Below are 71811 nucleotides of genomic sequence, written 5' to 3' on the forward strand. Positions count from 1 at the left end.
AAAGTGGTCTCATGGTGGGGAGGAGAGAATTCAAGCAGAACAATCCTGTTTCCCAGCAGCTTTGGAGCCCCAGGAACAAGATGCCAACAGCTCCAAAGAGATAGCACGGGAGGTAGGGAATCCCTCGACCTGCTGGTAACATTTTACATAGTGCCTTTTAGGCAAAGGGAAGGCACACTATAGAGAAAGTCGGGCTGTAATCCTTCCAGTCCTCAGGAAATCACTGTGTACAGTCTGCCCCCAAGATGTCCCTTCCAGATACAGAAATCATCCCTCCTTCAATAGCACAGAAAGCTGTTCATAGGGGAGGAGCAAAACCCTGCTGTTCACTCGATGCTGAAAAAAGGAGAGGGGAGAGTCTGAAACGAGACTGCAAATTCTCAAGTCTTGAAACCCCTTCAATCTGGGTGATACAAAGGAAGAATAAAATCATCTCCGAATTTGCTGTTGCCTTCTTTTGTGGGTTGTTTACAAACACTGGCTATCTTTCCTTTTGCCAGGAGAGACTTGGATACTGTCCAGTGATCTAACGAGCGCTTAAAGCAATTACATGTAAGGAGTAATGGGCTGGGCACAGTGCCTCCTACTTGTAATCCCAGGACTTTGGGAGGCCGAGGTAGGAGGATCACTTGGGGCCAGGAGCTTGAGACCAGCCTGGGCAACATAATGAGACTCTGTCTCTACAATAAATTAGCTGGGTGTGGTGTCACATGCCTGTAGTCCCAGCTACTGGGGAGGCTGAGGTGGGAGGATGGCCGGAACCCAGGGGTTGGAGGCTGCAGTGAGCTGTGATTGTGTTACAGCACTCCAATTCTTGCATAAAAAAAAAAAAAAAGGAAAAGAGAGGCAGGTAGGGGTGATATACATCCTTTCTCTTCTTGTAAGCCACTGCCCATGATCTCCTTGTGAACATAGAGGAAGCAGTCCCTTTTGTAGATAACTAAATAATGAATGACCAATTCACGCAATTATGGAGGATTTGTCTTCCTTTTAAGTTTTGGAGTTTTGCTACAACTATTTTGTAGCCCCTCCCTTGTCCCACATCCCACTGGGAGCCTGGGATAAGATGCATCTGACTGTCAGTTACTGATAAGCAGGACATCCCACAAACAGATTTTCAGCGAATTGGCTTTCAGCAAATTGATCATTTGGCAAAGTGGTCATTAGGCAAATGGATCATTTGGCGAAGAGATCATTTAGTAAATCGGCTTTCAATGACTTGCCCTATGAGATTTCTCTAGAATGAGCATTTTCTTGGGTTAAATGTACATTTCATTTCCATAATTAATACTCACTAGCGGCTAGATGGGAAACTTCCCAGGGAACCAGGAGCAGCCAGAACAGCCTCCTAATAATCAGACAATTAAAAATCCTGTTTCTTAACAGGAGCGGAGGTACAGAGGGCATCTGCTCTAAAAGGCGCAGTGATCATGCTCAGCATTGTCACAGGAGCTCTTGCGGTTCTGTTTGTTGCTAGTGTGACATACACAACCATTCGTCGGAGAAAGGACTGAGTCTCCTCAGTGGTCTTTGGGTCTCCTGTAGTTGATCATCATATGTCGTGACAACCCATGACAACTCCTTGCCACATGCCACAGGAGGTCCAGCACTCCAAGAACCCAGCAGCCAGGGCCGGCTTCATGGGCTAGCAACCTGGACAGTCCCACAGGGACACAGAAGAGTCCCCTCTGTGGTTTCATAATCTGCCATCACCATCTTGAAATTCCTTATTTTTTAACAAGGTGGGCCAGGGATAGTGGCTCATACCTGTAATCCTAGCGCTTTGGGAGGCCAAGGCAGGAAGATGGCTTGAGCCCAAGGAGTTTGAGACCAGCCTGGGAAACATAGCAAGACCCCATCTCTACAGAAAATGCAAAAATTAGCCAAGCATGTAGTCCCAGCTACTTGGAGGCTGGGATGCGAAAATTACCTGAACCCAGGGAGGTCAAGGCTGCAGGAGCTGAGATTGTACCACTGCACTCCAGCCTGGATGACACGGTGGGATCTTGTCTAAAAAAATAACCACAAAGCTGGGCGTGGTGGCTCATGCCTGTACTCCCAGCACTTTGGGAGCCTGAGACGGGCCGATCACTTGAGGTCAGGATTTTGAGACCAGCCCAGCCAACATGGTGAACCTGGGAGGAGGAGGTTGCAGAGAGACGAGGTCGCGCTGTTGCACTCCAGCCTGGGGCACAAGAGTGAAACTCCGTCTCCAAAAAAAAAACAACCACAACAACAACGAGGGCCCCACATGTGGCTGAAAACAACAGAAATGTATTGTCACACAGGCCTGGATGTTAGAAGCCCAAATCAAGGTGTCAGCCGGCCTTCGCGTCCTCTGAAACATGTGAGAGAGAATCCTTCCTGCCTCTTCTGGCTTCTGGTGGCCGCTGACAATGCTTGGTGTTCCTTGTAGATGCATCGCTCCAATCTCTCCTCCCTCATCACATAGCTGCCTTCTCCCTGTGTCTCTGTCCTCACCTGACATTCTCCTCTTTTATTTATTTGAGATGGAGTTTCCCTCTGTCACCCACGCTGAAGTGCAGTGGCACAATCTTGGCTCACTGCAACCTCTGCTTCCAAGGTTCCGGTGATTCTCCCACCTCAGCCTCCTGAGTAGCTGGGATTACAGGCACCAGCCACCACGCAGTGCTAATTTTGTATTTTTAGATGAGATGGAGTTTCACCATTTTGGCCAGGCTGGTCTCGAACTCCCGACTTCAAGTGATCCGCCCACCTCACCCTCCCAAAGTGTGCTGAGATTACAGGCATGATCCACCATGCCCGGCCCTTATTCTTTTCTTTTATAAGGACACCAGTCATTGCATCTGCCCCCTCACCAGCAGCCCCCAATCCAGTATGACTCATTGTTACTTGGTTACATCTACAAATACCCTATGTCCAAATAAGGTCTCATTCCTAGATACGGAGGATTAAGATTTCCAATTTTTTCCCTGACTCAATTTTTTTTGAGTCAGGGCCTCACCCTGTCACCCAGGCTGGAGTACACTTATGTGATTATAGCTCACTGCAGCCTCAAACTCCTGGGCTCAAGGGATCCCCTGACCTCAGCTTTCCAAGTGGCTGAGATTACAGGCACACATCACCATGCCTAACTAATTATTATTCTTATTTTGTACAGATTAGGTCTCACTCTGTTGACCAGGCTGGTCTCCTGACCTCAAGTGATCGTCTTGCCTTGGCCTCCCAAAGCACTGGGATTACAGGCGTTATCCCGTGCCTGGTCCTCTTTCTACATCTCAATCATTGTATCATTAGCCTGAGCTGCCCATATTCCTTATTCTGCCCATCCCTGACCAATCTCCTCCTTTAACATAACTTCCATCTCGATATCATGGGGCCTGCTGGGAACTGCAAACAGCCTAAGGAAAGTGGAAACTTTACTTAACCTTAAACCCTATTACAAAGTCCATATTGAACGTAATTTATATATGAACTATAAAATTTTCTGTAAGCTGAAACATGACCTATAAAGTCTCTACACCCTGAAACAACGTTTTAGAAAGAAATCAATTGGTCCTTTTCTGCACAAACCATTAACCATAGGAGAGATAAAGGAAAAACCTCAATGTACTGATTGAACTTCCATGCCCATAGCTTAACTTCTAAAAGGCAACGATTCCATACTGTTAAACTGCCTTAGATTGTTATTGCTGTTATTAAAGAGACCCTCAAAGCCAGAAGTTGAATCTTGACGTGAATTCTTGCACGTACACACACACACTCTTGCAACTGAAACCACTCAGATTGTCCTAATGCTGCGCCCCATAGCAACACCACCTGGAATTTTACGTTTGGTTTTAAGCATCAGTCCTAATCTTCACTTGCATCCGAACACACCGCACCTGTGACAGCCACGTGACATTAAAAAAATCCCTTCCATGAGGCCGGGCATGGTGGCTCACGCCTGTAATCCCAGCCCTTTGGGAGGCCAAGGCAGGTGGATCATGATGTCAAGAGATTGAGACAATCCTGGCCAACATGGTGAAACTCTGTCTCTACTGAAAATACAAAAATTAGCTGGGCATGGTGATGCGTGTCTATAGTCCCAGCTACTTGGGAGGCTGAGGCAGGAGAATTGCTTGAGCCCAGGAGGCAGAGGTTGCAGTGAGCAGAGATCGTGCCACTGCACTCCAGCCTGGCAACGGAGGGAGACTGTCTGAAACAAAAAAATCCCTTCAGTGCCTTGATCCTTCCAGATTCAGATCCAAGAAAAATGACATTTGTCCCTCACCAGAGCCCGCGCACCAAGATAAAGATTTCTTCTGGCTGGGCGCAGTGGCTCACGCCTGTAATCCCAGCACTTTGGGAGGCAGAGGCGGCGGATCACCTGAGGTCAGGAATTTGAGACCAGCCTGGCCAACGTGTTCAAACCCTGTCTCTGCTAAGAATACAAAAATGGCCCGGCATGGCGGCTCACGCCTGTAATCCCAGCTACTTGGGAGGCTGAGGCAGGAGAATCGCTTGAACCCGGGAGCTGGAGGTTGCAGTGAGCTGAGATCGCGCCATTGCACTCCAGCCTGGGGAACAAGAGAGCAAAACTCCATCTCCAAAGAAAAACAAAAAAACAAAAAAAAAAAGAAAAAGAAAAAAAGATTTCTTCTGTGTGCATGGCTCAGCTCTGTGGTCCGCTAGGGTCCTTCCTCAATTCGCTTCCAATGTATGGACTCAGGAAAGACTGAGCCAACCTAGATTTATTAATATTTTAGTATAACATAATACAGTGTTACTTACTATAGCATTGACCGTGTATGCCCTTTTGCTGCTTGAAGGAAAGGCAATTAATAGCTATTATGTGAGTTAATAAAATAAGCCCAGGATTTATAACTAACCTGTTCCCATTGGTTTTCCTTGTCTCCTGCAGGCAGAGAGCTGATCAAAACAGCAAAAGCAAAGCCCCTGGCCCAGTTCTGAAGCCAACCTTCCTTAATCACCCAGACCCATCCCTGGTTAGGACTTGCTGTGGATTCTCAGGCGACTCCATCTCAGGATACAGGGACTGAGAGGATGTATGCAACATCTCAGACCCAGAAACCGTTGATTCTGTCTAAAAACACAGCAAGAACCACACCCCACCATCTTGATTTAAATGAAAGTGTTTGGGGGAATAAAAGATGAACCTTTTTTTTTTTCTTTGTCAGATCTTGCACTCATTTGGTTCTGGGGGGGAACAACAGCTATGAGAGAACAAGTGTATTCAATTAGAATTAATTCCTCTCTCTTATTCTCATAGCTGAGCAGGGCTCAAGTGCCTCTCATCTGAAAGAGGTAATAAGATTTAATCTGTCTCCTTATCTACCTTCTGCAAGTATACTTAACAAATTAGCTCTCTGGACTCCTCCAAATGGAGTTTTATGAGGGGTTTGCTGAGGTAAACGTTTTAGACTTTGAACACAGTTCAGTATTTCAGGAGCAGTACTGAAATTTGAACTGTGTTGGTAACTGCCTTGCCTTTTAACTCAAGACACAATAACTTTGAACTAAAATAATTATTTTTTGTTGTTGTTTTCCACTCTGTCCCCACGTCTGTATCACCACCACCCCCATCCCACCCTGCAGGAGCTAACTCCTACTTCCTGTCCCTGCAAGATCAAAACTCCTTCTGGAAGCCCCGCTAGCTCTGTGTGCCCGCCTTCCTGGAAGATATCGTACTTTTATACTTATTTGTGTGATAATTACTTCAATGTCCACTTCTCCCACGAGCCTCTGAGCCCTTGGAGGGCCGGGACCACACCTAGTTTTTCTCATTGTTACAACTCCCTTGCCAGGCACATCGTAGGTGCTTAATAAATATTTAGTGAACAAATGGCTTGCTGGGTAACAGTCCAAAGCCTGGGGAACAGGGGGAAATCTCCCTCCTGTCGGGCCCCAGAGGGGTGGCGCTGATGGAGAGGAGGCTAGGATAAGGCCTCCCGGACCGAAGCGCGCACCTGTAAGGCCCCTGCCAAAAAGACCTTCCTGAAGGCGCAGGAACTGCGAGAGTGCCTATGGTGGCCCAAGGACTGACCCGACGATCCCAGAGACTCTCGCCCTAACCGGCCCCGCCTCCCGGGCCGCATACCCGGACTCCACTCGCGCGAAGCTCCGGATCCTGCGGCCCGACCCTGGCCCCGCCTCGGCCGACCGTGGCCCCGCTCCTGGGCCTGCCTCAAACCCTCCCCAGGTAACGCCACCCGAACTTGAGCCACACTCCGACCCCGTCCTCAAGCTCCTCTTCCAACACCTGGGACTCCTCGCTCCTTCTCGGCCCCGCCCCAAGCCCAGCTCCTTCTGGGCCCCTGAGACCAGCGCCGACCCTCCTCCCAGGCCCTGGGTCCCTCCCCACACCGGCCCCTCCCTCAGCTCCGCCTCCCAGGGCCCGAGCAGCGCCTGGCCACGCCCCAGGGCCCGCCTACTGAGCGCAGCCCGCAGCCCGGACTCGGTCCCGCCTCCCGGACAATAGGCCCCTCCCCACGTCGGCCCATCCCTAACCTCCGCCTCCCAGAATCCGAGCAGCGCCCGGTCATGTGCTACGACACAGTCAAGGCCCCACCCCGGCCCCGCCTCCTGAACCCTTCTCTTGGTCTCGTCTTAGCCCCACCCTAAGACCTGTCTACTGGGCTCTGCCCCGAGTCCCACCTCCTGAACCCAATCATCGTTTAGCCCCGCCCTAATACCCGCCTCCAGGATGCTCATCCTAGCCACGCGCAAGGCCCCGCCTCCAGGTCGCCAACAACCTAGACGCTTCCGAAGCCCCGCTTCCAGGATCGCCTGGAGAGTCCCGTCAACCTGGACTCTCCCCAGGACCTGCCCCAAAGACGCTTATCTTGGCCCTACCCCAGGCCTTGCCCACAAGACGTTCATCCTGGCCCCGCCCCAGGGTCCGCCCCCACGACGCTCCTCCTGGCCTTACCCCGGGCTCCGCCTCTCTGCCCCTCGTACTGCCCCGGGCCCGCCCCCTCTTGTGTTCAGGCCCAGGTTCCGCCCAGTCTCCCGGCAACGATGCGGTCCCGCCCACATCATGGCTCCCGAGGAGAACCCGGGGACCGAGCTCTTGCTGCAGAGTTTCGAGCGCCGCTTCCTGGCGGGGCCGCACTGCGCTCCTTCCCCTGGTAGGTGGGCGGCGGGCCGTGCGGGGGTCCAGGGGCAGACGGGATGGGTCTCCCTGCTGAAGCCCCTGGCGCCACAGCCAGTCAGGGCCGCGCGTCTGGGTCCCCATCCCCGGGGCTTGGCCAGAGTCCCTCACCCCTCCTTCCCCGCGGGCTGGCGGCGGAAACTGGGGACGTCTCCACCGCCTTGGGGGGCAGACGCTCGCTCGGTGTGGGGTACAGTTCATGATAATTTTCAAGACTTTTTAAAGGCAGTAATCTTTCTGGTCACTGGGACACAGCTGCCCTCACCCATTCTAAGATGTCAGCGCCCTCAGGACTGCGGGGTAACCACGTTCTCCTGAACGTGGTGACCAGGTCACAAGCTGTCCCTCGTGCCTCAGTGTTCTCATCTGTATATGGAGCACTGCACAGAATGGGCACCTGCGCTGAGGCTCTCACGCCTGTGATGGAAGAGACAGAGAAGGGGGTGGCCTCTCCTCTCCCTGGGGACCTTCTGCCAGCAGAGGGGCTTAATGCACTGGCCCCCATTTGTAATTCATGTGGGGTGACCTCACTGGGATGAGTCAGTTTGGATATATATTCCTCCCTCGGTCTGCCCCATTTTATGGGGTGTTGCTTAATCATTTGCGTTATTCCATTGACATAAAATATTTAGCACTCAGAGATCATTTCTGGTCAGGAGAAATTTGTGCATTTTTAACCCAAAACCTTCCGAAAAGCATCATAGGTCTCCATTCAATATTGACTATAATTGTTCACATGTCCACGCTGAATGCTAACTTGGGCTCACCCTCAACACCCACGAGGTGGGTACTATTATCACTCACATTTGACCAGAGGGATTGTTTGATTAGGGTGAAGTAGTTGAGAGTTCAGACCCAGGAGACAGCCTGCCTGCTTCGAATCCTGGCCCAACCCCTGGCCCTGTGTGACCTTGGGCAAGTGACTGCCTCTCTCTGTGCTATTGTTTTCTTATTAATAAAATGGAGGATATAATGATAACTACCTCTGAGGGTTGCTGTCAGGGTTGAGTACAAAAGCCTGTGGATCAGTGCCTGGCTCATGGTAAACGCATGTCGGTGTTAGCTACTGTTTCTATTCAGTCTCAAAATGTTTAATAAATGCCTTCCATGAGCCAGGCAAGCAGTACCCAAGACAGATGAGGCTCTGCTTGCATGGGAGAGCCAGAGAATAAACAAATGAATAAACAAGAAAAGACCAGATGAGAGTGGCTTTAAAGCCAAGAAAACAGGGAAATGATGAATGGAGCAACTGGGGAGAAAAGTCATCAAAGTCGGGGAATCAGGGAAGCCTTCCCCAAAGAGGTGGCATTTGAACTGGGGCCTGGGTGGTGAAGCAGCCAGCCATGGGAAGGGCTTGGGGAACAGCATACTCAAAGGCCCTGTGGTGGAAACCAGCCAGCTGTGATTGAGGAACAACAGCAAGGCAGCCAGTGTGGCTGGAGTGGAGTGAGCAAGGTGGGCCAGGGGTGAGGGAGAACAGGCCAGAGAGAGGGATTAGGACCAGGACTTGTAGGCCTTTAACGGCATGGAAGGAGCTCTGAAGCAATGAAGTGCCTTGCCCTGTGTCACATACCAGCCGAGACAGTCTGCCTAACTCAGGAGCCAAAGCTCGTTGCTGGGCTTGAGGCCCCTGTAAGAGGACAATGTAACCCAGGCTGGTACGGGCACATTCTGCATTTCCACTTAAACTCAGATGGCAAGCCCATCAAACCTTGGTGCCATGGCTGCCCTGGTAATTCCTGGCTGACCAGTGCAACCAGGGAGCTGGCCCATGAGCCGGGTGGCCGCTGAGTAGCCAGGACTAATGCGGCCAAGAGTCAGTCTTCTAGCCTTCTTCCTGTCACTCATCCAGGTGCAGCCTGCGACATCTGAAGGTCAGGCTTTCAGCTGCTGTGGCTTCCGCTTCCAACTGGCTCCACGTCCCCAGGGAGGGATCACATAGGGCTTTGCCCGCACATTCTACTGCGCGTTTCATGTTCCTGTAGATGTGCCCTTGAGATTTCTCTCTTTCCCCTCCACACAGAGCTTAGAAGCAAAGTTAAGACACTCATCAGATTCTGAGCTGCTGTGGGATGTTTTGCAGAAATTAAGAATCCCAGAGTCCCTTGGACTCATGACCCTGCCTCCTGAATCTCTCCGGAAGACCTGAGAGAAGAACCACAGGTGTGCTTGTACCCTTTAAAAACACCCCTGTTCAAAGAACAAAACCATTGAGTCAGCACTGCAGATGGGTGTCAGCACCTGCGACAGCTCCAGCGCTTTCATTTTCTATCTAAGACTTAGACAAAGACATCAGAATATACAAAAATCTGCATGAGAGGGGGGAATCTAGGGAATGTTTTTTAAACCATCCACGGCAAAAACAGAGATGACGGGTGCAAAAGAGCTTCTAGCATTTGGTAGATGCTCAGAGACTTTCCTTTTTGCATTTATGAGGCCTGTCCTGCCCATTCCTGTCTCTTCTAGACCTAAATGGGCCCTTGCTTTGCCCAGGGTGGGGTTTGGACTCAAGTGCGTCTGCATGTAGGTGAGAGGCAGGATCACCACCCGGCCCAGCCACAGCCTGACCCTGGCCTTGAGGACCAAGTGCAGATCACCCTGCATCCTGGGTCTTCACCTTTGAAGGGCCACGAGCCCTTCTGAAAAGACAAAGCAATAGACTCCCTCCCAGAAAGAAGTGCACCACAAGAATACCTTTTCCATACCAACTCAGGGGAGGCAGACATCCTCCACCCCCACCCACCCAGCCCATCCGAGGAGCCCCTGTGAAGAATTCCTGTGCTAGAGGTGAACCAAGATTATCCACGTGGAAAAGATGCAGCCACATCATTTCCACAGCAGGGAAGACTTTCGGGGCAATACAGTAGGTCAGGGCTTCGAGCGTGGAGATACCCGAAGTTATCTCACACCCTGCTCTGAGTTTCACCCTGAGCCTCACTCTCGTAGGTGGTGAAGCATGAAATGTAGGGAGAGCTGCTTTAAAACCCAGCACAAGGCTGGGTGCACTGGCTCACACCTGTAATCCCAGGACTTTGGGAAGCTGAGGTGGACGGATCACCTAAGGTCAGGAGTTCGAGACCATCCAAGCCAACATGGCAAAAACCCATATCTACTAAAAATACAAAAATTAGCTGGGTGTGGTGGTGCATGCCTATATGCCCAGCTACTTGGGAGGCTGAGGCAGGAGAATCGCTTGAACCTGGGAGGTGGAAGCTGCTGTGAGCCAAGATTGGACCACTGCACTCCAGCCTGGGCAACAGAGCGAGACTGTGTCAGAAAAAATGAAAAACCAGCACCAGCCTGAAGGGCCTGTGTATTGCGTGGGGTACTTTGCTGTCTTTGGGCAGAATCTGAGTCCCTCCCAGCCAGCAGGCGCTGCGGACCATCTCCTCCCTCTCCCTCCATGCTCCTGTTTTCCCACCGTCCCCACTCCTGCTGCACCAGTCCCTCTGCCCTCCTTTCCAAGTGCCAGGCTGTGGCCACCTCAGAGCTTGCACCGGCTGTTCCCACTGCCTGGAACTTGCTTGTCCTGCACTTGGCTTCTCTCGGCTTTACCTGGAGTGTCACCTTGAGCGTCCCCTTCCCTCCATCCTGTCCCCAGGGACACATGCTCCAGGAAAGCAGTTGCTGAGTGGGCCTTCCCACCTGTTCCATAGAGCCAGACAGTTAGTGACTGTCCTTACTGCAAACCCTGGTTCACACTGGCTCCCCTGGGAGGGAAGTGCTTTGGGCCCACATGCCCTGTGTTCCTGCTCAGAATGGGCGTTAGAGATGCCGCCATAGCCTGCGCCGCTGCAGTGAAGCATTTTTAGGAAACGGCTTATATCTTAACACAAACTTCAGATGCGTGGGGCCAGAATGCTGTGTCCATCTACATGTTTGCTGAGGGATCGGGTAGCCTGGAGTTTGCCCTCTGCTGTGTTGGCTTGAAGCTCATAGGCTCATAGCTCTCCAGCAACCAACGTTCTGTCCTTTTCTGTAGACTGTGAAGCATCCTGTGTGTGTGAAGCACGCGCCGTCAGTCAAGTATGCCCGGTGCTTTCTCTCAGAACTAATCAAAAAGGTCAGTTATGGGCAGTGTCCGCCCAGCAGCCGGACAGCATAGCCACCTGCGTGCTGGAGCCCCCGTCCTTCCCAGGCCCTGGTCCAGCTTTGCAAACCCCAGCATGACAGGGGCCTCCCCAGGCAACTGGCTGCAGCTGTGTGTGACCCATGGGAGACAGTACAGGGCGGGAAGAAGGGGAGGCTAGCGTCTCTCCCTCACTCTGCCTCCTGAGGTTTCCACAGTAGCTGCTTCTCTGGGGCCCCAGCTCCTAACATATGGATTCTCATTCCTAGAAGGCTGGCCCAGCCCACAGCCCTGGAACCCTCACCGACACTCTCTGTCCTGCCCGCCGAACGGTTTGGAGTTTCCTGCTCTTGTCCATCTCTGGGTTGTCCCACGGGCTCCTGTTGGAAGTTTTAGCTCTTGCCATACCTTTGAAACTAGTTCCTCTCGTGAATTCTCTGCATTGATGCTGCTGGAATGAGCTCTTTCATGACTGATACAGGATTTTATTTTTTACTTATTTATTTATTTTTTTGAGACAGAGTCTCACTGTGTTGCTCAGGCTGGATCACTGTAGCACATTCTCGGCTCCCTGAAACCTCTGCCTCCTGGGTTCAAGCAGCTCTCATGCCTAGCCTCCTAAGAAGCTGGGACTACAGGCACTTGCCACCATGCCTGACTAATTTTTGTATTTTTAATAGAGACAGAGTTTCACCATGTTGGCCAGGCTGGTCTCGATCTCCTGACCTCAGGTGATCTGCCTGCCTCGGCCTCCCAAAGTGCTGCGATTACAGGCATGAGCCACCGCACCTGGCCTAGGATGGATTTTAAAGATGGCCCCGAAATGCAGGGTTTCTCATGAGCATGTTGAGAGGCTGTTCCTTAGTAGGCAGTAGCAGACCTGCTGAGTGAAAGGGCCACACTTTTAGCAAATAAACAATCCCTTGTTTCTCCAATACCTGCTTTCTCCCTAGTCCTCCCCAAAAGCATGCATCTGTGGTCACCAGCAGGTCTGCCCTGTGCCACCAGGAGAGGGCAGCAGTCACCCAGTGTACCCTGCTGCTGCCCTGTGAATCTTAGGATGAGGCCAGCTGTGGAGAAGCAGCCTGCTGACAGCCACAGCCTGCAGCATGGGCCACCCTCACAGTTCTGCCTGGGCTCACGTAAAGCACCTTTTGTTTTCCTCCTCTCTGTGTTTGATCCAAACACAGAGCTCTCTATCATGGTCACGTGGCAGCTCTCACGGAATCCTTGTCTCCTGCCCTAGACTACTCCTCACCCTACCCTCTCAACACCTCTTGTTGAAGGCCCTCCCATCCAGGTTTCTCTGCCAAGTAAATTTTTTTTTTTAGAGACAAGATCTCTGTTGTCCAGGCTGTCCTCGAACTCCTGGGCTCAAGCAGTCATCCCATGTCAGCCTCTAGAGTAGCTGGGACTATTCGCACACACTACCATGCCCAACGAAGTGAATATTTTATATGGCAGCTGGCCGGCATTACACCGTTCCATCCCAAATCTCCCCTCCGAACTTGGTGAAAATCATCTGGCCATTTTTACAGATTAGAACGAAAGCAAACAATCTCTCACTCTGTCTGCCCCCAGCACGAGGCTGTCTACACAGAGCCTTTGGACGAACTATACGTGGCGCTGGCAGAGATCCTGACGGCCAAGGAGTCCACCCAGGGCCACCGGAGCTATTTGCTGGTATGAGAAGGGCACCCTCCTCCCCCTCACAGCCCAGACACCCTTCCTGCACAGACAAAGTGAAAATGTGGGTATGGGTTCAAATCCTGACTCATCCATTCTGCAGTCTTAGACATGAGGTCTGTTAACCTTCTTTAGCCTCAGTTTCTCTGTCTGTAAATCAAGCACTTCAACAACAACAGCATGTCTCGTGAGGTTGTTGGGCATTTGTCCAATAGGTGACACACACTACCTGCTTCACAAGGACCTGCTGCCCAGTCCTCAAAGAATACTTGACATGGCCGGGCACAGTGGCTCACGCCTGTAATCCCACTACTTTGGGAGGCTGAGGCGGGTGGATCCGAGGTCAGGAGTTCGAGACCAGCCTGGCCAATGTGGTGAAACCCTGTCTCTACTAAAACTACAAAAATTAGCGGTGTGTGGTAGTGGGCACCTGTAGTCCCAGCTACTCGGGAGGCTGAGGCAGGAGAATCTCTTGAACCCGGGAGGTGGAGGTTGTGGTGAGCCGAGATCGCGCCATTGCACTCCAGCCTGGGCAACGAGAGTGAAACTCTGTCTCAAACAAAAGTACAAAAATCAGCCAGACATGGTGGCACAAGCCTGTAGTCACAGCTACTTGGGCAGCTGAGGCAAGAGAATTGCCTGAACCCAGGAGGCAGAGGTTGCAGTGAGCCAAGATCGTGCCACTGACTCCAGCCTGGGGTATAGAGCTCAAAAAAAAAAAAAAAGACAAAACATAGATACAGAAAACCACAAAGGAAAAACATAACATATTGAATCATCACAAGGCAGCCACCCCTTCATAGCCACACCCGGCCCCTGGCCACCACTGACCTGTGCTCCATCGCCAGAATTCCATCGTCTCAGGAATGTTCGATGAATGGAATCCTGTGTGGCCTGAGATGAGTATCTTTCACGCCGCATGACGCCCTTGAGACCCGTGCAAGCTGTTGGCATGTCAACAGTTAGCTGCTTCTAATTGCTGCGTGGTGATTGGTCCTGTCATGGTTTATTCAGCCATGTGGTGGATGGCTACTTGTCTTCTAAGCCACTTGCCTTCTGATCGCTGGACTGACTCTCTCACCTTCTCTTGGTGCAGCCCTCGGGAAGATCGGAGACACTCTCCAACAGCACGGCCATCATCTCCCACGGCACCAGGGGCCGGGTCACATAGGACGCCGCCCTCTACCTTGCAGAATGAGCCATCGAGAACCTGGCAACCTTCACTGACAGGTGACCTCGGGGCGCAGGACAGTTCACCGAGGCAGGCTTACCCTGGTGCAGTCGCAGACACGGTCCCCTTTCCTACCGCCAGGACTGTCCTAGAGCTTTACAGTGGCGCCGGCCTCACAGGCCTGTCCATCTGCAAGATGTGCCGCCCCCGGGCATACATCTTCAGCGACTGTCACAGCCGGGTCTCGAGCAACTCCGAGGGAATGTCCTTCTCAACAGCCTCTCATTAGAGGCAGACATCACTGCCAACTTAGACAGCCCCAGGGTGACAGTGGCCCAGCTGGACTGGGACGTCGCGAAGGTCCATCAGCACTCTGCCTTCCAGCCAGATGTCATTGCAGCAGGTAATGCCCAGCCCCGGGCACCCTGTGCAGGCGTGTCCTTGCAGCTCTACCCAGCTCTTGGCTCGGGGAAAAGGGAACAATGGACGCTGTCGGGCATGGACGTGATGGGGCTTCCAGAAGAGTTACTCTGGGACTCTAGGGTGACATCAAAGTACAGGGGTGCCTCTTAAGGTGACCTTCAAGCCACAGTCCTCTTGTTGGAGACAGGCATACTCCCGTTACAGTCGTCACCACATGGCTGTGTCCCAGAGCCATGCCCTGTGTCCTTCAGAGACCACAGGAGGAAAACAACCACTTCTGGGATGAGGACAGGGCCCTTGAGAGAAGGTGGCGTTTGGCTGGGTCACCGAAAACCCCTCGCCCCTGCCAGCACACTCTGTCCCCTCTCTGGTAGAACAGAGCTCTGCCTGTGGTCCCGGGTCCCAGCCCTGAAAACCACAGGTCCAGCGGTGGCCAGGGACATGGGCCCACCCTGCAAGCCAGCAGACAAATTGGCAGATGCCTGAAACACGAAGTTCATGGCAGGGGCAGGCTTTCTGTCATTCGAAGCCCTCTAGATAGGCTGAGAACCAGAGCTGGTTTTTTGAGGAACACCAGTGAGTCTGGAGATTTTTTTCTTTTGCTTCGGTCTTTTGCAGCTTCCTCTACTAAGGGTTCTCCTTTTTCACCCAAGTAATTGCCTTTCCGTCTAATGGCCCAAATGGTCAAATGGCATCTAATAGTCTCATATGAGCGCTGCCTCTCTGGCCTCACCCTGCTGCTGAGGTCAGCATGACCTGGAACTGTCCGCTGGTCCCTTTCAGTAACCTGAAGCTTTCACCGTAGACGTGCTGTGTTGCCCAGAAGCCATCTTGTTGCTGGTCGGGGTCCTGCGGAGGCTGGCTGCCTTCTAGGATCACCAGCGGGCTCCAGAGGTCTATGTGACCTTCACTGTGCACTGCCCAGAGACGTGCCAGCTGTTCACCACCGAGCTAAGTGAGCCCCCCGCCCACCTGGGCCTGCATGGTCCCGGAGCTGTCCCTGCAGGACTCCAGTGGAAGTGAAAGAACTGGGCACTGGGGAAAGGCTAGGATGCCCCACACTCCCACACCATGCGGGGAACTCGGGCAGAGGCTGGTGAGCAGGGTGGGCCTGGGGCGTGGGGTGCTTGCAGCAGGAGGAGGGCAGCTCAGCACAGGGAGGGAGAGTCTGAGCCGAGCAGCCCTACTGTGTTCTTCACAGCAGGGTTCCCTAAGCCCTTGGGCCTTGGTTTCCTCATCTATAAAATGGAGGTGGCAGGAGGGGCAGTCGGGTCAGGGCTGGACACAGCTGTGCCCTGCAGGACGCTGGAGCACAGGCTGTACAGATGGATCCACCACGCCACTGTCCTGAGCACCCAGTCGGTAGAAGATTAGCAGGGTGACTGTAGAGAAAGGGAACTGGCCCCGTAGTGGGCCAGCCACTGTCCTCAGACCTGACATTTGTCAGCCCCCAGCACCTGTGAGGGCGTGCTATCACTGTCCCATCTCACCGACAAAGACACTAGGACACACGGAGGCCAAGCGACTGCCTAGCTCCCGCAGACTGCATCCCGGCCACCTGGCTCTCACACCTCCACACTACACCCAAGCCCCCCAATACCACCAGCTTTTCCCCAGCTCCCCCTGAGCACAGCCCCTCCTGGCAGCCATGTGCACAGATGCCCCCGCAGCAGCCTCTGCCTGCACACAAAGACACGGACGACCCAATGCCTGTCCACGTGGGGCAGCCCGTTAACTACAGAGCCAACAAACAAGCCAGCACACGAGGCATACTGGCTTCCACGACAGAGTCTCGCACAACCTCACACAGGAGGCTGGCCGGGCGCGGGGCTCAGGCCTGTCATACCAGCACTTTAGGAGGCTAAGGCAGGAAGACTTCCTGATCCCAGGTGTTCAAGACTAACCTGGGCCACATAGTGGGACCCCATCTTCACAAAACATACAGAAACTAGCCAGGTGTGGTTGCACACCCCTGTAGTCCCAGCTACTCTGGAGGCTGAGGTGGGAGGATGGCTTGAGCCCAGGAGGTGGAGGCTGCAGTGAGCCCTTATCTCACCACACCACTGCACTCCAGCCTGGGCAAGAGGAAGACCATGTCTCAAAAAAGCAAAAAAAAAAAAAAAAAAAAAAAAAAGTCTTTCTTCAGATACTTATGTGCAAAAAAACCTGCAATATCTTTTAAGTGAAAAAACAGTGCCAAACAGCACACATACTATAAGACCTCAGCCACCTTTTGTTGTTGTTGTTTTTGAGACAGAGTCTGGCTTTGTATTGCTCAGGCTGGAGTGCAGTGCTGCCATCTCGGCCCACTGCAACCACCCACCTCCCAGGTTCAAGCTATCCTCCCATCTCAGCCTCCTGTGTAGCTGGGACACAGGCGCATGCTACCACGTCTGGCTAATTTTTGTATTGTTTGTAGAGTTGAGGTTTCGCCTTGTTGGCCAGGCTGGTCTTGAACTCCTGACCTCAAGTGATCTACCGCCTCAGCCTCCCAAAGTGTTAGGATTACAGGCATGAGGCACTGCGCCCAGCCCCATTTTTGTCTAAAAACTAATAATAATCTCCCACACATGGTTATGAGTACCTATATTCCCAACTACTCAGGAGGCTGAGGCGGGAGCATGGCTTAAGCCCAGGAGTTTGTGGCCACCTTGAGCAACATAGCAAGACTTCATCTCAAAAACAATTATCACAATAATCATTTTCACATAAGTAAACCTATAGGGGAAAACCTAGTGCATATATATAGCAGACTTGTCCAACCTGCGGCCCAACGCAAATCTGTAAACTTTCTTAAAACAGTATGAGGTTTTCTTGTGATTTGTTTTCTTTTAACTCATCAGCTATTGCTAGCGTTAGTGTATTTTATGTGTGGCCCAAGGCGATTCTTCTTCTTCCAGTGTGGCCCAGGGAGGCCAAAAGATTGGACATCCCTCATATACACGGTAACAGGTGCCATCCTTCAATGGCAGGATTATAGAGACTTCTACACGTTCATGTCTGCACTACTTCATTTATAGAAATACGCATTTTCCACTCGTAACAAAAAACTGTGATTGAAAATCATCCCGGGTCACAGTGTCTCATGCCTGTAATCCCAACACTGTAAGAGGCTGAGGCTTTGGGAGGCTGAGGTGAGCAGATCACCTGAGGTCAAGAGTTCAAGACCAGCCTGGCCAACACGGTGAAACCCCATCTCTACTAAAAACACAAAAATTAGCCAGGCGTGGTGCTGCACGCCTATAATCCCAGCTACTCGGGAGGCTGAGGCAGGAGAATCACTTGAACCTGGGAGGCATTGCAGTGAGCGGAGATTGCGCCACTGCACTCCAGCCTGGGGAACAGAGTAAAACTCCGTCTAAAAAAACATAATAGAAGAGGCTGAGGCAGGAGCATCACTTGAGGCCATGCGTTCAGGACCCCATCTCTACAAAATAAAAAAATTACTGGCATGGTGGCACGCACCTGTCATCCCAGCTACTCAGCAAGTGGGAGGATTGCTAGAGCCCAGGAGTCGAGGCTGTGGTGAGGAATGACTGTGCCAGTGCACTCCAGCCTGGGTGACAGAACAAGATTGTGTCTCAAAAAAAAAAAGACTCATTCTTGTTAATGGCTCTTCAGACATCTGTGCTTATGAGAACACCAGCCTCTTCTAAGCTTTGTGTGTGTGTATGTGTGTGTGTGTGTGTGTGTGTCTGTGTGTGTGTTTTTTTTTTTTTTTTTTTGAGATGGAGTCTCACTCTGTCATTCAGGCTGGAGTACAGTGACACAATCTCGGCTCACTGCAACCTCCGCCTTCTGGGTTCAAGCAATTCTCGTGCCTCAGCTTCCCAAGTTACTGGGATTACAGGCACCCACCATCATGCCTGGCTAATTTTTGTATTTTTGTAGAGATGGGATTTCACCATGTTTACCAGACTGGTCTCGAACTCCTGACCTCAAGTGATCCACCCGCCTTGGCCTCCCAAACTGTTGGGATTACAGGCGTGAGCCACTGTGCCCGGCTGCTTTCTAAGCTTTGTGAAGAGGGGGTTGAGTGAGCAGCCAGGTAGTTGTGGGTTCAGATCTCTGCTTCTGTCCCGCTGTGCCAAGTGCTGGGGTGCACACGGGCAGAGTGGACAGCGGCACTGTGCCTGCTGCTAGCCATTTCTATGCAAAACCGGATTTCTGGTCCCATCCTGGAGGCCAATTCTAGGCACCTGGGTGGGCCTGGGAACCTGTGAACCAAGTAAACTGACTTAGACACCCCCCCACCCTGCCAGGCCTGTCTTTGTAGGCCCACACAATACGCTTATGTTCTGTCCCCAAACACTGCCATCCTCAAACACATATGCTCTGTTTCCAGGCCGGGCCGGGATCAGATGGGAAGTGGAACCTTGGCATGACCAGAAACTGTTTCCCTACGAAGAGCACTTGGAGATGGCAATGCTGAACCTCACACTGTAGGATTCACACACGACTCCAACGTGATTGTGAGAATCAAGTCACTCTAGTGGGAAGAATTTTTATATGGGAAAGCGGAGAAAACTTTCATTGGACTGGAATGTTTGGAGAGTGTTAAATTCCAAACCAGGAACAACAAACTCCCCTCTAATAAGAAATTGGCTATCTAAGCGTGTGGATGCCCCCTTTCTGCCAGCAGTTCTGGTTCTTAAGAAAATCGCCATAAATCAGACATGAAAATTCTGGCTCCAAAAATAACATTTTCTTTGTGAAAATAAATACGTGGGTATCAAGTATGACGTTCCTCCAACGTGGACACACTCGGTTCCTCACAAAGCCAAGCCCGCTGCAGCTGCCACATCCCTGGGCTTATGGTGCAGCAGGTGCTTTTTTGAAGACAGGAATCAAAGTGTTAGGAACACGGCAGAAAAGTGACACCTGGAGACCAAATACAGGATGAGGAGTACTGCAGTTCACAGGGAAGTCACAGAACAGTAATACACTAGCAGGGGCATGGGGCGTGAAGAACAGAAGAAGACAGGAAGTGTTTCTGAGCCTCCAGAGAAGAAATCAGGGCCAACCACAACTTCCTGGGTCACAGAACCAATTCATTCACCAGGTGGCAGCACTGCCGTCATTTCAGCTTCTGGCTACTGGGAAGCGCTGCTCGAAAAGGGTTTGCCCTGAGACTCCGAAAAGAAGCTGTGGGAAGGACAGCAGAGGTCCTGGGGTTTTAGCCTCTGGCCCAGGAGTTATGTGTCCATAACCAAAGGGAGCACAGTCTGCACCCACCTCTCATTCCATCGGAGCTGCTGCGACTCCCGCAGGTTCTTCCGGAACTGGTTTAGCTTGCCTGCAGGATCAGGAAAGTTTGAGAAAAGCATTTGCAAAAAAATAAAGAAGAGAGCTTACCTCATTTCCTGTCCCCACTCCATCCCAGGTCACCACCTGGCTGGCCCTAGGTCCCTGACCCAACAACAACCCCTCCCAAGTCCCTAACTCCCTCACTTGGACTCGAGACCCTTCACGCACCAGCAGCGCTCTGCCTCCAATTTGACATCACGCTTTCTGGAAACTTCCCCGTATGTCCCACTTTCCCACACTTGGTGCCCTGGAGCACCTCCCAGCCTCTACATGCTGTACGTTCCCCTGTGAGCAACCGACTCTTGGCCTCTGGCCAACACAGTCCCACCCATTTGTGGGTAACAAGGGGGTGTCGGTGTTCTTTTCAGCCTTGCTAAACTGTCTGAATCAAGGATCACAAACTACAGCCTGCAGGCCAAATCCAAACCACAACCTGTGTTTGTAAATAGTTTTATCGGAACAAAGCCACACCCCTTAATCTAAAGATGATCTGTGGCTACTTTCACACCACAACAGAGTACCATGGTTCTGACAGAGACTGGGGGACCCAATCTAAATTACTTCCGACCTGGACCTTTACTGAAAATCCTGCCAATCATTCTGTTGGCAAGAATGATGTATTCCTTTTTGCAATAAGAAACAAGTAACCTTTGCAGAATTCCACCCATCTTTCAAGGCTGGTCCCAGAAGCTCCCTTTGCCCGCCTACCTACCTGATCCTGATCACTTCCTAAACTGCAGCCTGGCCCACCTGGCTACAGCATCATTTGTGGAGTGTCAGCTCCATAAATCTAGAGGGCAGGTGGAGGTGTGTCCTAATTTTCCCGAGACTACTACTCCAAAATGAGACAGCAGAGTGTGCCGGCCACTGTGACCTCTGCTCCCTCCCTAGCTTTTCTGCCAGACCCCACATGGTCCCACCCTGGCTGTGGGAAGCAGGGATCAGGGAGCATGGCTCGGTGCCAGTCTCCAGAACCCTGCCCACCCTGGCATGGTGGCAGACGTGGCTACCTGCAGCTGAGCTGCCAGTTCCTCTGGGTCCTAAAAGACCAGGCCGTTTTCTCCATGTTTCACAAGCTCATGTAAACTACAGAGAGAACCCAGGGAGTCTGAGAGCTGCCTGGAGAAGACACCAGACCCCTGGGGTGCCCACTGGGCTCCCACCCACCCCACGCTCAAGCCAGGCTGGGGGTTGGAACAGCGGGTGTGGTTTCTGGGAGCTGGTTGTTAGATTTGGCATCTGAAGGGTATAAAGGCCTGGGGGGGTGCACATCAAAATGGCCAAACTGATTTGAGGAGGGAGCCTTAAGGAGGGTTTGTATCTTCTGTGCTGGATGCTCTTCAAGGACGGAAAAATTATTTTTGCATGTTTTTCTTAGTTTCATGGCCATGGAACAAGTGAAGGCAAGCCCTTGGGGACGGGCTTAGCACATAAAAGATGACTTTTCTAGGGCACCAGGTTTGATCCCGACATTCCCTGAGCTCAGCTCACACGAGGGGCTCACATCCCTGAATCCCATCCAGGGTCCGGCTCCTGAGCAGGGGCCAAGGGCTCAGCTTGTGCTGGGGCTACTGCTTCTAGAATCTCTACCGCTGCCCTTCCAAACACCCGTCTATGCTGGGTGGAGTGAGCCACAGCATGACACTCATTTAACTGATTCAAACCCACCGTGTGAGCTTGGCCAAAAGGGACATGGTGGGAGAGAAAGAAACAAAGAAAACCATGTAAGCCTGCAGGCAATTCCCGCCAATTCTACTCCAGGAGCAAAAGCCCCGAGTGGAGTTCTAGTATTTAAGATGCGTTTTTTTCATATTAGGTTGACGCAAAAGTAATTGTCATTTTTAATGGCAAAAACCGTGATTACTTTTGTACCAACCTAAATATAACATGAGCTCTAAATGGAAGCAACTACTTCAGCGAGGCTCAGCCCAGCCACAGTAACCGCAGGGCTCCTCCTCCTGGCCTCCAGTGTGTGCTGGACTGACCGAAGGGCAGGGCCTCACTGTGGGCAGCTCGCTCCGCACTGCTTCCCCCTCAGCGGTGGATCTGGGCAGCTATCCCCAGAAAGATTCGGGTTCTGCTCCTACCACTTGAAGTTCACGGCACACACAGGCAAACAGCACCCGAACATGTCCACCAGCTTCATGGGCAGGTCCAGGCCACTGGAGGACGTGTCCAAACAGACACCCAGGTCCGCCGACCCTGCTAGGCAAGATGGGTGGGTCAGAGTGCTGGTCTCTGCCCTGGGAACACAAACCCTCCCAGCAAAGTGAGGCAACATCCCCCGAGGGGAGTGAAAATCGGATAAGGCCCCCGACAGCCCCAAGCACAAGTGGCTCAAGCTGGCCAAGCACACATACGGCCTGGCTGAGACATCTGAAAATGTAGTTGACACTTTTTATACGTAACCACAATTAGGTTTTTTTGTTGTTGTTTTGTTTTGTTTTGTTTTGAGACAGAGTCTCACTCTGTCACCCAGGCTGGAGTGCAGTGGCACAGTCTCGGCTCACTGCAACCTCCACCTCCCAGGTTCACCTCCTGCCTGTAATCTCAGCATTTTGGGATCCAAGGCAGTTGGATCACCTCAGGTCAGGAGTTCAAGACCAGCCTGGCCAACATGGTGAAACCCTATCTCTACTAAAAAAAATACAAAATTAGCGAAGCGTCGTGGCAGATGCCTGTAATCCCAGCTACTCAGGAGGCTGAGGCAGGAGAATCGCTTGAACCCGGGAAGGCGGAGGTTGCAGTGAGCCAAGATCACGCCATTGTACTCCAGCCTGGGCTACAAGAGCGAAACTCTGTCTCAAAATACTACTACTACTACTACTACTACTAATAATAATAATAATAATAAAGCCACAGCACACCCGCCACAAACCAGCTGTCACTGTGAAAATAAAGCCAAATAGCTTAACATTTCTAAAGACTAGGTGGGGCCAGGCGTGATGAGTCACGCCTGGAATCCCAGCACTTAGGGAGGCCAAGGCGGGAGGATCACTTGAGGTCAGGAGATCAAGACCAGCCTGGCCAACATGGTGAAACCGTGTCTCTACTAAAAATACAAAAATAAGCCAAGTGTTGTGGCGGGCTCCTGTAATCCTGTAATCTACTCGGGAGGCTGAGGTGGGAGAATCTCTTGAATCCAGGAGGCGGAGGTTGCATGAACTGAGATCGTGCACTTCAGCCTAGGCAATGGAGTGAGACTGTCTAAAACAAAGTCTAGCTGGAGAGTCCTGCCAGGAAAAGGCCCTCAGCCTCCAACTGCTCTGCTTACTCGAAGCTGGAAGATGCGGCTCTAGAGACGCATCAGGACCAAGCCACGACTCCCCACTTGGAGAAATCAATGGGGAAAGAGACGGAGGCAACAGAGAACCATCTCACTGGGAGAGGCGAATCTTTTTGACACACCGTCCCTGTACCTCCCAAAGCCACTGCCCTCCCACACCTGGGCAACAGTGGCCCCAACCCCAGGCCCAGCCCTCCTGCAGGAAGGAAGAGGACTGAATGGAGGGCGTGGCAGGCTGAAAGGACGTGGCCTCCTCAAACCCCTTGGTAAAGGGCCTCTGGGACCACCTGGCAGGGGGGGACTGGCACACCAGGAAGTAGCCTTCTCCCGGGAGTTCAGCCAGAGCCCAGGTCCTGTCCCCAAGTGGCCTCCAGAGCCACCTTTTCAAAAAAAGTACATCCCACCCACCCCTGTTCCCCCTGCTTAAGGCCCCGCCTCCTCCCTGAGCCTCCTGCTGGCCTCTCACCTAGAAGCGGGGGTAGTCCTCGGCCTCCAGCCAGGGGGTGCAGACCTGGATGTGCTGGAAATGCTTCTGGTGGGTGAGGCGGCTGTAATACTCCCTCAGAGGCCCTTTGCCTTCACAGAGAAGAGCAGACACTGCCATGGACACGTCTCTGTCCCTGCCACGTGGCCCCAGGCCCAAGACACTACCCCCTAGGAGGGATCGCTTTCCCAGAAGCTCCACCCCTCGGCAGCTCCAGTCAGGACCCATCCGGCCCTTCCAGAAGCAACCCAGGAGCCCCGAGACCTGCAGAAGAGGGTGCACCCTGACCCCTGACCCCTGACGCACAGCTCTGCACCTGCAGCCAGCTGGTCTCGGGCTGCAAACATGTCGGGGTAAGCAGTGGCCTGGCACCCGACCGCTCACTGGGTGGACCCAGGCTTTGGTCTGTGTTGTGCACAGGGGACACGGGGAATCCCCCTGTCCTGGTACAGCCCCCAGAGCACATGGTGCGGGTTCCAAACCACTCCTGGGAGCCTAGAGGCCAAAGGAGGGAGGAGATCAGGATCAGCAGCTGGCCCAGACCCCACCTCTTCCCACACCACTTCCGCTTTTCTCCCTCCTCACTGAGTCACCTTGAAAGGGCTCAGCAGCAGTAACTGTGGGACAGGGGCTCTTCCGTTTGAAAAATTGAAAGAGGCGCTCGGTTAAGGCACCAATGACATAGCTGGGCACAGTGGTTCATGCCTATAATTCGAGCATATTGGGAGGCCAAGGTGGGTGGATCACCTGAGGTCAGGAGTTCAAGACCAGCCTAGCCAACATGGTGAAACCCTGTTTCTTCTAAAAATACAAAAATTAGCTGCGTTTGGTGGGCACCTGTAGTTCCAGCTACTTGGAAGGCTGAGGCACGAGAATTGCTTGAATGTGAGAAGTGGAGGTTTCAGTGAGCTGAGATCGCGCCACTGCACCCCAGCCTGGGCGACAGAGACTTTGTCTCAAAAAAAAAAAGAAAAGACACCAATGACGTAACAACAACAACAAAAAAGATGCTTGGAAACTACAGAAATAGTAGAAAGCTTGCTATCTACAGATTCAAATCTGGGCTCCCTGCCCTGCTGTGAAACCGTCTGAGCCTCAGGTTCCCCCCACATCAAGCAGTATAAGACCCTATGGCAGAGAGCTGCAGTGAGGATTAAGGAGACAAGATCGTGGGAAGCACAGGGTAAAGGCTGCGTGCCCCTCCCCCTCCGCCATCCCCTAACCAAACAGACACCTAGGGTTTCAGGCGGTACCTGTTATCACACAGATGAGAGAAGGAAGGTTGTATCCGTCAAGAGTCAGTTGTTCAAACTCTGTGTTTAAAAAAAAGAAACAATTCTACATGGAATTTCTGATAGATTTTTTTTTTTTTTTTTCTGACAGACTCTCGCTCTGTCACCCAGGCTGGAATGCAATGGCACGATCTCATCTCACTGCAAACTGTGCCTCCCGGGTTCAAGTCATTCTTGTGCATCAGCCTCCCAAGCAGCTGGGAATACAGGCACCCAGCACCATACCTAGCTAATTTTTGTACTTTTGGTAAAGACAGGTTTTGCCATGTTGGCCAGGTTGGTCTCGAACCCCTGACTTCAGGTGATCTGCCTGCCTCAGCCTCCCAGAGTTCTACGATTACAGGTGTGAGCCACCATGCCCATTCAGAAAAATTTTTTTAAATAAACAATAGCCAGAGTCACCTGGTCAGGTGGATAAAGAGCACTGCTCTGGCGGGCAGGCCACCAGCCTCTGTGAGATACTGTCCTGGAGGGGGCATTTCAGCCTGAGGGCCTGATCACTCAATGACCCAACTGGGGATTCAAGGCGGCCCACCTCCACCACACCCGGTGTCCTGGGACAGGAGCATGCTGCAGGCCAGACAAGCAGCTCACAGCTCAGTGGCCCCCGACAAACCCAGAGCTCCTCACCACAATCACACACCTACTTTCTAAAGCTGCCAGCAGGATGGAGAAGTCTTCATCCTCTATGAAAAGAGAATTGAATGTCAGGGGCCTGTTTCTGGACACCCCTCTTCCAGCTCACACGCCCTCCCCTTCTCATTGAGACCGTGGCAGGGTGGGGTCATGCAGGACTGGCAGGGGTGAGGAGAACACAGATTGGCCAGGTGCCCCTCATACCAACCCCAAGTGCCCCAGGGGTCGTGCAGACCTGTCCAGCTCGTGCTGCTGACCAGTAGGGCTGGCCGCTCGTGGAGACGTCTCAACAGCCCGCTCCCAGCATCCCGCTCCGTGAAGGCCGACCGCTCTGTGGCTGGGTCCTCAGGTTCTGAGCTGAAAGAGCAGAAAAAAACCCTGTGAGAGGCCACAGAGCAGGCCCAGGACCCAGGAGGGGCATCTCCTGCCATGGCGAGGCCTGCAAGCTCCCAACGGTTGGGGTGCCCGGCCACATCAACAGCACCAGGCCACCCCTGCCATCCGAGGCCTGGGCTTGCTTTCTCTAATATTGTTGCTGGGTGCTAAGGTTACAATAGCAAACAAGACTGACTCATTCCTTTTCTCCATGGGACTTACTGTCTTATCATCCCCTAGACTCAAGATGAGGGTGCAGGGACGCCCTCCTACACCACCCCAGCTTGCCCAGAGGCACACCTCAAAGTGTGTGGACCTGCACAAAGTTCCCCTCCTTAGCCCCATGAGACACCCCAGGGGACACACAGGTCCACAGATCCTGCCACAGGCCTGGGAACCCATTGGCAGGAGAGTAAGATAGTGCAGGGGTTCACAAACATTTCTTAAAGTGACAGAGAGTAAATACTTCAGGCTTTGTGGGCCACAGGTTCTCTGTTACAAAACGCAATTCTGCTATTGTAGCTCAAAGGCGGTTGCAGACAACTCAGAAGTCAATGAGTGTGTTGTTTCCCAATGAAACTTGATTTACAAAAGCAGGAGACTGGCCTGTAGCCTTAGTTTGCCAACCCCTGGATGAGTGGGTTCCCAGGTCTGCGGTGAGAAGGGGATAGGCCAGGGCAGTGGCGAGCAGGAGAGAAGGCAGCTGAGGATGGGAGGCCTACCGGGCCCTGAACGGAGAGTGCGTGCCGCCCAGCTTCATGAAGAGCCTGTGCTGCAGGTCAAGAAGTGTCTCTTTAAAGAAAGATGCCGGCTTGTCATAGACTGTCACAGCCCTGCAATGAAATCACGGCCGGGCTATTGGGAGGGCTCAGGAAAGGCCTCAAGAATAGAGGACCCAGAGGCTCCAGGAAAAGAAGGACGCTTGGGGAATCCAAGTCTCAGATGATGACAAGAAGAATCCTTGCAATCACTTGGGAATGCACAGAGAGATGTCCCAGGACCAAAACTGCCTGGACCCCTGGCTGGCTGGGAAAGAAACTCTGCCTCCTCCTCTCCCGGCTTCCCCAAATTTTCCCATAATGTTGCCAAGTGTTAGTTCAGCATGGAGGCTACTTTCTGCTCAAACCACTCATTTGGGTCCCGCGCCCAGTGTCACCCATCCTCAGCAAAACAACCTTTATTTCCTTCTTCCTGGTCTCCAGAAAGTTCCCCTAAAGCCCTGAGGAATCACCGAATGAAAGGGACTTTTTACAAACAGGAAACTTAAGTGGAGTGCCAATACACAACATGGATTGCACCAGGCTGGGTCTAAGATAAAACCAGACTGTGGACAACAGAACAGAAAAGACACACATGTCTCTGCACTGCCTGAGTCTGTTATTGTGTGGAGGAATGTCTTAGTCTCTTGCTCCTGTGGGTGTAGCTAAAGCACGAAAAAGGAGTCTTCATCCTTTTTTTTTGAGACGGAGTCTTGCTCTGTCACCCAGGCTGGAGTGCAGTGGCGCGATCTCGGCTCACTGGAAGCTCTGCCTCCCGGGTTCACACCATTCTCCTTCCTCAGCCTACCGAGTAGCTGGGACTACAGGGGTCCACCACAAAGCCGGGCTAATTTTTTGTATTTTTAGTAGAGACAGGGTTTCACCATGTTAGCCAGGATAGTCTCGATCTCCTGACCTCTTGATCCACCCGCCTCCACCTCCCAAATTGCTGGGATTATAAGCGTGAGCCACCATGCCCAGCCGTCCTCATCCTAAGAAAGCAGTTAGACAGACACCTGAGAACCAATCACAAACTGCAGCCTTCCACAGAACCTTCTGGAACCTTCTGGAATGCAAATCATTACTGCCAGAGGGTCTTTGATGAGAGTCTACTCTCCACCATTTGTCTTCAAAGAGAATACTCACATATTCTCTTTCCATGGAAAGGTAAGTTATTAGAGTTTATGCAGTCTGGTACATTAATTGAGAGCTTTACTTCAAAGAATGTCACGTTTACGATTCAGTCTCATAGACTGGGTTGAAAAGGCAGTATTGACTATTAAGTTGTAAATTACTATAAAGATCATTATTATTATTCAAGCAAGCTGTGAGAAATGAGCAGTATCTCACAATATCTGCATTTTAGTGAACCTGAAGGAAGAGTGTATTCGATGAAATTACAGAAGCCTGAGAACCACAGGGGAATTCTCACTGCAGGGTATTCAGGGTCCAAGGCTGATTCTATTTTGCATGCTCAATCCTTCCTCAATTTATTTTTCTTTCTTTCTTTATTTTTTGAGACAGTGTCTCACTCTGTCGCCCAGGCCTGAGCGCCTTGGTGAAATCTCAGCTCACTGCAACCTCGACTCCCGGGTTCAAGGATTCTCCTGCCTCAGCCTCCGGAGTAGTTGGGATTTCAGGCACCCACCACAAAGCCCAGCTAATTTTTGTATTTTTAGTACAGACGGGATTTCACCATGTTGGCCAGCCTACTCTCGAACTCCTGACCTCAAGTCATCCTCCTGCCTCGGCCTCCCAAAGTGCTGGTTACAGGCATGAGCCACCGTGCCCGGCCCTCAATTTTATTTTTCTTTCTATTTATTTATTTATTTAGAGATGGATTTTTGCTCTTGTCCCCCAGGCTGGAGTGCAGTGGCGTGATCTCGGCTCACTGCTATTTCTGCCTCTAGGATTCAAGCAATTCTCCTATCTCAGCCTCCCGCATAACTGGGATTATAGTCACGCACCCCTACGCCCGGATAATTTTTGTATTTTTAAGTAGAGACAAGGTTTCACCATGTTGGCCAGGCTGGTCTCGAACTCCTGACCTCAGGTGATCCACCTGCCTCAGCCTCCCAAAATGCTGAGATTACAGGTGTGAGTCACTGCACCTGGCCCCTCAATTTAATTTTAATAAAATTATCAAGGTAATAAGCCACAGAAGGACAATGTGCAGACTTCAGAACAGAGCTGTCCAATAGAAATATAATGTAATCCACATGTGTAATATTAAATAATTTAGTCACCACATTAGAAAAAGTAAAAGGGGTGAAATGAATTCTAGTAAACTTTATTTAACCGATATATTCAAAATATTATTATTTCAACATTAATGAATACTGAAAAATTCTTAATGAGATATTTTATGTTCTTATTTTTTTTTTTTTTTTGCTTATGAGGGCTTGGATATCTAGTGTATATTTTACACTAACAGCTTATCTCAATTGAGACGGCCACATCTCAAGTGCCCAGTAGCCACGTGTGGCCCGAGGCCATGACCCTGGGCAGTACAGCTTTAGGTGAGTCTACGGCAGGGCAGAGGGGGGCACCTGGGATCAGGTGTGGAGCCTGGGGCCTTGTTTCACACCCTTTGATGAGGGCACTTTCTTTCCGTAAAACCCAAGTCAAGCATGCCTCACAAAGGGGCCAGTGGAGGTGCTTCGGTTTACTTGGGAGCTTGGCCTCTCCAACTTGCCTTCCTACTGCCTGGAAGACGATTGGTGTCCTCTTGCCTTCTCTAGACCCTTTCCAAGAACCCTCCCAGAATTTAGTCCTATGAAGGGCCAGGGGTGCAAGGAGTCACCCACACAATGACAGGACCCACCAGCAATACCAGAAGTTGGCCAGCCCTACTCATCCAAATTCCTTTCTGCCAGCTGGACATCATAAGGATTTCAGACTGCCATCCTGTGGCAACTCCATTTTGGGGTCCGGGGATGTAAGAGTTACTCTATTAGTCCATTCTCACTCTGCTAATAAAGACATACCTGAGACTGGGTAATCTGTAAAGAAAAAGAGGTTTAATGGACTCACAGATCCACATGACTGGGGAGGCCTCATGATTATGGCAGAAGGTGGAGGAGGAGCAAAGTCACATCTTACATGGCAGCAGGAAAGAGACTTGTGCAGGGGAGCTCCCCTTTATAAAACCATTAGATCAGGCAGGGCACAGTGACTCACCCCTCTAATCAGAGCACTTTGGGAAGCCAAAGTAGGTGGATCTCCTGAGATCAGGAGTTTGAGACCAGCCTGGCCAACATGTTGAAATCCCATCTCTAATAAAATTAAAAAAATTAGCCAGGCGCGATGGCTCATGACTGTTGCCCCAGATTCTCAGGAGGCTGAGGCAAGAAAATTGCTTAAATCCAGGAGGCGGAGGTTGCAGTGAGCTGAGATCACACCACTGCACTCCAGCCTTGGCAACAGAGTGCAACCCGGTCTCAAAAAAAGAAAAAAAAAAAATTAAATCTTGTGAGACATATTCAATGTCATGAGAACAGCAATGGAAAGACCTACTCCATGATTCAGTTACCTCCTACTAGGTCCCTCCCACAACATGTGGTGATTATGGGAACTACAATTAGAGATTTGGGTGGGGACACAGCCACACCATATCAGTTACTGAGCTGGGCATCTTCTTCCTTGAATGCACTTTAGCCTCTGAGGCACTTCCTGGTTAACCTCATTCCACAGCTGAGAAAACCCAGGCTTGGCACAGGCAAGGGATCTGACCCAACGTCTCCCATCTTATTAGTGGAAGGACCAAGACTGGACCCACAACTGTGCTCCTGTTTTGAGTCACCATGCTGCCCCCAAGATCAGATCTCAAAACAAGCACACATGGGGGGCTCAGAAAGTCCCCAGCCTAGAACTTTCCTGTCACCCAATGACACTAAAGGCTAAACTGGCTGCTTATTATTCTGGATTCACACTAGAATGACCTTGGGATGTGTTTCACACATGCTGATGTCTGCAATTTCACCCCCAGCTAACTGACTATGAATCTCTGGGTTGGGGCCTGGGCACTGATATTCATGCAGAGCTTATGAGATGATCCTATTGCATCGCCAAGGTTGACACCTGCAGAAACATTGCACACTTTTTCACTCATTTAGTTATAAAATATGTAATATTTTTTATTATTTTTCCAGACACAGAAGCTTTGCAAGAATAGTACAAAGACATCCTTTATACCCTTCACTGAGATTCCCCAGTGCTACCATTTTACCCCATATGCTTTATTATTTTCTAAGTGGAAGATGAGTTGTCCTTTACCCTTAAATACTCCTGTGTATTCCTTAATAACAAGGACTTTCTCTTATATAACCAAGGCAATGATCAAAATCAGGAATCTAACCCTGCTACAATACGGTTTTCTAATGTATGGACCTCATTCAGATTTTGCCAGTTAACCAAATTATGTACATTGGAGCAAATGATAAGCCCAGATCCTGCATTATTTTCAGTTGTTGTGTCTCTGTAGGTCCATTTTACCGTGGAACAGCTCCTCAGTTTTTCTTTATCTTTCATGGTATTGGCATTCTTGAAGAACACAAGACGGTTATTTGATAGAATGTCCCTTATTTGGATTTCGCTGACGTTTCCTGGTGGTGATATTCTTGTGCATTTGGAGTGGGACTATCACAGCAATGGTGTCATGTTCTCTGTGCATCGCATCAGGAGGGACATGCTCATGGTTTACCCCATTACACCAAAGTGAATGTTGATCGTTCAGTGAAGGTGGGCGCAGGTTCATTGCATTATATTGCAGAAGCCATCATCAGCCATACTTGCTCTGATTAACCGATCATCTTACATAGCCATTTATCTAACAAGGCTGTAACGGTCTTGAACTCAGGGTAAGCAAGCCTTAAAGCAGAAGAGAAGAAAGGAAGGAAGGCTCTGGAACCTGGAGCTTTGGCAAACGGGGCAGTTGTGGGGAACGTACCACCAAAGTTGCTCCTGGCATTAGGATGAAGAGGAAGGAGAACATTCTATCTAGAAGGGGTTTGGGGTGAGTGAGAGGGGTGTGGGAGAGTCAGAGTCTGCCCACTTGTGGTTTTACTGAGGGCTACACTGTGGTAGACAAGTCTTTCATTGCTGCTCTTGAAAATTTTGTTTCTCAATCCTTCATCTAAAAAGGAGCAATTCGGTTTTTCTAAGTTTTGGCCCACTTTGCTTCATCTGTCTTCTCTTCTCTTATTTTTAGAGACAGGGGCTTGCTCTGTTGCCCAGGCTGGAGTGCAGTGATATGATCATAGGTCACTGCAGCCTTGACCTCCTGGGCTCAAGCAATCCTCCTGCCTTAGCCTCCTGAGTAACTGGGACTACAGGTGTGCACCACTGCACCTGGTTAATTTATTTTATTTCGTTTAGTTTTTGTAGAGACGAGGTCTCACTTTCTTGCCCAGGCTGATCTTGGACTCTTGGCTTCAAGGGATCCTCCCGCCTCAGCCTCCCAAACTGTTGATATGACAGGCATGAGCCACCATGCCCACCTCTGTCTTTTCTCTTGGGATTAATGACTTCCACATTAGCTCCAGGAATAATTTCTGTTAAGGTGATGCCTGACTTGACACTTCTGGTAACTCCCGTTGTCTATCTATTGCTCATCTCCAGAACCCATGTGATGCTTCCTACTTCAAAGCACACTAGCGCCTGTCAGCTTGAAGGCATCCCCTGAGCTGCTGGCAAACAAGGCCTTTTTACCCACAGATTAACCTCTTATTTGTTTTAATAAATGATCAAAAGTTGGTTTGCCTCCTGTGCGTATGTTGGTTGGGGCCAAGAGGGGATCTTGGTGATTTCTGTCCACCTGGGACCTCAGGCCTCCTGGTGGCCCCTGAACAAAAGTGAGGCAGGTAGAGCAATGAACAGTGTTCCCCGTCTGCCTTGCTGCCATCAGTATTTTTGCCTGTGGTTGTCTTTGGCGCGTGTCACTCCCTCATCTTTGTTCCCTCTCCTTCTTGTATTTACCTTCACCTGGGCTGCTAAGTGCTGCGGGAGAAACATCGGGTTGTTGTGGGGATTGTAGCCACAACAAATTTAGGTTCCCCACCCTCACGTTGTCCCTCACTGTTCTCTTCCTCATACCTTTGAAGAAAACAACTCGTGCAGGTCGTCTTATTCACTAAGGTGAACATTTAACAGAGCAGGGCACTGTTGTGGGTTGAAATGCATCCCCTCTCCCACAAAAGACTATTTGAAGTCCTGACCCCCGGTACCTCAAAATGTGACATATTTGGAGACAGTCATTACAAAGGTAGTCAAGTTCAAATGAAGTTGATAGAGTGGGCTTTACCCAGTATAATGGGTGTCCTTATGGAAAGGGGAAATTGGCCAGGTGCAGTGGCTCATGGCTGTAATCCTAGCACTTCGGGAGGCTGAGGCAAAAGGATCACTTGAGGCCAAGGTTCAAGACCAACCTGGCCAACATAGGGAGATTCCCATCTGTATTAAAGAGATAATAAATAAAATAGGCCGGGAACAGTGGCTCATGCCTGGAATCCTAGCACTTTTGGAGGCTGAGGCGGGAGGATCACTTGAGGCCAAGTTTCAAGACCAACCTGGCCAACATAGCAAGACGCCCATCTTTAAAAAATAATAAATAGGCCAGGCACGGTGGCTCACGCCTGTATTCTTAGCAGTTTGGGAGGGCGAGGCAGGTGGATCACTTGAGGTCAGGAGTTCAAGACCAGCTTGGCCAACATGGTGAAACCTGTCTCTATTAAAAATACAAAAAAATTAGCTGGGCATAGTGGGGGGCACCTATAATCCCAGCTACTCGGGAGGCTGAGGCAGGATAATTGCTTGAACCCAGGAGGCAGAAGTGGCAGTGAGCCAAGATTGCACCACTGTACTCCAGCCTGGGTGACAGAGCAGGATTCTGTCTCAAAATAAATAAATAAATAAATAAATAAATAAATAAATAAATAAATAAATAAAATTATATATATCTATATATATACACACACTACATATATGTGTATGTGTGTGTGTAGATATAGATATAGATATAGATATAGATATAGATATAGATATAGATATGGAAAGGGGAAATTTTGGAAACAGGTTCACACAGGGAGAAGGCCACGTGAAGATTGGACTTCTGCTTCCACAAGCTAAAGAGCTGGTGGAAGCTGGGAGGGAGATCCTTCCCTAGTATCTTCAGAGGGAGCATGGCCCTGAGAACGCCTTCATCTCAGCCTTCTGGCCTGCAGGTGTGAGACGATGCATTTCTGTAGTTCTAAGCCACCCAGCTTGTGGTACCTTGTTACAGCAGCCCGAGGCATTTAATACAGCAGCACTCTGAGCCCTTCCCATATAAACTCTTCATTTAATCTTCACCACAACCACCCCGCCCATAAATGCTCTTGTTATTGTCTTCATTTTATCTTCGTTTTATCCATGATGTCTGCAGCACACAGAATTTCAGTAATTTGCTCATGGTCACTTTAGATAATAAAACCCCACTCTAGGGAACCTCTCATGCCTGCTTCTGGCTGTCACCTTCCCTCTCCCCTTTCCTCCTGTCCCCTTCCTCTCCATCTCCTTTTTGAGGCCTTCTTTATTGTCCCATCTCTTTTTTGTATTTTTACTTTTTATGAATTTTTTTGGTGGGGGGGAAATGGGGCCTCACTGTTTTACAGGGTGATCTTGAACTCCTGGCCGCGAGCTATCCTCCTGTCTCAGCCTCCTGAGTAGCTGGGATTACAGGTGTGAGCCACCATACCCAGCTGTTGTCCCATCTCCTAAATGTCTGCATTCCCCAGCATCCCTGCCCACAGTTCCTGACTCAGTAGCCCCTCCTGAGCCTCAGTCACCACCTGTGCTGATGAATTGCTGCTCGCCCTCCTCCCAGGCGGGATGCCCCATGGCCGCTGCAGGCTCAGCCCATCCACAACAGATTCACAAAGCCTGTCCTTCAATGCTGAATTACTAGATTTCCCCGCCAACAGTACCACCAGCTTAAAACCCTGCAGCCATGCCTAAACCCTCTATCTTCCGGTACCCAACATCTCCATGACAAACCCCTGCTGATTTTATGGCTAAATCCCTCTCTTGACAGTCAGGACCAGCTACAGAATTTGCAAGGTCCAGTGTAAGATGAAAACATGGGCCCCCTTATTCAAAAATCAGAGGAAAAGCACTGCTGAAGTATTAACATATAAAGCATTTTCTTTCTTCTGTGGTCTCTGTGTTTCAATTTCTCATGATGCTTTCATTTGTTATTTAATGTCCTTCTAAGTAAAAAAAATAATTAACATTTTAAGTTACTAGCATGGATTATACTGTTCCTCTTTACACTGTGCAATGCCGGATTTCAACAGGAACATTGGACAAAAATGTGGAATCACAGAAATGACATAATTTGTACTTTGCATGTGGGGTTTTTTTTGCCTCACAGAAACAGTGAGACGTTGCAGGAAACTAATTCAGCTGTTTCTGTTTGTTTGTTTGTTTGTTTGTTTGTTTTCCCTGAGACAGAGTCTTGCTCTCTTGCCCAGGTTAGAGTGCAGTGGTGAGATCTCAGCTCACTGCAACCTCTGCCTCCCGGGTTCAGACCATTCTTCTGCCTTCAGCCTCCTGAGTAGCTGGGATTACAGGAACCCGCCACCATACCAGCCTAATTTTTGTATTTTTAATAGAGATGGGGTTTCTCTATATTGGCCAAGCTGGTCTTGAACTCCTGACCTTGTGATCCACCCGTCTCAGCCTCCCAAAATGCTGGGATTACAGACATGAGCCACCACACCTGCCATTCAGCTGTTTTTATTTCACTTTTTCACACCTATACAATCTACCACCACTCTCTACCTTTGGCTTACTGATGTGTAAGGAAGAATTGAAAGGAAAAATAACTATGACTCTGCTATCTTTGCCTCTCCTATGTCATCATTTCCAGTGGAAATGGTTGGCTACCACAGGGAATCAGATAGGTAGAAAAGGCTGGGGGAGGGTTCCTTGTTTGTTCCTGTTTCTTAGAATGCCATTGACTTGGTTTTCAATTCTGATTCTATAATAAGAGAAACCGCGACCCCTTGATGCTGTCAGCATCTCTCGCAGACTCCGTTGTGGACATAGTAGGTTGCCCTTATTCTCACTTGGAGCCTTGCTGGGCTCCCATGCACTGCGGACCCCTCAAGATTCTATGCTAGGGCACGGCAGACACGCCGTGGGGAGTGTGGTGGCAAGGGACGGGGGTAACTCTTATTGTTGGTGTCTCGTCTGCCCATGCACATGTTCTATTGCCCCGTTGGATTTCACTGATAAAACATAGATTCAGACTGGGTGCAGTGGCTCACACCTGTAATCCCAGCACTTTGGGAGACTGAGGTGGGCAGATCACTTGATGTCAGGAGTTCAAGACCAGCCTGGCCAATATGGCGAAACCCACTGCCTACTAAAAATACAAAAATTAGCTGGGTGTGGTTGCGAGTGGCTATAGTCCCAGCTACTTGGGAGGCTGAGGCAGGAGAATCACTTGAGCCTGGGAGGTGGAGGTCGCAGTGATCCGAGATGGCACCACTGCACTTCAGCCTGGATGAAAGAGTGAGACTCTTTCTCAAAACAAAACAAAACATAGATTCAAACATAAAATGAGCAGGAATTTTAAGACAGTGACAGTAGAGCTTTAAGCCAAGCTCGGGGTCCCTCTCAGCATAACTCCCTGTGTGACTGCACAGGCCAAACACCCATGAATTTGTCTCAATTTCCATCCCTCTCACACTCTTCCCCACTGCTGTGGTCTCAGTTGGCACCTTCCTCATTTCTCCTCCGGAGGACTGCCTATACTCTGATTTCTTAAAGGGTCTCTCCAGTCTATCAGACTCAGGCCAACAAAGGGTTTCTCTGCATTGCAATCCAACCAGCATCACCCCCCTGCGTACCAGCCTGCAGTAGCTCCCATGTCCCTTCAGGTTAAAATTCAGGCTTCATAGCAAGGCACTGCTTAGTTCTCCAGCCTCTGTGACAGCCTCACACCCTACAATCGAGCTCTGCTGATCCTGGAGAAGCTCCCTCTGAGCCTTTGCACACCTGTCCCTGCTACTTGAGGGAGATTTCCACCTGGTTACCTCCTGGCATCAGCTCCCACCTGGAAGCCTTCCTCATCTCTGGGGTGGGTCAGATGTAGCCGTTTTTGCCCTCTCCCTACACACCCTGCGTTTCCTCTCTCCCAGCGTTCATCTCGTGACGTAAAATAAGCAATTGACTAACCTGTCCTTAAGGCCAGGGCCGTACCGGGTCTTCTTGGTGGCAAATGATGGCGCAGCAGAGCTTTTGCCCTCTAATGGCATCTGTGGATCACTAGCTGGAGGCCTTGGGACTCTAAGAGCCAAGCTATTCAAGTGCTACAAATAACACCGCACGGCCCCCAGTCTTTCCTGTTTCCTCCCTGCGTCTATCAAGAAGGAGCAGCTGTTTTTTGAAGCCCTGCTTTCCTTCCCACGGCTTTGCTCACCCCCACGCTGCTTGGCCTCCAAACTCAGAGCCTTAACTTTCCTATAAATACAGTTTCTCTCCAGCTCAACTTGATTCATTCATGCGGGTCCTAGTTCTCTCTCTCTCTGCCATTCCAATTCTCCTCTTTCCATTACATTTAGGAGAACCCTGGCTGGACATGGTGGCTCACACCTGTAGTCCCAGCACTTTGGGAGCCCAGCACAGGTGGATCACCTGAGGTCAGAAGTTTGAGACCAGCCTGGCCAATATGGCGAAACCGCATCTCTACTAAAAAACAAAAATTAGCTGTGTGAGGTGGCACATGCCTGTAGTCCCAGCTACACGGGAGGCTGAGGCAGAAGAATCACTTGGACCTGAGAGGCAGAGGTTGCAATCATGCCACCACACTCCAGTTTGGGTGACAGAGTGAGACTCTGTCTCAAAAAAACCCCAAAATGACCAAGGAAAGGGCATTTATTTGTGGTATAAGAGCGGAAACCAAAAGGCAGAGGTTCCTCGATGGAGCTCTGCTGGGACGGTGCATATCAGCCATTCAACCTCTTCAGCACGCGGCGCACATCCAGGAAAGCCCCGCTGGGATTGATTTAGGGGCTATAAAGAAACACTATCAAGTAGGTGAATTTGCAGCTACAGAATCTGCAGGTAACGAGGATTGATTGTAGATGCACCAATGAACTGAGGTTAGATTTTCAACTTAACCGTCCAGGAGATGGCCAGCAACCAAGACCTAGAAAAAAGGATTCCTGGAGGGTGGTGAAGAAAATAGAAGTATTAGAGGCTCAGAGACAGATGAATGTAATCCCTCAGCTGTCACCTGAGCTGTGGCTATAAAATGAGGTAACAGATTAAGAACAGTAAGCAAAAGATTGAGGCCAGGCTCGGTAGCTTGTGCCTGTAATCCCAGCATTTTGGGAGGCCAAGGCAGGTGGATCATTTGAGGTTGGGAGTTAGGGACAAGCCTGGCCAAAATGCTGAAACTCCATCTCTACTAAAAATGCAAAAAAAATTAGCCAGGCATGGTGGCGCATGCCTGTAATACCAGATACTCGGGAGGCCAAGACAGGAGAATCGCTTGAACTGGGGAGGTGGAGGTTGCAGTGAGCTGAGATCTAGCCACAGCACTCCAGCCTGGGCAACAGAGCAAGACTACATCTCAAAAAAAAAGAAATAAAAGATTGGGGCAGTCAGAAGCAACCACCGTCAGCAAAGGAAGGATGAGGGGGAGTGAATAAAGGGTCCACAGGAGAATTAAGAAAGTGAGGGCCCTTGGGGCCATTCGGTGAAGCGGAGCCAGGTCACTGGCGAGTGTGCCAGGGAATCAATTAGGGATGAATATGAAGCTTGAGGCCAGGCCATCATAATCACCATGTGGGCGCCCGTATTTCTTTACATTTGCTGACTGCCAATCCAGCTTCCTGTGTTTCTGTGAAATACAAAGGAAGAAATGCTGTGACTTCCCCTCATTCCAAGGTGAAACCAAAGAAGGGGAAACTGAGAGACCTGTCTGAAATCCTCCACCGAGCCAATGGGGAGGCTGGAATAGATACAGCCGGTCACCCGACCTGTTCTCTAGGCACAGTTTTTGGCTTTGCCGCTTACATCTGCTTCAAGTTTTAGAAACTTCCAGGCTCTGGCTTTTTTGCTGCTTTGGGGAACAAAGCATTTCCGGTCAAGTGTACAGCAAACCTGTCCTGCTCCTAAATCCAATCATCTTCAAAATAGATGTTTGAGGTTTATAGTGCTACTTTCCAAATGTCATTATCATCCCTAAAGTGAAAAAAAAAAGGTTTAATTATTATGGGCAGTGAAATTACCATATAATCTTCCAATTAACCGAATAAGGCACCAAATAAGTGCCCTCAAGCCTCAATTTCTACCTTGAGGTTAAAGTAGGTATCATGCTTACCTCGATCATCCTACACATCCTCAAAGTGGGTAGAGTTGAAAGGCTGTCTAAGCGGGTGGGGTGGAAGGCGGTGCCCTTCCACCCTCCTGTCTGTTTCTCGAGCTCTGTTGGTCCTTCTGATTGGTTAGCGACCCTGAGTGTTTCTGAGAGCCTTTTGTTGTATGCCGGGGCACAACCACTAATCTGGCCAATTCCAAGCAGAAAAGATCAAGTATAGATTTCATATCTGAGTTTTAAGTGCTAGTAAAAAGTTGCATTAAGTTATCAAATGCACTGCGATCCTGGCTTCATCGCCAAGTGGCTGTGCAGTTTGAGGGTTACACTGCATCCCGAAGAAAAGAAAATTGTTCCGTTTAGATGCTTGGGGTAAAGAGGGATTTATCCAGTTACTTTTCAACTAATCTAAGTCAGATGGAGTTCGCTGCATAATTTTCTAAGGTTGGTACTTGGTCAAAGAACAAGGTGATCATTTTTGTAGGATTGAGGGCCTTTGGTTGAAAAGGCATGAAGAAGTTTCTACCAGTCCTGTTTGAAATAAAATAGTAGTGTAATCTAAAGATTTTAATACAAGATCAACAGAGCACATTTAGAGTAACTTTTGAAAATTGGTTGACGGTTGTGCTTCTCTCTCTCTCTCTTTCCGTAGATGTGTGTGTAGCATATTACATAGAGAAATCTATAAGCCCTGGGTTATGTTGGTTGCTGAAGAGGATTAATCAGAAGCTAATACTCACTTATTCACCTTTGATGTGCTCTAGTTCTGGTAGTCTTCTTGACTTTGTCATTCATTCAAGAACGCTTCATTGGGCTGGATGCGGTGGTTCACACCTGTAATCCCAGCACTTTGGGAGGCTGAGGCGGGTGGATCATGAGGTCAGGAGTTTGAGACCAACCTGGCCAACATGGTGAAACCCTATCTCTACTAAAAATACAAAAATTAGCTGGGCCTGGTGGCGTGCACCTGTAATCCCAGCTACTCGGGAGGCTGAGACAGAATTGCTTGAACCCGGGAGGCAAAGGTTGCAGTGAGCTGAGATTGTGCCACTGCACTGCAGCCTGGGTGACAAAGCAAGACTCCATCTTGGGAAAAAAACAAAAAAAAATTGCATGGTCATGTCAGCATCCTTCCCACCCTCCCTTCCCCAGATCAACCAAAAAAATGGAGAAAAATCTGGAAGGCCACTCCTTTAGACCACTCATGCTAAGTATGAGTGCACACTCACAAAGCCTGCAAGCCAGCTGTATTAGTTCATTCTTGCATTGCTATAAAGAAATATCTGAGACTGGGTAACTTATACTTGATCTTAGCCAACAGCCTGAGAAGCAATGGGATTGGGTAATTTATAAGGAAAGAGGTTGAACTGGCTCACTCTTCTGCAGACTGTATGGGCAGCATAACAGCTTCTGCTTCTGGTGAGGCCTCAGGAAGCTTCCAATCATGGCAGAAGATGAAGAAGGAGCAGTTCTCTTACATGGCAGGAGCAGGAGCCAGAGAGAATGACCGGGGGAACGTGCTGTGCACTTTTTTTTTTTTTTTTTTGAGACAGAGTCTTGCTCTGTCTTCCAACCTGGAGTGCAATGGTGTGATCTTGGCTCACTGTAACCTCTGCCTCCTGAGCTCAAGTGATTTTCCTGCCTCAGCCTCCCAAGTAGCTGGGATTACAGGAGCCCAAGACCATGTTGGCTACTTTTTGTATTTTTACTAGAGACGGGGTTTTGCCATGTAGGCCAGGCTGGTCTTGAACTCCTGACCTCAGTTGATCCACCCACCTCAGCCTTTCAAAGTGCTGGGATTACATGCATAAGCCCGCACGCCCGGCCCCACACACTTTTAAATGACCAGATGTCATGAGAACTCACTCACTATCGTGAGTACAATACCAAAGAGAATGGTGCTAAACCATCCATTGGAAACCTGCCCCCATGATCCAATTGCCTCCCACCAGGCCCCAGCTCCAACACTGGGGATTACAATTCAACACACAATTGCGTGGAGATACAGATCCAAACTCTATCACCAGCCCTTCTGCTCTCACCTCCCCCGTTTTAGACAACCAGGATTTGAATTGCCTGTTCCACTTCTGTGCCAAATTATGACTCTGAAGAGGATGCCTCTCTGCCCATTGTTGGACATTATGGGCTGTAGAGAGTGCTCCTTTTTCTGAAGCAATGACATTGGCCATTAAGTTTCATGCAGTATCTCCTCTTCTGTTTTTTTTCCCCCTTTTCTTTCTTTTCTTTTCCTTTTTTTTTTTTTTTGAGACAGAGTCTCCCTCTGTATCCCAGGCTGGAGTGCAATGACACGATCTCGGCTCACTGCAACCTCCGCCTCCTGGGTTCAGGTGATTCTACTGCCTCAGCCTCCCAAGTAGCTGGGATTGGCTAATTTTTTTGTATTTTTGTAGTAATGGGGTGTCACCATGCTTGCCAGGCTGGTCTTGAACTCCTGACCTCAGGTGATCTGCCCTCCTCAGCCTCCCAAAGTGCTGGGATTACAGGCATGAGCCACCGTGCCTGGCCTTTTTTCTTTTTTTTTAAGGGCACTCTGAGTGTTTGCATCTTCTACCACACAAACAAAGCCCAGTCCAGAGACAGTGTCTATTCCTGTCAAGACCTAGATGCAGCCCCCCAGGGCTGTCAGCATCCATCTCACTTGCCAGTTATGTTAAGAGCTTTCCTACCAGGAAATGTGCCTCGCAGCCATGCGTAGTCCCTGTTTCTCTTGCTGGCACACAGAACAGTTCTTTTTTTTTTTTTTGAGAGGTTGTTCCACTCTTTTTGCCCAGGCCGGAGTCCGATGGCGTCATCTCGGCTCACCGCAACCTCCGCCTCTTGGGTACAAGCAATTCTCCTGCCTCAGCTGGGATTATAGGCATGCATTACCACGCCCTGGAAATTTTGTATTTTTAGTAGAGATGGGGTTTCTCCATGTTGGTCAGGCTGGTCTTGAACTCCCAACCTCAGGTGATCCATGGGCCTCGGCCACCGAAAGTGCTGCAACTACAGGCTTGAGCCACCGCACCCAGCGACAGAACAGTTCTTATTGGCATTTTGAGCCCGAGGGTCATGGCTAGATTCAGCCCATCTCTGCATTGCTGCAGAACCCCCTTGTTCACTCATTTCATGGACCCAGGGGACCGCCTCACAGGAGCACACAAAAAAAATCCACTTGGTGACTCTAGCCACCTCCTGAGCCTGGAAGGGAGTTTTTCTGATGGGCGTGAAACTGTTCTACTTTAAGGCATCTTTCACCTCTCCACAGGGCTGTGCCCCATATGGACATCCCATTAATAAGCCAGGTGGCTATTGCCCTCTTGCCTGAGGGTACAGCCAAGACACTGGTCACTGCCCAGGAGTCAGTAAAAACCCAAACAGGGGGCTTCTACCACTGTTCAACTGATCAAATATCTATTTCACAATATCACACTACTGAGGAACACTTAGACACATACCATGATTCTTTGAAAATCAGTTATTGGCATCATTCTGGTATAAATCAGCAGCTAGGAAAAAAGCATGCAATTCAGCTCACTGAGCTGACTGATTTTTACTGTCTTTAGCCAGAGCAGCAGCCCTCCAAACAGGATGTTGTTTGTTCACCTCGAAATTGTCATCCATAGACCAAACAGCTGGGGGTTAGTAAGTTGAGAGCTGGTTATATAGGGCACTGTCGAACTGTTGATAGAATCCAGCAGCTCCTCACTGTTCCAGAGTCAGTCGTAGTAGAAAAGAGGGTCCCTGCTTGGGAATATCTCCTCCCTGCATTCCCCAAATAGCATGATCCAGTATAAACCATTTCCATTTTATTATGTTTCTTTCTTTCTTTTTTTTTTAGATGGAGTCTTGCTCTTGTTGCCCAGGCTGGAGTGCAATGGTGTGATCTCGGCTCACTGCAACCTCTGCCTCCCAGGTTCAAGTGATTCAGCTGCCTCAGCCTCCCGAGTAACTGGGATTACAAGCGCCTGCCACCACACCCGGCTAATTTTGTATTTTTAGCAGAGATGGGGTTTTTCCATGTGAGTCAGGCTGGTCTTGAACTCTCAATCTCAAGTGATCCACCTGCCTCAGCCTCCCAAAATGCTGGGATTACAAGGATGAGCCACCGTGCCTAGCCCCTCCACTCACATTTCAACCTTTTCCAAACAAGTTTCTGTCCCCACCCCCCATTCCATATGGTTTCAAAATGGTTCTTTATGGCCTCCGTGTTGCTGAAACAATGGGGTTGTCTAACTGTCCTTCTTCCTGACCTTTTGGCACTGTAGACCAAACAGCTTGAGGCATGGGCAGGCAGCCTGGAGGACCAGAGCATTTGGGCAATGGCTGGTCCTCATGAGCCTGTCCTGCTGCCACCCAGCAACCTATCCTCGTGGGACTGAGGCTGGCTATGGAAGGCATTCTGCACCCCCTTGTTCCGTGTGTTACCCAATTCTCCATGGTGCCTAGACTTTCTTTATTGTTTAAAAGTGCAGGTCAGATAACTGCAGGTGAAGTTTTCTTAAACATTTGTGTTTACATATACAAAGTGGATAACTGGGTGAGCTTTCACAAAGTAAAGCACATGCACGCCATGCAGATCAAGGAACAGGGCATGGCCAGCTCACCTGAGCGTCTCATTCTCCCCTCCCTAATGCTAGCTCCTCTCCTGTCAAATGTAATGCTATCCTGGGGATACGGATTATTTTTTTCCTTTCAAATAGACTTAATGTGTTAGAGAAGTTCCAGGTTCATAGAAAAATGGAGCAGAGGCCAGGCACTGTGGCTCACACCTGTAATCGCAGCACTTTGAGAGGCCGAGGTGGGCAGATCACGAGGTCAGGAGTTTGAGACCAGCCTGACCAACATAATGAAACACTGTCTCTACTAAAAATACAAAAAAATTAGCCGGCCCTGGTGGTGCATGCCTGTAATCCTAGCTACTTAGGGGGCTGAGGCAGGAGAATTGCTTGAACCTGCGAGGTGGAGGTTGAAGTGGGCAGAGATCTTACCACTGTATTCCAACCTGGGTGACAAAGAAAGAAAAAAAGAAAGGAGAAAGAAAGGAGGGAGGGAGGGAGGGAAGGAAGTAAGGAAGGAAGGGAAGGAAAAGGAAAGAAACAGAAAAGAAAAGAAAGAAAGAAAAATGGACCAGAAAGTGCAGAGTTGTCTTCAGCCTCTACTCCCACCTGCCACACACACACACACGCAGCTTCCCCCACTAGCAATATCAAACCTCAGTGGGATATTTGTTATAATCAATAAACCTACATTGACACATCACTATCACCCAGAGTCCAAAGCTTACATGAGGGCTCAGTCTTGTTGTTGTACATTGCATGGGTTTGGACATATGGACAATGACATGGATCCACCATTGTAGTATCACACAGAGTAGTTTCACTGCCCTAAAAATCCTCTGACTTTCACCAATTCTTTCCTCCTTTCTCCTGACCTCTGGCAACAGTGGATATTTTCACTGTCTCCATAGTTTTGCTTTATCCAGAATGTCATATAGTTGGAATCATACAGTGCGCAGCCTTTTCAGATGGGCTTCGTTCACTTAGGAATATGCATTTAAGGTTTCTCCATGTCTTTTTGTGGTTTGATAGCTCATTTCATTTTAGTGCTAAATAACATTCCATTGTCTGGATGTGGGCCTAGATTTCTTTGTTTTTGTTGTTGTTGTTTCTTGAGATGGGGTTTTGCTCTGTTTCCCCGGCTGGAGTGCAGTGGCACAATCTCAGCTCACTGCAGCCACCACCTCCAGGGTTCAAGCAATTCCCCCACCTCAGCCTCCAGCGTAGCTGGAATTACAGAGGCGTGCCACCACACCCGGCTAATTCTTTGCATTTTTAGTGGAGATGGAATTTCACCATGTTGGTCGGGCTGGTCTCGAACTCCTGAGCTCAGGTGATCCACCTGCCTCAGCCTCCCAAAGTGCTGGGATTACAGGTGTGAGCCACCACGCCTGGCCGGGCCTAGGTTTTGAAGAAGGAAATGAACTGAATGTAAGGCAGGTTGTACTGCTAAAGCGTCTTCTTTGTACTTGGAATGTGCTAGGACGGATGGACTTCAAAGTGCAAAGCGCCTGAAGGATCTGGCATTAGTTAATTGTATCCACTGAGCTTCTGTCCCCAGAATACCACTCTCAGAGTAAGAATATGGCAAGGCCGGTTGGATAGGTGGGGCATGGATTGGAGGCTCAGGCCACTGCACTGCACATACAGGTCTTGTTGTAAATGGGCTGGCGGAGGTCAAGTCCTGTTTAGCGGAGATAGACTATGTGACAGAGTGAAGAAAGGTAATGGTCTAAACGCAGCAAAAGCTTCATTCCCACTCATGTGACAGTCTGTGGAGCAGGCAGCTCCTCTCCTCATGAACCTGGGACCCAGGTATCTTCCATCTTGTGGCTCTGCTTCTCCAGAGCATTGTCATTTTTTTCATCTAGCTATAGTGACAAGATCTTTTGGATGAGCCGTGAATATTAAACCAAAGGCAAACTCTGAAAATTGATTTGACGTGTGGTCAGCTGCTCATTTAGCACAGTCTGGGGAATGCTGGGGTGATGGACAAGAAGGTTTTCATGACGAGGCTGAAGAGATCTAAGTATAGGGGTGCCAGCCTGGGACACTTCAGCAGGGGCACTGACCCAGGGGTTGCATCAGGGGGATCCTGATTTCCCTGGCGCAGGGTGTGGCTCACGACGGGGTGCTGAGAACCCACCAAGAAGGCTGGAACTTTCAGTACTCATTGTTCTATGAGGGCCTGCCTGTGTGCCAGGCAGAAAGACACTGACCAGAGGCCCAGGGCCACTGAAGGGTCTCGGCCTGGTCTCTTGGTGCCTGGGGGGGGTACACTGTACAAGCGATGATGTAGTTCCAAGGGGCAGGATTCTGACACACACTCCTCATGCCAATGTCCATTTTGCCACTCATGTTAGATTTTGCTTCTCTAAGTGAACTTACTCAGGATAGCTGGGTTCTTGGCCATTCTTTCAGTGGTTTTCAAGGGTGAAAAAAGGAGTTTCAGCAAGACAGCTAACGTCTGGATGAGCGAGCCAGGAAGTGTCTGTAGCCTTCCTCTAGAGAGCACTCTGGGCTGGTGGGCGTAAGGACCCCAGTTTCATGTGCGTCCGTGTGAAGAGACCATGAAACAGGCTTTGTGTGAGCAACATGGCTGTTTACTTCACCTGGGTGCAGGCGGGCTGAGTCTGAAAGAGTCAGCGAAGGGAGATGGGGTGGGGCCATTTTATAGGATTTGGGTAGGCAAAGGAAAATTTCAGTCAAAGAGGGGTTGTTCTCTGGCGGGCAGATTGGGGGTCACAAGGTACTCAGTGTTGGAGGTTTTGAGCCAGGATGAGCCAGGAGAAGGAATTTCACAAGACAGTGTCATCAGTTAAGGCAGGAACAGGCCATTTTCACTTCTTTTGTGGTGGAATGTCATCAGTTAAGGCAGGAACCGGCCATCTGGATGTGTACGTGCAAGTCACAGGGGATATGATGACTTAGCTTTGGCTCAGAGGCCTGACATTCGTGTCTTCTTATATTAATAAGAAAAATAAAACGAAATAGTGGTAAAGTGTTGGGACAGTGAAAATTTTGGGGGATGGTATGGGGAGATAATGGGCGATGTTTCTCAGCGCTGCTTCGAGCAGGATTAGGGGCGGCATGGGAACCTAGAGTGGGAGAGATTAAGCTGAAGGAAGATTATGTGGTAAGGGGTGATATTGTGGGGTTGTTAGAAGGAACATTTGTCATTTAGAATTATTGGTGATGGCCTGGATAATTAAAAAACTAAACAGAATAAGAGAAGGAGAAAAACAGGTATTAAATGTATAAGAAATGGGAGGACCTAGGACATCTAATTAGAGTGCCTAAGGAAATTCAGCATAGTCCTGTAGCAAAGATTATTTATTTAATTCAAGAGTTTAGAGTGGTAGTTTGGGAATAGCACCAGGAGATATCAGCTGTGATGGCTTGGAGAAACAGTGTAAACCAGCAGTGTAAACAAGAGCAGGGCATGCATGAGTAGACGAGAACGGTGAATAGGAGTATGACTAGATAGGAGAAAGTAGGGATGACAAGTTTTTTGGGGTCACAGTCTAAGTTGGCCTGGTGTCTGGAATGAGACTGGGGCCTAATAAAAAGGAGCGTCTATACAGAAACTCCAATGGGCTGTATTTTGTAGCATTCTGAGGACAGGTCTGACTTCTGAGAAGGGAAAGTGGTAAAAGTATTGTCCAGTCCTTTTTAAGTTAGTGGCTGAGCTTGGTGAGGTGTGTTTTTAAAAGACCTTCAGTCCGTTCTACTTTTCCTGAAGATGGAGGACTGTAAGGGATATAAAGGTTTCACTGAATACTAAGAGCCTGAAAAACTGCTTGGCTGATTTGACTAATAAAGGCTGGTCTGTTATCAGACTGTATAGAGGTGGAAAGACTAAACTGAGGAATTATGTCTGACAGAAGGGAAGAAGTGACCGTGGTGGCCTTCTCAGACCCTGTAGGAAAGGCCTGTACCTATCCAGTGAAAGTGTCTACCTAGACTAAGAGGTATTTTAGTTATCTGACTCGGGGCATGTTGAGTAAAGCTAATTTGCCAGTCCTGGGTGGGGGCAAATCCCTGAGCTTGATGTGTAGGGAAGGGAGGGGGCCTGAATAATCCCTGAGGAGTAGTAGAATAGCAGATGGAACACTGAGAAGTTATTTCCTTGAGGATAGATTTCCACAATGGAAAGGAAATGAGAGGTTCTAAGAGGTGGGCTAGTGGCTTGTACTGTAGCATAGTCTGCCTTTGCTGGTGTGTGGCAATTAGGCCTGGTGGAACTGCCATCAATAAATCAAGCGTGATCAGGGTGAGGAACAGGAAAGAAGGAAATATGGGGAAATGGGGTGAATGTCAGGTAGATCCGAGAGATACAGTCATGGGAGTCAGGTGTGGCATCAGGAATAATGTGGGAGGCCGGACTGAAGTCCGGGCCAGGAACAACAGTAATTGTGGGACTTAACAAAGAGTGAATACAGCTGAAGGGGCCGGGAAGCGGACAGTATATGCAGCAGGTGTGAGGAAGAAAATAGATTTTGGAAGTTATGAGAAATGCAGAGAGTGAGTTGAGCATAGGTTGTGATTTTGAGGGCCTCTAAAAGTATAAGGGCGGCAGCAGCCTCTGCGCGGAGACATGATGGCTAGGCTAAAACAGCAAGGTCAAGTTATTTGGACAGAAAGGCTACAGGGTGCAGTCCTGGCTCTTGTGTAAGAATTCTGACCGCACTAACCATGCCTAGGAAGGAAAGGAGTTGTTGTTTTGTAAGGGATTGAGGTTTGGGACATTAATCAGACATGATTAGCAGGGAGAGCACGTGTGTTTTTATGAGAATTATGCTGAGACAGGTAATAGATGAGGATGAAATTTGGGCTTGAATGAAGTCATGGGGTTTGTCTGTGAAGGCTTGGGGCAGTACAGCTCAGGTAATTTGCTGAGCCTGATGGGTGTCAGGGTCAGTCCAAGTGAAAGCAAAGAGAGGCTGGGATGACGGGTGCAAAGGAATAGTAAGGAAAGCATGTTTGAGATCCAGAATAGAATAATGGATTGTGGCGGGAGGTACTGAGGATAGGAGAGTATATGTGTTTGACACCACGGGGTGGATAGGCAAAACAATTTGGTTGATAACGCGCAGATCCGGAACTAACTTGTAAGGCTTGTCTGGTTTTAGGACAGGTAAAATGGGGGAATTGTAAGGAGAGTTTATAGGCTTTAAAAGGCCATGCTGTAGCAGGCGAGGGATAACAGGCTTTAATCTTTTGAAAGCGTGCCGTGGGATGGGATACTGGCATTGAGTGGGGTAAGAGTGATTAGGTTTTAATGAGATGGTAAGGGGTGCATGATCGGTCACCAAAGAGGGAGTAGAGGTATCCTATACTTGTGTGTTAAGGTGGGGAGATACAAGAGGAGGATGTGAAGGAGGCTTTGAACTGGCAGAAAAGGTGGCAATGAGGTGTGGCTGTAGCCCAGGAATAGCCAGGGAAGCAGATAATTTAGTTAAAGTGTCTCGGCCTAATAAGGGAACTGGGCAGGTGGGGATAACTAAAAAGGAGTGCTTAAAAGAGTATTGCCTAAGTTGGCATCAGAGTTGGGGAGTTTTAAGAGGTTTAGAAGCCTGGCTGTCAATACCTACAACAGTTATGGAGGCAAGGGAAACAGGCCCTTGAAAAGAAGGTAATGTGGAATGGGTAGCCTTCGTATTGATTAAGAAGGGGACGGACTTACCCTCCACTGTGAGAGTTACCTAAAGCTCGGCGTCCATGATGGTCTACAGGGCTTCTGAGGCAATCAGGCAGCATCAATCTTCAGCTGCTAAGCCGAGAAGGAGTCAGTCAGAGAGGTTTGGGCCAGAGTTCCAGGGGCTCTGGGAGTGGCTGCCACGTGAGTTGAACAGTCCGATTTCCAGTGGGGTCTCGCACAGATGGGACACTGCTTAGGAGGAATCCTGGGCTGCAGGCATTCCCTGGCCTAGTGGCCAGATTTCTGGCACTTGTAGCAAGCTCCTGGGGGAGGACGTTCTGGAGGAACGCCTGGCTGCTGTGGTTCAGGCGTTTGGAAGTTCTTGTGTGCTGGAGATGTGGCTGGGGTTTGTCTCACAGTGGAGGCAAGGAATTGCAACTTTTTTCTATTATTGTACACCTTGAAGGTGAGGTTAATTAAATCCTGTTCTGGGGTTTGAGGGCCAGAATTTAATTTTTGGAGTTTTCTTTAATGCTGGGAGCAGATTGGGAAATAAAATGCATACTTGAGAATAAGACAGCCTTTTGATTTTTAGGGTCTAGGGCTGCAAAGCATCTCAGGGTTGCCGCCAAACAAGCCATGAACTGGGCTGGATTTTTATATTTGACGAAAAAGAGGCTAAATGCTATCTGATTTGGGATAAAGAAAAAGGAGAATTAACCTTGACTATGTCTTTAGCTCCAGGCACCTTTCTAAGAGTAAATTGCTGGGCAGGTTGGGGAGGATTAGTCATGGAATGAAACTGTAAGCCGGACCGGGTGTGAGGAGTGGAGGTGATAAAAGGATTATAGGGTGGAGGAGCAGAGGCTGCGGAAGAATTGGGACCTAGCTGGGCCTGGCAAGGAGCAGCCTGGGGAGGAGGGGAGAGGTCAGAAGGGTCTGTAGAAAAGGAAGATTAGAAAGACTCAGCGATGCTTGGGTTTGGGACTGAGGGGACAGGCGGGAGGGAAAGGAGGATTTGGGATGAGTTGCTTTGAGCACAGAGACTAGGAAGGGACCGATGTGTAAAAGAATGCCTGGAAGTCAGACACCTCAGACCGTTTGCCCATTTTACGACAAGAATTGTTTAGATCTTGCAGGATGAAAAAATTGAAAGTGCCATTTTCTGGCTATTTGGAACTACTGTTGAGTTTGTATTGGGGTCAAGCAGCATTGCAGAAGAAAATAAGATGCTTAGATTTTAGGTCAGGTGAGAATTGAAGAGGTTTTAAGTTCTTAAAAATACAGGCTAAGGGAGAAGAAGGAGGGATGGAGGCTGGACGGTTGCCCATAGTGAAGGAAGCAAAGCCCAGAGAAAAGAGACAGTAGAGACATGGAGGGAAGGGGTTCGGGGGTTCTTACCCACCAGAAAAGTGGGAAAGGTGTTGGGATGCAGAGATACAATGTCCGGGCATGGAAATAAGGGATCAGGGCATGGAGATATAAGAGGTCAGGGTCTGGAAATAAGGGATTGGGGCACAGAGAAAAGGGGTTGTGGCACGGAAATAAGGGATTGGGGTGCAGAGATACGAGGTTGGGGTACTTGTTCCTCCCCTAGAAAAGTGGGACTTGCCACTAAGGGTGAAGGAGAAGGGGTTGGGGGTTTCTTGCCCCCTAGAAAGGTGGAGAAGTGGTGGAGACATGGAGAGAAGGGGTTGGGGTACTTGCCCCTCCCACAGAAAAGCAGAGAAGGTGTAGAGACATGGAGAGAAGGGGTTGGGGTACTTGTCCCTCCCCCAGAAAAGCAGGACTTGCCACTAAGGGTGAAGGATCAAGGCAGGCATTCCTGGGTGGTCTGACACCTTTGAAACGTGGGTGAATCATCACAGAGGCGTCCCTGCAATGATTAAACACCAAGAGAAGGCTGCCTTCCCAGTCCATGACCAGCATCAATGTTTTGGGTCCACGGATAAAACGTGTCTCCTTTGTCTCTACCAGAAAATGAAAGGAATTGAAATTAAGAGAAGGGAGAGATTGAAGACTGGAAAGGAGAAAGTGGTTGACGGACAGAGAGAGGTTGCAGAAGAGAGTAAGAAGAGGCCACTTGCCCGATTTAAAATTGGTGAGATGTTCCTTGGGCTGGTGGGTCTGAGGACCTGAAGTTGTAGGTGGATCTTTTCATGCAGCAAAGAACAGGAGGACATGGGATTCATCTCCCAAGGGAGGTCCGCCGATCCAAGTCACGGCACAAAATTTCATGCACGTCCGTGTGAAGAGACCACCAAACAGGCTTTGTGTGAGCAACATGGCCGTTTATTTCACCTGGGTGCAGGTGGGCTGAGTCTGAAAAAGAGTCAGTGAAGGGAGATGGGGTGGGGCCGTTGTATAGGATTTGGGTAGGCAAAGGAAAATTACAGTCAAAGGGGGGTTGTTCTCTGGTCGGCAGAGTGGGGGTCACAAGGTACTCAGTGGGGGAGGTTTTGAGCCAGGATGAGCCAGGAGAAGGAATTTCACAAGACAATGTCATCAGTTAAGGCAGGAACAGGCCATTTTCACTTCTTTTGTGGTGGAATGTCATCAGTTAAGGCAGCAACCGGCCATCTAGATGTGTACGTGCAGGTCACAGAGGATATGATGGCTTAGCTTGGGCTCAGAGGCCTGGCACCCAGGGCAGGCTGGCTCAGCCCCTTTGAATTCAGATTGCAGGGAAGGCCAGGGAGCTGGATTGGGTGCCTGGATTTTCTGAGAATTATGTTTCTGAGAGGATTTTGTAACCTAAACAGAAATACTTTACACACAGGTCATCAAGCAGGAACTGAGAAGTCCTGAAACTGCCCTCCTTCATGCCACCTCCTCCCTTCAGAGGCCAAGGGCTGCCAAGCTGTCTCCCACACACCTCAGTGAAAAGTCCCTGGCTCTCCTCCCAGCCACGTCGCTGTGACCTTGTGAGGTGTGAGAAGGAGGAAGGGGATCTACTTTCTGGATGAACCTTCCTTCCTCCTTGCCGAGAAATAGTTTAGGCCCCTGTGTCTGCTGGGCCTCAGACCTTCTCAGAGCCCAGGGCCCACTGTAGTTCCTGCAAGCTGCCAGGGAATTCCAGGGAGGCTGACGGGCTGCCTGTCTTATTCCCAGTCTGCTGCAACCCCTTTCCTAAACTTGGGTGGCTGAAAACAACAGAAATTCATCCTCTCACAGTTCTGGAGGCCAGAGTCTGAATGCAGGTGTTGGCAGGGCTGTGCTGACTTTGAAGTTTCTAGGGCAGAATCCTTCCTGGCCTTTTCCAGTTTTGGGTGGTGGCCAGCAACGCTTGGCATTCCTTGGCTTCAGATGCATCGTTCCAGCTGCACACAGCTGTCTTCCCTCTGTGTCTCTTCTTTTCTTCTTATAAGGACACCAGTCATGTGGTGTGAAGGGTCCACCTTACTCCAGTATGTCGCCAAGTTAATTCGTTACATCTGCAACCACCCTATTTCCTAATGTCACATTCTGAGGTTCCTGATTGGAGGGATGGGTTGCCCCTCCACACCTGTGGGTGTTTCTATTCAGGTGGAACGAGAGACGTGGAAAAGAAAGAGACACAGACAAAGTATAGAGAAAGAAAATAGGGCCCAGGGGACAGGCGTACAGCATACGGAGGACCCCTGCCGGCACCAGCCTCTGAGTTCCCTTAGTATTTATTGATCATTATCAGGCATTTCCCAGAGAGGTGGATTTGGCAGGACAATAGGGTAATAGCAGAGAGAAGGTCAGTAAGAAAACACGTGAACAAAGGTCTCTACATCTTAAACAAGGTAAAGAATTAAGTGCTGTGCTTTTGATGTGCATACACATAAACATCTTAATCCATTAAAGAGCAGTACTGCTGACAGCATGTCCCACCTCCAGCCGTAAGGTGGTTTTCCCTTATCCCAGTAGATGGACTATACAATCGGGCTTGACACCGAGATATTCCATTGCCCAGGGACAAGCAGGAGACAGATGTCTTCCTCTTATCTCAACTGCAAAGAGGCTTTCCTCTTTCACTAATCCTCCTCAGCACAGAACCCTTACGGTTGTCAGGCTGGGGGACGGTCAGGTCTTTACCTTCCCACGAGGCCACATCTCAGGCTATCCCATGGGGAGAAACCTTGGACAATACCTGGCTTTCCCAGGCAGAGGTCCCTGTGGCCTTCTGCAGTGTTTTGCATCTCTGAGTCCTTGAGATTAGGGAGTGGTGATGACACTTAACAAGCATGCTGCCTTCAAGCATTTGTTTAACAAAGCACACCCTGCACGGCCCTTTATCCATTTAACCCTGAGTTGACACAGCACATGTCTCAGGGAGCACAGGGTTGTGGGTAGGGTTACAGATTAACAGCATCTGAAGGCAGAAGAATTATTCTTAGTACAGGACAAAATGGAATCTCTTATGTCTACTTTCTACACAGACACAGTAACAATCTGATCTCTCTTTCTTTTCCCCACACTGATGAACGTGAATTTGAAGGGACGCCATTCAACCCACAGCAGAGCCCCACCATCACCTCTCTGCGCAGGACACCCTGCCTGTCTTTCCTCTCTAGCACCAAGACAGAGCCAAGAGTGATTTCTTGAAATGAAACTGCATCCTCTCATCCCAATAAGGCATGGCCTCACTAGTGGGAGAGGAGCAAATGAAAGCCTCCCTCAAGATGGGTATCCACCCATCCAGGGGACTGTCACCCTGATTTTTTTTCCTGGTTTATAAAGGTGCTTCAGGACTTCTTGGCTCCTGGCCAACACCTTAGTGCTTCCTGAAGGGGAAAGAGCCCTCCAAACCATTCAGTGGGCCATCCCAGACTGAGGTTTCTGACCCAGACATTGAAACAGGAGGAGTTCCGTTATCCCCCTTGCAGGGCATGTGACAGGGACATGGCTCGCTTCTCAGTACCCTGCTGCTCAAACCCCTAGAGGGAGCGTGCAGACAGCCAGTTCGTTGGGAGCGTTTCTGGGCTCCAACTCCACAGCAGCGTGTGGAATTGGGTGTTTACAGCTCCTGAAGCCCCAGTGGGCAGGTGTTACAGTGGTCTCCTTCAGTTTTGCCATCTGCAGGTGGCTTGTGTTAATTAGCTCAATTAGGCCCTCTGCCTTATCACAAAGACAGGGCTTTCTGTATCCCGGGTTCTTTCCCTAGTGTACTTGAAAAATCAGATAGCACGTGGACTTGGAGAATGAACGCAAGATTTTATTGAGTGGAGGAGGTGGCTCTCAGATGGATGGGGAGCCAGAAGGGGGATGGAGTGGGAAGGTGGTCTTCCCCTAGAGTCGGGCTGCCCAGCAGCCAGACTCTCCTCCGACCGTCCCTGACTGAATTCCACATCCCCCTGCTTTCAAAAGCCTGCCAGCATCTGCTGATGTCTGTCGGTGTGCTCTTCTGCTTCTCTGCTCCTCTTGACGTCCAGCCACTTGTGTCTGTGCCCACTAGGGTCTTGGGTTTTTTATGGGCACAGGATGGGAGTCATAGCAGGCCAGAGTAGTCGTGGAAAATGCAACATTTGGACATGAAAACAGGAGTGCCTCTTCTCACTAAGGTCCAAGGGCACAAGCCCGAGGGTGGAGCCCTTGCCAAGGAACCCACCCTTCTCTACTCAGCACTCCCGTACTCCCTTCCATATCAACATGAAAGCTGACATTGGCTCCTGTGCCCCACCTCTGGGTCTGGTTTGGTGACCTCTGCACAAGAGCTGCTAGGGAGGCCCCATCCCACATGTTTTTAACTCAACAGCCCTTCCCCAGGGGAACCAACATCCTCCTGTCCCCAAACCCAAGGAGGAGTGGTGGGTTCCTGGGCCTCTTGTAACCCGACTGAATATTTTCCAGGTTACCTAACCAAACTCCTGCAAAACCACACCACCTATGCCGGTGATGGGGACTATTTGAATCTACAGTGCCCTCGGCATTCTACGATAAGTGTTTAATCGGCATTTTATGGGCAAGATTATCAAGTGTGTAGTTCCCAGAAGCCTGCCTCCCAGAGGGAAGACAGCTTAACCTGTGTGGCACCCACCACCTTCCAGGTATTGCCTTTTATAGACACATTAAGATGATACAGTTTCAACAGACATTCTTTCTCTCTCTCTGGGTATAAATATATTTGTGATTATATAGTTCAATCCAAGCAAAACTGTTCCATGAAAAATCCCAACTTATACAGATCACCAGTTTTGCAGGCGAGCTATTATTTGCTTCTCAAAGGATTTGTTACCCAACAAAACTAAATAGAATTCCTATCTATTGTGGAGCCCCCTTTGTACACTTCAATATGAATTTATTTGTAGGTTTACTCCTTACTTCAGTATAGCAAAGTACAACCAGGATAGATTCCAACCTCCAGGCCCATATCTCCCATAAATACTCCTGTAGAAAGGGAAGGTGGGTTCCTTAATGGAAACCACAAGTATCTCTTTGAGGCTGACATCTGAACTCATGACCAACTTCTTAGAAAATGTACTCAAAGGGCCAGGCGCGGTGGCTCATGCCTGTAATCCCAGCACTTTGGGAGGCCAAGGCTGGTGGATGACGAGGTCAGGAGATTGAGATCATCCTGGATAACAGGGTGAAAATCTGTCTCTACTGAAAATACAAAAAATTAGCCAGGTGTGGTGGTGGGTGCCTGTAGTCCCAGCTACTCCAGAGGCTGAGGCAGGAGAATGGCATGAACCCGGGAGGCGGAGCTTGCAGTGAGCCGAGATCGTGCCACTGCACTCCAGCCTGGGCTACAGAGTGAGACTCTGTCTCAAAAAAAACACAAAAAACAAAAAAATCAAATCATTACTAAACATTTTTACTAATTAAATGGTTTTGGAGTACATTCTTTAAAAAAAACAATTAACTATGTTTTCTTCAACAGTGCACACAAAATGCCAACCTTGTATGACATTGCAAAGAAAGATTTTACCATGATAAGCAGATTAAGCAAACAAACAAACTTTTCCTTGAATTCTTTGGGAACAAAGTACAACCTGGTCCAAATCATCCTAACCTAGAATGCACCATCAGCTTGACAGTCAGTTGTTCCTGGATTTACCAGATTTGGGGCAGACTTTTCATGCTTCTCTAAAGAGGGATTCTTAACTGACACCATGCCTTGTTTTTGCCCTTTTCCTAGTAAAGGAAATGATTTGATTTGGTATCATATCATCTTTCTTGCTTTTTTTTTTTTTTTAATTAGAGACGAGGCCTTGCTATATTTCCCAGATTGGTCTCCAACTTCCGGGCTCCAGCGATCCTCCTGCCTCAGCCTCCCTCCCAAAATGCTGGGATTACGGGTGTGAGCCACTGTGCCTGGCCTCTTTCTTGCCTTTTAAACAAATAAATGTAAGCTGGGCATGGTGTGCATTCATATATCCCCAGGTACTTGAACAGCTGAGGTGAGAGGATCCCTTGAGACTAGGTTTGAGCCCAAGAGTTCAAGGATGCAGTGAACTATGATTGCACCACTGCACTCTAGCCTGGGTAACAGAGTGAATCCCTGTCTCTAAAAAACTAAACTAATGCCAGGCACGGTGGCTCACAGCTGTAATCTCAGCACTTTCAGAGGCTGAGGCGGGTGGATCACGAGGTCAGGAGATCGAGACCATCCTGGCTAACATGGTGAAACCCCGTCTCTACTAAAAATACAAAAAAATTAACCGTGTGTTGTGACCCATGCCTGTAATCCCAGCTACTCGGGAGGCTGAGGCAGAAGAATTGCTTGAACACGGGAGGCGGAGGTTGCGGTGAGCCGAGATCGTGCCATTGCACTCCAGCCTGGGCAACAAGAGTGAAACTCCATCTCAAAAAAAACAAAAAACAAAAAACAAAACAAAACAAAAAAACTAAGCTAAACTAACATACTAAATAATTCATACACACAAGGGGATGCCAGTTGAGGGGCTGGAGGTGAGGTTTAACTGGGCTCTCTCCAGAGAGAGAAAGAAGCTTAATGCTTCTTTCAAGTAATTTCTGGTCTGTCTTTACCTATGTGAATCCCAAGCCAACATTTGAGAAAAGGCTTCCTGCAGTGAAGGAATGTGTGACCTTACGTGGTGAGCGAGAGAAACTTCCTTTCTAGCCAGGCCCTTCCTGGGACCTAACTCCATGCGTCTGCCTCCTTAACGCCAGCACCTCTCATCCATTTACCCCTTAGTATAATTCCCAGGGTCTTTGCGCTTGTCAACAGGTTACTTCCCACCCGCTTCCTGCAGAGGGCTTTGTTTTCTGGGGTCAGAGACAGCATGAGCCCACAGGGCCATCCCCACTGCCCCCTTCTCAGGTTGCAGCCCCAGGGAAATGAGCAGTGGACTTGGAAAGAGCTCATCAATTCCTTCTGGGGGAAGCTGATGGTGCCTTCAATTTTTGTTTCTGCTTCAGATGAATTAAAAAACAAAACCGTCTGTGAAGACCAGGAGCTGAAACTGCACTGCCATGAATCCAAGTTCCTCAACGTCTACTCTGCGACCTATGGCAGGAGGACCCAGGAAAGAGACATCTGCTCCTCTGAGGCAGAGCGTCTCCCCCACTTTTCGGTATGTGCTTTTGTGTGTATACTAGCCAGGGTTGTCTAGAGGGACAGAACTAATAGGCTATATGATTGTGGAAGTCAATACTTAATAACACAATCACAATCTTTTGATCATGTAAGTTAATACTTAATAAACTCCCATATGTGTGGGAGTGTGTGTGTGTGTGTGTGTGTGTATAAATGCTTGTAAAGGGTAATCTGCCAAAAATAAGTAAAAGAACAAGAACTGGCCGGGCACAGTGGCTCACGCCTATTATCCTGTCACTTTGGGAAGCCGAGGTGGGTGGATCACGAGGTCAGGAGTTCAAGACCAGCCTGGCCAACATGGTGAAACCCCGCCTTTACTAAAAATACAAAATTATCTGGGCATGGTGGCGCATGCCTGTAATCCCAGCTACTTGGGAGGCTGTGACAAGGATGATCACTTGAACCTGGTAGGCGGAGTTGGCAGTGAGCTGAGATCTCACCACTGAACTCAGCTTGGGTGAGAAGGGTGAAACTCTGTCTCAAAAAAAAAAAAAAGACACGGTCCTGTTTTCATGGGGTGAACAGTTGAGGGAGAAAGGCAAGCATTAACCAAATAGCCAGACACATCATCATGCCCTATTGTGACAAATGCTATTTTAGAAAAGGGAAGAAGACTATAGCAGTGGAGGGGGCCTAATTTAGCTTTGGGGTGGTGATTTAAATCTTCCAAAGAGAACCATCCTGTAGGGTGAACACTGGGGTGTGCACACTAGCTGCACACTGGGGGCTGAGACGCTGAGGTTGCTGAGTGGGAGAGGAAAGGAGTTGATAAGGAGGAAGATGGCCCTGGTTTCAACTGCTGAGAACAGGGTCCTGCACACAGTACGAGCTCCATGAAGAGTGGTCCCTAGTGTTTTCACCAACATATCTGAAGTGGAGCAGGACGGTGATCAATCACACCCCAGTCCCCGACCTCATTCTGAGCCAATTTGAAACAAGGAGATGCAAAAATCTGACAACTGTGTTGACAAAGGTGATTTTAAAGGTCCTAAAAGATTCTCTGGATATCAGAGCCCATTTCACATAGTAGAGGGGCACATTCCCTGCAGTGGCCTGTGTCATACACAGCCAATTTAACCTTTTCACTGCCTGGTTATTCTGCAAAGTGCATCCTAGAATGACCTTCCTCTCTGAGCTCCTCTTCAAAATTCTGATTCTTTCTCAAACTGTAAAGCCTCTGGCATTTGCCAAGAGCCAAGGCCCTCCTGAAGCCACAGTTTGAGAACAAACCAAGAGGCAGACATGAGAAAGAGGTACCACTCCTGGCAGGGAGAGCTGACACTTCCCAGGCTACTGCATCCTTCTCGGGGCCCAGAAATGTATGAGAGGTAATTAAAGCAGAAAGCATTTTGCAGCAGCTCAGCTCAGGTCTCTTAAGCTGCCATGGTCCCAGGATGAGTGGTGTGCCCTGAGGAAAGCCAAGGGACAATTCCTTGAGGCCCTGGAAATCATCAGCCACCTCCAGCAACTTCACGGGGCCTCCCTGGGAAGTCTCCCTTGCTGCTGATGGGCACGAAGGCACCAGGGCCTCCTGTACATGGAAAACTCACAATCTAGGAATGTCCTGTGGTTGTTGATCCTGGGACATCCGCAGAAGAATTTAGTTAAGCCCTCCGAGAAAGGAAACAAGGTTTTCTTGCTGCTGAAGATGTCTCACTTGTTCTTTTTTAAAAAAGCAGTGCAACTGAATTTGCAATTTGTTTTCACTTTCTTTCCATTTCCTGTTGCTACTTCTCCAAGATCTCAGCTGAGCTGAGGAACAAAGAAAAATAAGCAATTTTGTGCAGCACGAATATTGGGTTTCCACTCCTTCCTCCCAGCCTTCTGCAGTGTGCTTCGCCTGCAGAATTCTTGCTCTGCCCTCTGTTTCAGCGGGTGCTGTCATCTGCCAGCTGCTTCGCCTGGGGATTCTGACACCCCAGGGCTTATTCTTAGGGTCAGTTCAGCAGAGTCTTAAACCACCTTCAAAGGAGTCGGTCACGCTGCCATCCTCTCTGCATCTTTCTGTAGCCCTTTCTGATGATATTTAGCAAATTACTTTAGCACAGAGTCTTCGAATTCTTTCCAGATTTACGATGGAAACACAGAGGCAAAGAGCTTGGGGTAGAAAGCAGAACAGCAGGTGCTGGGAGAGTTTGATGGTGGGTTTTGAGTTGGTCACAGTCATTTTGCTTTACTAAGTCCAGGGAAGCTCATCTTCAGAGTTAACCACTATATATATATATATATGTATATATATATATATATATATTTTTTTTTTTTTGAGATAGAGTCTTGCTCTGTCACCCAGGCTGGAGTGCAGTGGCACACTCTCAGCTCACTGCAACCTCCACTTCCTGGGTTCAAGTGAGCACGTCTGGCTAATTTTTGTATTTTTTAGTAGAGATGGGTTTTCACCATGTTGGCCAGGCTGGTCTTGAACTCCTGACTCAAGTGATCCACCTGCCTCAGCCTCCCAAAGTGCTAGGATTACAGGCTTGAGCCACCGTGCCTGGCCCAGAGTTAACCACTCTATTGAAGTATTGTTTATTTTTCTTAAAAGTCTATTACACGTGAATAAAATTCAATGATTTTTAGTAAATTTAGAGTTGTGCAACCATCACTACCCTCCAGTTTTAAAACATTTCCACAATCCCCCAAGCTCCCTTGTGCCCATTTGCCATCACTGCCCCATTCCCAACCCCCCAGTCCCAGATAACCACACATCTACTTTCTCTCTAGATTTGCCTTTTCTGAATAATTCATACAAATGGAATTATGCGATGGATGGTTTTGTGTGTGTGTGCACGGCTGACTTCTTTAACTGAATGTAATGTTTCAGAGGTTCATCCATGTTGTAGCATGTATCATATAGGTACTTCACTTTTTATTTTTTTGGAGTTGAAATCTCACGCTGTCACCCAGGCTGGAATGCAGTGGTGCGATCTTCGCTCACTGCAACGTCTGCCTCCTGGGTTCAAGCAATTCTCCCTGCCTCAGCCTCCCAAGTAGCTGGGATTACAGCCTTGTGCCACCAAGCCCAGCTAACTTTGTATTTTTACTACAGATGGGCTTTCCAATATTTTGGCCAGGCTGGTCTCAAACTCCAAACTCCTGACCTCAAGTAATCTGTCCTCCTCGACCTCCCAAAGTGCTGGGATTACAGGTGTAAGCCACCATGCCGAGCCTTCATTTCTTTTTATTACAGAGGTATATTCTGCTGGATGGATATATCATATCTTGTTTTTATTCTCCATTTTTTGAATATTGCAAAATGGGCCCAAAACCACCCCTCTGGAGCATTTGATGATCACGTGGATACCATTGCGTTGTGTGTATGTATGTGTATCTAACAGGGAGAATGAGTGATTCTTGCACTGATTTGGCAAGTGATTTTAAAATCTTATCTACATTGCATTTAAAAATATATTAAGAGTCCAGAATTTAAAAATATACCACATATTTAAAATATTTCTTTTTGTCTTTTAGTTCCCAAGAACATACTGGCGGTGATTGATCCAGCCATTGCTAATCTAAAACCTTCTTTGAAGCAGAAACATGGTGAATATGGTGATTTTTATGGCTTACTACCAGCATTTCTCTTTAAGTAATGGTAAACAGCCACTGGGTGACCACAGTTGGACACACGTTGATTAGAATGGAAGGGGCTGTCAGGAGGTGTGTTTGAGGTACCAGTCCTGGTGATGATAGTGCTTCAGCCAATAGTTGCAGTGAACACCATTTTATTTTGTTTTGATTTTTTAACATCAGAAGTAGGATAAACCTCCCCTTCATTCTCCTCTCACTTCCTAAAAGGAAAATCACTTTGAAAAGACATCTGCTCAGAAATAAATTTGGGCTTCCTGGGTTACACAATGAGCTTTTTGCAAAGCTCAGCCCATTGGAACCGACGTAGGTGCCAGTGCCGGCTAGGACCTGAGGGCCTCTGTACCTCTGTACACCACCTTCCTCATTAGTTTCCTTCCTTCCTTCTTTCCTTCTTTCCTTTCTTTCTTCCTTCCTTCCTTTCTTTTGCTTCCAGTTTCACTCTTGTTACCCAGGGCCAGCTAGGACCTGAGGGCCTCAGTACCTCTGTACACTCCACCTTCCTCCTGAGTTTCCTTCCTCCCTTCCTTCCTCCCGTCCTCCCTCCCTCCCTCCCTCCCTTCCTCTCTCTCTCCCTCATTTCTTCCTTCCTTCCTTCTTCTCCTTCTTCCTCTTCTTTCTTTCTTTCTCTCTGTTTCTTTCTTTTTCTCTTTCTCTCTCTTTCTTTCCCTCCCTCCCTCTCTCTCTCTTTCTTTCTTTATTCCTTCCTTTCTTCTTTTTCTTTGGAGTTTTGCTTTTTCTCACCCAGGCTGGAGTGCAGTGGCACAATCTCCACTCATTGCAACTTCTGCTTCTGGGTTCAAGTGATTCTCCTGCCTCAGCCTCCCGAGTAGCTGGGATTATAAGTTTCCACCACCACACCTTGCTAATTTTTGTGTTTTTAGCAGAGACGGGGTTTTACCATGTTAGTCAGGCTGGTCTCGAACTCCTGACCTCAGGAGTTGCCCTCGCCTCAGCCTCCCAAAGTGCTGGGATTACAGGTGTGAACCACTGCACCCGGCCCCTCCTTAGTTTTCACTTGGCTTTTGTAAATGGGGTGGACGGGTTTGGGGGGTGTTGATGGGATTGAGCATTTGGATTTTCTTATCAAATCTAGAATGGAATTCAAACCCATGGGGTCCCTAATAGAAATTTCAGAGATCCAGTAGAGCATCTAACAGGTTAGGCTTTGGTGAGAGTTTTGTCTTGTGTTACCTTTATTGTATGTATTAGGCCTTTCCCCCCTAAGTATAAAAGTAAAGTATGTTTGATATGAAAACCTCATGAAAGCACCCCTAGTTCAAAAGCTCAGAGAGAACTATGGTAATGTTCTTCTGTGTCCTTTTAGCTGGCCACCTTGGCTTTCTGGCAGGCTCTGTGTTCCTTAGCTCCACTTCTCCTTCTTTTTTTTAAAAAATTAACTAATTAATTAACTATTATTATTATTTTTCTAAAGACAGGGCTTTGCCAAGTTGCCCTGGCTGGTCTCCAACTCCCAGGCTCAAGCGATCCACCCACTTCATCCTCCAAAGGTGCTGGGATTACAGGCGTAAGCCACCATACCCAGCCTCCTCTTATTTTTCTAACAGGGTTCCCACCCGATCCATAAAAAGCCTGGTCCCCCTGCAGTGGGGGCCTGAGAGCCAGCGCTGTGCCATCTCTCCTCAAAGGCATCTGTCCTGTCTGACATGGCTAGGAGTCCCCCAATCCACCAACAGGCTACCCTATCACAGGCTTGCTAATCTCCATCCAGCAGTGTAACCAGGATCTAAAAGCGATTTGCCTCACATTTTGCTGTTGTTTCCAAAAAAAAGTAGCCCAATACCACCTCCCTCTGTAATGGAGGATTGTTTTATCTCTGGCCACACAGCGGACAGCAACTCCATGCTTAACGTGAGATATTATTGGCCGGGGGCGGTGGCTCACACCTGTTAACCCAGCACATTGGGAGGCCGAGGCAGGCAGATCGCCTGAGGTCAGGAGTTCCAGACCAACCTGGCCAAAGTGGTGAAGTCCCATCTCTAATAAAAATACAAAAATTTGCTGGGCATGGTGGCACGTACCTGTAATCCCAGCTACTCAGGAAGCTGAGGCAGGAGAATCGCTTGAACCCTGGAGATAGAGGTTGCAGTGAACCGAGATTGCGCCATTGCACTCCAGCCTGGACAACAAGTGTGAAACTCCATCTCAAAAATAAATAAATAAATAAAATAAAATAAAGTGAGATGTTATTAAGCCTCCAAGGGGCATGATGAGTGTCACTGTCTTTAGGATGGGAAAATCCATTTGTTCCCTTCCGCAGTGGAGTGGAAGACCAGCACCTGAAGTTGGAACCAACACTTAAAACAATTTCTAATCCTTTTTGTACTTTAATATTTTCGGGGACTGCTTACTATTTAATAAGTGCTCTTCCTGGGTTAATCTTCTATAATTTAGCCAGAGGCCCATTTGTTTGATTTTTGTGACTTTTAATTATGCTGGCGGTGCCTGGAGTAGGAACAGCAGAGGTCTCTTAGAATAGGCATACTATGAACAGCTGTGATTAATTGGTTTTGCATTTTTCATGAAACAGGTATAAACTTTGACCCAATCGAATCGAAGGTTCTGAAGAAAGATGGAATTCTTGTTAGCAACTCTCTGGCCACCTTTGCTTACATTAGAGTTAGGTCAATGAATCAAAGCTTCCTAGAATGCTGATGGATTTACTAAAGTCTTGTTAATAAATGTGCTGTTCAATTATAACACTCAGATAACTAAAGGACAATGACTTCAAGTTTGACATGCCAACCACCGTTTCTAAGATTCAGAAACACAGAGGCCTGAGTTCAGGCACGGTTGCAACCAGGCAGTCAGCAAGAGAACCACATAAACAGACAAAGTCACACTATGTAGGAGTTGAGTTCCACAGATATTGTTCGCTTTTGAAAAGAAGAAACCCGAGGAATGCATTTCCCAGCTCTAAAATTTGGGAAGGAACTAGGATTATTGAATTCCAACCCTGGCTGGAAGAAAAATGAGCCAGAAGGTCACTTAGTAAACAAGACAGATGATGCCCCATGAAGACAGAACCACTCTCTGGGTCATGAGTGTTATTCCTAAGGGTTGCCAAGGATTCCCTTGTTAGTCTTCCCCATGAGGATCCATCAGACTCAGCCCTAATGAATTAGCAGAGCCAAAAGGCTTATACCATGGCCGGCCACACAGCGGGGACATCATCACTGAGGGGAAGGTATGTACAATTTTTCCTCACCGCTCTCTCTGCTTATCCTAAGATAGAACGCATTTTGGAATGTCATCTGCAAGTTTCATCAATGCCTGCCTATGTTCAGAGAGACAAAAACCAGAGACCTTCAGTAGAATACATGTTAATATAACACATAACAGTATTACTATTCAAGGCCTGCAAAGATGGGGCTATTTGGGGTAAGCCTGTCTCAGAGGAAAATAGAGGCTTAGGGAATGTATTTGTCTGTTCTCATGCTGCTAATAAAGACATACCTGAGGCTGGGTAATTTATAAAGGAAAGAGGTTGAATGGACTCACAGTTCCACATGGTTAAGGAGGCCCCACAATCTCGGTGGAAGGAGAATGAGGAGCAAAGTCACGTCTTACTTGGTAGCAGGCAAGAGAGCTTGTGCAGGGGAACTCCCCTTTATGAAACCATCAGATCTCTTGAGACTTATTCACTGTCATGAGATCAGCATGAGTAAGACCCATTCAGTGATTCAATTACCTCCCACCACGTCCCTCCCATGACACATGCGTATTAGGGGTGCTACAATTCAAGATGAGATTTGGGTGGGGACACAGCCAAACCATATCAGGGAATGATCTCAATACATGAGATGCAGAGTTCAGTCTCGGGGTCCCCTGCTGTTCTATTCTCCTCCTGCATCAGGATTCCTCCTGTATGTGTGTGTTGTGTGGTTGTTGGTTTCTTCTGCGAGTCCTCTCTTTTCCAGCCACCTTCTCATTTTCATGTCTTGCTGTTCCTGATCATTGCCAACGTTAAGAACAGTAAGGATTTTTCTTGTCAGAAACATCCCCATATTTACAAAGACCCCAGGGAGCTTCTTGGAGAAAAGCCATCATGAAAATCCTCCAGTCAGAGAATAACAATTCAAGGGGAATGAGACTGACTGGGCTCAGTGAGCTGTGGCCGTGCTGTGTGCTTTACCCCAACTACCTTGTCGGTTCCTCTCAACAACTGCCTCAGCCAGCCCAGCTGCCATAACGAAGTACACGAGACTGGATGGCCTAAATAACAGACATTGATTTTCTCACTGTTCTGGAGGTCAGAAGTTCATGATCAAGTATCCACCAATCACTTTCTGGTAAGGGCTGTCTTCCTGGCTTGCAGACAGCAGCCTTCTTGCTTGTCCTCACATGACAGAGAGGGGGAGAGACAGAGACAGAGACATCTCTTTTTATAAAACCACCAATCCTATCAGATTAGGATTCCACCCTTATGACTTCCTTTAACCTTAATTAGCTCCTAATGAGTGAATTGGGGGGAAAACAATTCAGTCCATAGCAACAACCCTGAGAGATGGGACTCTGGTCCCCTGTTCTGCACTTGAAGCCAGTGGTCAGAGGAGTTGAGCCATTTGCCTGAGGACACCATGGACAACGGCAGGGCCAGGATTCAGGCTCAGCTAATGCAAGGCTTGCACTCCAGCTACTCTGAATTTTGAGGGATGCAACCACCTCCCCACTCTGATCCTGAGTTGTCTAAATTAGCTTTCCTCCATCCTTTTCTATCCTTTTATGTGATTGTCATTCCCAGAAACCACAGGATGGAGATATTCGTTTAGGGACTGTCTCTCCTGCCAGTGGCTCAGCTCCACAGGGGCAGGTGCTTTGTCATCTTATTTCATGTGGTGTCCCTGCATCTAGGATGCGGTGCTGGTACAGTACAGGTGCAGTCAGTAGTTAACGAGCAATTGAATGATGACTGCTGATCTGGACTTATGAGCTTTTTCCTGTGCCTTATTGTCATCCAATATTTGCTATTTATAAAATGTCAGGTTTTTTTTGTTTAAATGTGAGGAGTTGATGAGCTGTTATTTGGTTTTTTTGAGGGCTGTTTTGGGACATTTATCTCAGCAAACCATGGTCAGGCCTCCATATCATGTCCAAGAGAAAGAGTCTCTAAATGCACTGTGTTGGATTTTAGCTAAATGAAATCACCACAAGAAGCTCGTGACTCAAATCACAGAGGCTCACAAAGCCCTAGAAGAACGGGCGACTCTGGGCTTCCCTGTGGGTTTTCTTGGTGTGTCTGTATTGCTGTCTGGGTGACCACTCTAGAGGTGAGAAGCATGCAGTGCATGCTCGGGGGTCTGCAGGCCAGTGTGCCACAGAGGTGCATGTGGACATCAGGCTGGGCCATTTGGACCTAAACAGGCAGTGGCCACCAGCCAACGTCACACAGTGCTGAGCTCCATCCTCAATGCTGCTGGAGAGAGGTGCCCAGACAACTCTCAGTCGCATCTCCGGCCCCACTGTGGGGATGTGACCCACGGGATGAGTTGGGGTCTCTAGGCACCCCCAAAGCAGGAGCAGCTGGGAGCCAAGAGTGTGAGCGGGCAGTTTCCAGCCCAAACCACCCAAATAGGTGGCAAATTGAGTGAATCCGAAAGTGCATTTCCCAGGTCAGGCTGCAAGTAGCTTTGACACAGTAGTGCAGTCCAGTGTACATGAGTACAAAGAGATGAGAAACCAAAATCGAGAGGTTTGTCCCCTGATATTAAAGCACAGAGATTGGCAGAAGGGAGAGGGAGATGAACAATGGTCCCTGGTGAAGTGTCTCCTGGGGTCATTTGAATGATCTGTGAGATGGTTACCCAAACATTGAAAAAGCTTCTTAGGCATGTTTGAATTTACTGACATTTCAATAATACAGACTTACTCCCTAAATTCATTCTAGAATCAAGATCATGAGTCTGAGGAAGCTCATAGAAAAAAATTGGAAATTAGAGAAATGGAAAAGGAGTGGTGTGTGTGTATGTGTGCGTGTGTGTGCATGTGTGTGCGTGTGTGCGCATGTGTGCACGTGTGCATGTGTGTGGGCTTCTGTGTGCACCTGTGCATGTGCATCTGTAAGCATGTGCATGCGTGTGTGAATGAGCATGTGTGTGCATGTGTGTGAGCGTGTGTGTGCATGCGGATGTGTGTATGTGTGTGCATCTGTGCATGTGTCTGTATCTGTGTGCATGTGTGCACGTGTGTTTTTGTGCATGCATGTGGATGTGTGTGCATGTGTGTTTGTGTGTACATTGTACATGCGTATCTGCATGTGCATGTTTGCATGTGTGTGCCTGTATGTGCATGCATGGGTATCTGTGTATGTGCATATGTGTGTGTGTGTGCATGTGTGTATGTGTGTGCATGTATGTGTGTCCGTATGTGTGTCTGGGTATGTGCGTGTGTGTTTGCATGTGTGTTCATGCATGTGTATCCCTGTGCATATGTGTATCTGTGTGTGCATGTGTGTATGTATTTGTGTGCATGTGTCTGTATGCATGTGCATGTGTTTGTGCCTTCGTGTGTTTGTGTGCATGTGTGTATCTGTGTGTGCATGTGTGTGTATCTGTGTGTGTGCATGTGTGTGCCTGTATGTATGTGTATCTGTATGTGTGTGCGTGTGTATGTGTGCTTGCATGTGTGTGTGTGGGTGCATGTGTGCATGCATGTGTGTGCATGCATATGTGCCTGTGTATCCGTGTGTGTAAGTGTGTGTTGGAAGTTCTTAGCAAGGCAGTGTAATAGCTGGCTCGGCATGAACCATTGTCCCCTGGCAGATTGTGCCCAAAGAGACTTATGTATTTAGACAGTCTTGCATGAGAATATGACCTCTCCTATTCCACCGAATTACTGTTTCATTGACATCTGGCTTTGGGTGTTTACCTCATATATTCCTGCAGGCATGTCTTTTGTGGCCTGATATTTCCGTCGCTGCCCCTGCCCCCTTGGGACAGTGACAGATATGTCATCAGCCTCTGGCAGGCCCTGCTGTGGGCTTTTGGGGCACAGGGGTAAGGAAGCTGGGCAGAAGGGACAGGCTTGCAGCCTGGGATATCCTGTGTTGGGAGGCATCATTGTTTCATAAGGGAGGAACTCTAGGGCCACAGACAATCTCATATTGAAAGAGAAACACAACAACAAGCTCCAGAGTCAGAGCTACAAGATTCCCCCACCAGGGAGGACCACTGGGAATCAGCACCACCTTGTCACAGAGATGTGGATTCAGATGTGTTCCCATGGTCTCCAATCTCTGGTTCCATGACAGAAGGTTTCTGTCACACCCCTAAGTGCTGTCAGACCAGCGCTCGGTACGCTTTGTGCTTTCTTCTGGACAACCCTCGGGCCCTGACTGTTGCCTTGATCCTTTCAACAGCAATAAGGCCCCGACAGGGGGATCCCTGGCCATGGCCTCTGGGTGTCTTATCTAGACATGAACGAGCTGGAGTGTGTGTTTGCCCCAAGTCAGGTTCTAAGAGTGGAAAGGAGCCTTAAAGGCCATAGGATCCCCTTCGGAGGCTCGCAAGGGCATACAATAGCTGATCAAATTAAAGTCATTCACTCCAGCTGGGGATGAACCAAGGCTAAATTTAGAGCAATGCCAGCAATAACACCGTGTAAAGATTCTGTTCCATCACAAGGAAAACTTTGTTTTTCCAGAATACAGAAAAGGAAAAGGAGACACAAAAGTACAAAGTTGTCCAAGTGATTCTAGAGAACAGTTGACATTCCCTTAGTGTAAAGCCTGGGACCATGGAGAGAGCCCTGGCCTGAGCTTGGGTTCCCAGCCAAGTGGTGGCTTTGCATAAGTGACTTGACTACAACAAGAGGGGTTGGACTAGCTCATCACTAAGATTCCAGCTGACAAACATCTGGTAAGTTTATAACTTCAAACTAGTTGAACTAGTTGATTCAGATGACTAGGAAGCCTTGTTCCCAGGGACTTCCCAAGCATTGCCCATGTTATCCATCTCTGGTGGCTGGATCTCAGCAGAGTTGATGCAGACTTGCCCTAAAGAGTGCTCACTTAGCAGGAGGCAGGCCTAGGCCAAGAGGCAGCTGGAGTCTTATGAGAGAGAAGCTCTCCTGGCAGGAGAACCCAGACACCCACCTCCCAGGAGAAGAGGAGAGGGAAAAATGGGAACTGATTTTATGGAGCCCCATCCCCAGGGCGCCAAGCTGAGTCCTCAAATTCATGATTCCCTCGTTTTATGCACTCAGCAAATATTTTCATAATGCCCACTCAGTGCCAGAGATGGCACTGGGGATTTGGCAAAGGACAAGATGGTTCCAGCCCCTGCCCTCAGGGAGCTTGCATTCTAGGTGGAGAGAAAGGATGGCACCCACTCAGCGAGTGAGTGAGGATTGTAAGTTGGGCTGTGAAGAAGACATTCAAGATACTCTGAGACTAAATGACAGGGTACCTGGCTAGGCTAAGGCAGGGGGACGTATCTAGTAGTGCTGGATGAAGAGGCAGGAAAGAACTTTCCAGGCTAACAGAAGAGCACATGCAGAGACACCAGGGTGCGCCGGCATCTGATGCAACACGAGTGAGGAATGGGAGGCTGGGGCGTGGAGGAGAGACGAAACGGAAGGTCTCGGGAGTTGAACTTGGGGAGGGTGACCAGGGCCAGGTCCTAGCCGGCCCTCTAGGCTGTGGTCAGGACTTGACTTTTATTAGGTTGGTGCAAAAGTAATTGTGATTTCCGACATTACTTTTTTTTTTTTTTCATCAGAGTCTGTCTCGGTCACCCAGGTTGGAGTGCAGTGGTGTAATCTTGGATCACTGCAACCTCCGCCTCCCAGGTTCAAGCCATTTTCCTGCCTCATCCTCCCAAGTAGCTGGGACTACAGGCGCATGCCACCACCCACGGCTAATTTTAATTTTTGTATTTTCAGAAGAGATGGGGTTTCACCATGTTGCCCAGGCAGATATCAAACTGCTGACCTCAAGTGATCCACCAGCCTCGGTCTCCCAAACTGCTGGAATTACAGGTGTAAGCCACCATGCCCACCCAATTTCTACCATTACTTTTAATGGTGGAAACAGCAATTACTTTTGCACTAACCTAATAGCTTAGGAGACGGAAGAGGTCATCTGCACGTTTTAAGTCAGGCAGTGATGTGTCCCAACGTGTATTTCTAAAAGATTATAGAGGTCATGCAGGAAAGATGGTTTACATATGGTCTGTGGTTCCTTTTGCACTACAACAGCAGAGTTGTTATATTTGCAACAGAGACCATATGACCCACAAAACCTGCAATAGTTCCTGTCTGGCCACTCACTAGAAAAGGGGGGCAAGAGAGGAGGATGGGGTCCAAGTGCCTGCAGGGAAGATGGAGCAGAACAGTGCTTCATCCCTGTTTTTCAGATAGTTTCACGAGGTCGAAAGACATCTTAATGAAAGTGAAAGTAAAAGGTACTTACCAGGAGATATTCACACCAGATGCCATGTCTCACACCTGCAATCCCAGCTTCACACCAGATGCAATGGCTCACACCTGTAATCCCAGCACTTGGGGAGGCCAAGGCAGTAGGAAGACTTTCAGCCAGGAGTTTAAGACCAGCCCGGGCAACAAAGTCAGACCTCATCTCTACAAAAAAATACAACAAAAAGTTAGCCGGGCATGATAATACATGCCTGTAGTCCCAGCTACTCAGAAGGCTGAGGTGAGAGGATTGTTTGAGCACAGAAATTCAGGGCCGCAGCACGCTATGATTGTGCCACTGCACTCCAGCCTGGGTGACAAAGGGAGACTCTCTCTCTTTCTCTCTCTCTCTCTCTCACATGCTCTCTCCCTCTCTCTCTCTCTGTATATATATACATGTATATATATATATATATATATATATTCACAAACTATTTCCTGTCAAAGGATTATCATCAAAAGTCTATAGAAAATATACATATCCTTGGACTGTGCCAAGTGGCTCATGCCTGTAATCCTACCACTTTGGGAAGCTGAGGCGAGTGGATCACCTGAGGTGAGGAGTTCAAGACCAGCTTGGCCAACGTGGCAAACCCCATCTCTACTAAAAATACAAAAATTAGCTGGTGTGGTGGCAGGCACCTGTAATCTCAGCTACTCAGGAGGCTGAGGCACAAGAATCACTTGAACCCGGGAGGCGGAGGTTGCAGTGAGCCCAGATTGTGCCACTGCACTCCAGCCAGGGCGACAGAGTAAGACTCCATGGAAACGCAAAACAAAACAAAACCAAACCAAAAGAAAAAACAACAAAAACAAACAGGCACGTCTGACGCAGGCCACAACATGGATGAACCTTGAAGACATTATCGTCAGTGAAATAAATCCCAAAAGGATAAACACGCCCAGGCTCAGTGGCTCGCACCTGTAACCCCAGCTCTTTGGGAGGCTGAGGTAGGCGGATCACTTAAGCTCAGGAGTTCGAGACCAGCCTGGCCAATATGGTGAAAGCTCGTCTCTATTAAAAATACAAAAATTAGCTGGGTGTGGTGGCGCAGGCCTGTAATCCCACCTACTCGGGAGA

General features: G+C 49.0%; 2 pseudogenes; one reads left to right on the top strand and one right to left on the bottom strand.

The window, feature by feature from the left end:
* Window positions 1–7001: 7001 nt before the first annotated feature.
* LOC129043231 (protein-lysine N-methyltransferase EEF2KMT-like) lies at window positions 7002–19843 on the top strand (annotated as a pseudogene).
* Window positions 19844–20522: 679 nt separating this feature from the next.
* LOC129043227 (putative glycosyltransferase ALG1L2) lies at window positions 20523–36532 on the bottom strand (annotated as a pseudogene).
* Window positions 36533–71811: the final 35279 nt, after the last annotated feature.

This window comes from Pongo pygmaeus, chromosome 7, assembly GCF_028885625.2.
Source record: "Pongo pygmaeus isolate AG05252 chromosome 7, NHGRI_mPonPyg2-v2.0_pri, whole genome shotgun sequence".
Lineage (NCBI taxonomy): Eukaryota > Metazoa > Chordata > Mammalia > Primates > Hominidae > Pongo > Pongo pygmaeus.